At 29.9% G+C, this 72,089-nt stretch overlaps 2 protein-coding genes, 1 long non-coding RNA gene and 1 pseudogene across 3 annotated transcripts; 2 read left to right on the top strand and 2 right to left on the bottom strand.

Moving 5' to 3' along the window:
- Positions 1 to 17,961: 17,961 nt before the first annotated feature.
- On the bottom strand, positions 17,962 to 25,052 carry LOC140177392 (putative expansin-B2). Its single transcript, XM_072210485.1, has 4 exons — positions 24,938 to 25,052; positions 19,931 to 20,043; positions 19,182 to 19,363; positions 17,962 to 18,292 (listed from the first exon to the last, which is right to left on the bottom strand). The coding sequence occupies exons 1-4, from the start codon at positions 25,050 to 25,052 to the stop codon at positions 17,962 to 17,964; spliced, it is 741 nt and encodes a 246-aa protein (XP_072066586.1).
- A 22,133-nt stretch (positions 25,053 to 47,185) lies between these two features.
- Positions 47,186 to 49,944, bottom strand: LOC112728489 (putative expansin-B2). The gene is made up of 4 exons (XM_025778634.1): positions 49,773 to 49,944; positions 48,759 to 48,871; positions 48,346 to 48,527; positions 47,186 to 47,510 (listed from the first exon to the last, which is right to left on the bottom strand). Exons 1-4 carry the CDS (start codon positions 49,942 to 49,944, stop codon positions 47,186 to 47,188), a joined length of 792 nt encoding a protein of 263 aa, XP_025634419.1.
- A 2,546-nt stretch (positions 49,945 to 52,490) lies between these two features.
- On the top strand, positions 52,491 to 61,115 carry LOC112728481 (homoserine kinase-like; annotated as a pseudogene).
- A 4,881-nt stretch (positions 61,116 to 65,996) lies between these two features.
- On the top strand, positions 65,997 to 67,207 carry LOC140180182 (uncharacterized). Its single transcript, XR_011874264.1, has 2 exons — positions 65,997 to 66,513; positions 66,769 to 67,207. It is a non-coding gene; the product is annotated as an uncharacterized lncRNA (long non-coding RNA).
- Positions 67,208 to 72,089: the final 4,882 nt, after the last annotated feature.

Here is a 72,089-nt window from a genome sequence, read left to right as displayed (position 1 = left end):
TTGTACTATTCCTCGTTAGCCTTTGTGAGTAGTAGAATTAACCATTTTGTAGTAAGGAAAAGGAAAATAGTAAGAAGGAATTGAGACTGATATAAACTATAATACTATTAAAGTGTTATAAGCAATATACAACATTGGCTACTGCTTAACATTACAACTTGGCCATAGTTTCAGTTGTATCAGACTGTTATAATCAATATTCTAGTGGTTTTGGTATTGTTGGATAATTGATAATATAGTATATTGTGGATTATTGGGTTGATGACCTGGATTTTAGATTTGTTATCAGCACCAGTTTATAAAAGAATACATTACTTGATAGGAACGTTAAATGGGAAGGGTAGGAGTTAAAAAGGCTGAAATTCTAATAATGCTTTAAAGATAAAGGATGAAGGGTATATAGAGAATACATATCTAATGAAGCCATTTTTTATAAAAACTAGGACTTTGTAAAATTGACTCTTCCAAGTGACCATTGAACGTTGGTAATTTTATTTTTCATATGCTGTGTTGCTGGTCCGTTAATTATACTTTAGACCTTGGTATTTTGTTAAACCATTTTTGCTAGAAAAGGTTAACATTTTATTTCAAAAAAAATTGATTTGATAACTTTGATCCATCCAAATGCCTTTGATGGAATAATTTTAAATCTGTTTGTTTAGTTGAATTTCTTTGAAGCATGTACATGTCATTGTACAATTTTAATTTCTCCTTGCTACTTAGTTTCTGAGATGGTTGTATTATCAAAGTATTTGGTTTATTGTCTCTGATTCATTGATTTTGTGAAAGCTCATTGATTACACTTTCTGTATATTGTGAACCTAGTCCTATTTCATATTTTGCAGCATTCATGCATGTTAGAAAATGGTACAGAATATAGAAGTTGCATTTGTATTATCCGCTATATGAAATTAGAAAATAGTACTTAATTAATTCATGCAGGTAGCTAGCTTGGCTGGATCATGTATTTATTATTGGTAGAAAAATTGTTGTACAGAAGAGAGGAAAGTTAACGTTTTTACAAGTATGAATAATAATGGGTATATAATATACTTTGTGTGTCCTATTTAATTCAACATTTATTTAAATGATTTCAATTTCTATGCATGACGAAAGATCGTGAGGGAGGCTATGAAACGGTCTAACGGTAGAAAGATCGTGCTCAGGTTCAACAATGCAAATCAAGCAATTGGAAACGAAGCTGGACTGTTGAGTGGCGTGCTTGGTCTGCTAGGATCTGACTTTGAAAAATTTTCTATCTGTGAGGAAAGTTGGCGTAAGATTACCACTAAGGACAAAATTTATAACGAATGTGTCAAGGTAAAAGTTTATATCCCCTTTGAAATAAATCTGCTTATTTTTACAATTTTTGACAAATTCTTATTATCTGTATAGCAAATTTTCCCCTTTGGTAAAGATAGCAAAGGAACTATCAAGAAAAATATTTTGAAAAGTATGGAGAAGACTTGGAAGAAGATAAGGTTGAGGTTGTATAATGCTTATTTCGAGCCAACGTTCACGACTGAACAAAATATTGATAACCGTCCGCCGGGAATCGGTTGAGAGCATTGGGGATGGTTCCTTGACTATTGCGCCAAAGCTGAGACGAAGGTAATCTAGTATATCATTGGTACACAACAATACAATTTATGTTGCATTGAGTCTTTTTAAATCAGTTTCTAATCGTCCTTTGTCTCTGCTGGACCAATAGGAGAAGTGCAGGAAAAATGCGAAGAATCGATCAAAACAACTATATACCCACACTGGCGGTTCGAAAAGCTTTGCACGGCAGATGAAAGAAGAGGTACTTTACTTTTTTTTATTCACTCTTTAGACTATTTCTGTGACTTAAGGTTGCCATGATTGTGTTGAATACGGTAATTGCATAAAATTTGTTGATACAGTCGGAACAACAAGGGAAAATAGTCGGTAGAGGAGAGTTATAGATCACAGTGTATAAAAAAAGAGACGGCTCCTATATGAATGATGAAGCAAGAGAAATTGGTGTAAGTACTACTACTTATAATTGATCGATAAAGTTATGACCTCAAATAGGATAATAGTCTACTTTTCTATGTTATTTTATTTTTTTACCTCTTTGATGAATGGTTTAATTATCATTGCAAATTTACTTGTTATGTTTATAGACTTTTTGAACTTCGATATGTCAAAATGGACCAAGAGACCTTTACAATCTCTAATTCAGCTTGCTTTAATTATCATTGCAAATTTACCTGTTATGTTTATAGACTTTTTGAACTTCGATATAATTTAGAAACAGTTGGGGTAGAATTTGAATGATTGAGTTTCATTTATCCCTTACAACTAGTTATAGTGGTTGGCATCCTATGTTGTTATCTTTTGGTGTGTTCTTGATATAAGATAGACCCGTCAACAAAATTATTGTATTTGCTAATTTGTGTCTGTAGAAAAGAATTGAGGAGATTGAGCAACAGGATGAGTCATCTAGGGTGTTGTCTCAAAATGATTTTATTGCTCAGGTTTTCGAAAAAGAGAAACCGGGTAGAGTACGTGGTGTGGGTTTTGGACCGACTCCTAGTCAACTCTTCGGTCTAAATTCACATGTGTCTGGCAATGGAGTCCAACTAGAGGAGACTCAGAGGAAGCTGCTAGAACTGCAGGCAGAGCTGGAAGGCGAGAAGTTGAAGAGGAAGGCGATGGAGGATGAGGCAGCAGCAGAGAAGAAAAAGATGAAGGCGATGGAGAGTGCTCTGATTTATCTGTTTCAACGGCAGGGTGAGGAGCTGCCACCAGATATCGTTACAGGGATGAGTTTCGTGGAATGATAGAGTGAAAAATAGAATATTAGGATTTGAGATATTTTGTATTGAAGCAAATATTTTATTGAATTAGACTGAGCAACTCTTTGAAAGAGATTTCCTTTTGTTCGTATTTTGATGGATATATTATTTTGTTTTGCTTATATTTCAATTTTGTTTTTGCTTCAAGTTTAGATTCTAAGGTTGAAAATTTTCACTCTTAAAATAATAAAAAATATAAAAAGAATTAAAAAAATAATTGAATAATATTTTAAACCAATTATGCGTGTTTTTTTGAAAAATCCAAAATTTTTTTTAATTTCTCTTAAATTAGCGGCAATTTTAAACCGCCTCTGTTTGGGTTCAAATATTAGAAAACTGTTACATCTGGCGGCGGACAGGAACTTGGACATATCAAGAATAAATTGTGGCGGTTTTCAAACCGCCGGTAAATATGAAGCAAATTGTAAAAGTCTCATTTGACGGCAGTTTTCTATTGGTGTGCCGTGAAATTTTGATTTAGTGGCAGTTATACCAGCGGTTGCTGAAAACTGCCACCAAACCCAATCCCAACACCTATATCCATGACGATCCAATTAATCATTGGCATTTGATTTTGTGGCAAATTAAAACTGCCGCTAATTAAAAAAAGGCCGCCAATTTGCACCTCTCTTATAGTAAACACCTTAATTAATATAAGTATATAACTAACTTCTCTGTGCAACTTTGTAATGTGAAGCCTAAAGTGATAAAAATATGAATTGCACACTCTCTCCTGTTTGCTAAAAGATTTGTGAAGTTCATCTTTTTTTCCTCTCCTAAACGATCACCTTTTCAACAATATAACTCAATTACATCCACTAATAACACAAATACTGCGTGCATCCAAAAACCCTATTGCTAATGAAAAACTTATAACCAAACCTATTAGTACATACTGTAACAATTAATCGATCATCCATATTGCATTTATTCTAGCTTAATGTTTCACAAAAGAACTAAACATATCGAAATTGATTGTTATAATATTCGAGACAACTTCATAAAAAATCTAATTCATTTAGAACCTTTTTTAATTAAGATTCCTGATATAGAGATGATAAATAAGACGAAGTCTATCAAATTGCAAAAACTTATTTAACTCGTAAAAAAAATTAAAATTAAAATTACTAAAAAAGAAAACCCGCCAAACACATCACACTTGTCTACATCTTTGGTGGACGGGCCAACCGACACCGATCTATATTTTTTTCTAAAAAATACTAAAAAGTCCAAATATAACCCAAATACAAAAATTAAAATAAACTAATCCTTTAAAAAAAAAATCATCCTCTTCATCAGTTATTTCTTTTCACAGATGCCACCCACACATTCTCTATTCTCAAATCTCAATCTCTCACTCTATGGGACGGTTTGAATATTGCTTGTTGCTCATAATAAGTTGAACTATGTCTTTGTAATCACTATGACTCATACACACTATATTCATTTCATTGATTCTCGCTATTTAATTTTTCTCTCTTTGTTCCTCTTAATTTGATATCACTCTCACGCACTACCACTCCGTTCTTTCAACAATAATGGTTGAGTTTTTCATTATATATATACACTATTATATTTATGGATTTATAATCCACTTCTTATATAAACTAGTGTATGTTTTCGTATTCTACACAGGATGATACATAAAATTATATAAAAACTTTATTAAAAAGTTAAATGAAAATTATATATAATAATAATAATAATTATCGGACAAACAAAATGACTATTCAACTAATTCAAATTGATTGAAACAAATACTAATTATTTTTAATATTTTATAAAATATTAAAAATAATTAGTATTTGTTTCAATCAATTTGGATTAGTTTAAAATATTAAAAATAATTAGTATTTGTTTCAATCAATTTAGATTAGTTGAATAGTCATTTTGTTTGTCCGTTTAAACAAATATTTGGAGTTCGAATCTCGTTTCGTGTGTATAACAATCCATTAGTTAATAGTAGATTCTTAATAAATAGAGCATCAATATATGGTGGATTAGTCATCGACTTGCCGAGTTAAAAAATTCGTAAAAAAAATTGTATTTGTCTTTAAAATAGATTAATTTCTCACTAATAAAAATACTTATAGACTTTTGTCTTTGCTGAAATTTACCTGAGACAATTTTATTTGTTGGTATCGTATTCATTTTTGAAGTCAAAATAATATGATCAACATTATTAGTTGTTGAAACTTCACATTTTATGAAATGATTTTTAAATTTTTTAATTTATAAACTTATGTCATTACAAAAGTTATTAGATGGATTAATATTTCTTGATAAGATGATGTACCAAAACCCCATTGTTAAGTATTAATAAGTGTGAAGAGAAACCAATAACAACTTTTGTTATTCAATATATAATTTATTCTATTGAAAAATAAATTAATATTTCTTGAACTGGTAAATACATTTCCTTCTAATTTCTTATACTATTTTATTTGAGAATATTTACCATTAAAAAATAGCAAATGACCATACTATCCTACAATATATATGATGTACAAAATAATTTTTTATTTTAAAATTAATTATAGTTAGTGAGATAAAATTTAAAATGTTTTTATTTTCTTACTCAAATCTAAATTTAAATTTAGAATTGATTAACAACTCATCTTTTTTAATTTCAATAACAAAAATAAAATTGGTTAGATACAAAATATTCAGCATTTAATAATTTCAATCATTTAAATTTTAGTTACTGAAAATTGGATTAAAAATTAATTATAAACTTAATAATCGATAATATATAATTATATATTATATTAGTACATAAATAATAATATCTAATGTATTAATTATATAATATATTGAGAATTGATTTATTATCCAATTTTTTTATAAACTTTTTAATATGTGAAAATAATGATCTTATTTTTTAATTATTTAAAAAATTATTCATAATTTTTTAATTATGTAATTAAATTAATTAATAACCTTTATTATTATTGTTTTTATACTAAAAAGTATCAATTTATACTATTTAGGATTAAGTATGATTTTAGTCCATAAGGTAGGGATTGAAAATTTATTTCGTCTCCAACCCTTTTTTCGCTACAAAATGGTCCCAAAGGTTTAACTAAGTTTTAAAATCGTCCTTTTTACCAACTTTTTTATTTTTATTCCAAAAATACCCTTAACTAAAAAAATAAAAAAGGATAAAGTACTAAATTGGTCCCCTATATTTGGGTGTAACTCTATTTTGATTCTTAAGGTTTAAAGTGTCCTATCTGAATCCAAAAAAGTTTCATTTAGCATTAATTTAGTCCCACAGTGAGGTCAAAGTTAAATAATTAACGGAATATCTTACATAACAACAGTACAAGAACAAAATCGATAATCTTGAGAACAAGTACATGCTCTAGAGGCACAAAATCAACCGTTGATGCATCAATACATTTATTTATCATTCTCTTTAGTTCTACAGAAAATATTTTATTTATATTATAAAAAAATAATAAATAAATGTATTGATGCATCTACGGTTAATTTTGTGCCTCTAGAGCTTGTACTTGTTCTCCGGATTATCGATTTTGTTCTTATACTATTGTTATGTAGGACATTCTGTTAATTATTTAACTTTGACCTCACTGTGGGACTAAATTGATGTTAAATAAAACTTTTTTTGATTCAAATAGGACACTTTAAACCTTAAGGACTAAAACAGAATTACGCCCAAACATAGGGGACCAATTTAGTACTTTACCCAAAAAAAAAACACAGGTTAAGGGAAATAGGGGAGGCTATTAGATGGAGGGGGGTTGGGTTTTGGTTCAGGGAGAAGAGAGGCAAGGGATGGGAAGGGAAAGGGGAAGGGACACTGCCGCTGCTCCTCGCTGCCGCCGCTCCTCGCCGTCGCCGCTCCTCCCCGTTGTTGCTCCTGCTCCTCGTCATTTAGTCCTCGCCGCTGGATCTCACCGTGAGGGTGAACGTCGCTACTCCTTTCCCTCGCCAACATCATCGCCTCGCCCTCGCCGTCATCGTCGGCTCGCTGTCGCCCTCGTCTCGCCACACCTCCTCCTCGCCATCGCACCTCGTCTCGCCGCACCTCTTCTTCGCTGTCACACTTCGTCTCGTCATTTGTTTTGGTAATTGTATTTATGTATTTTTGGTTTTTGTAATTGAAGATGAATTTGGGAATTTTTTTATTATTCTAATTGCATATGAGTTTTGTCAATGAAAGAGGAAGAATTTTAGTTTTAAATTTTGTTGATGATTCTGAGTTTTGATTGTTCTAGTTTTCTAAGTTCTGATTTTCTGAGTTCTGGGTGGGAGTGGTGGTGGTAGGTTTTGAGTTTTGTTCTTCTTATGATTTCATTATCATTGTTATTGTTGTTCTTCTTCTTATATTTCTTCTTATGATTCCATTATTGTTCTTCTGATTATGATGATGATGACCATAATGATAATGGTGGTGGTGGTGAGTTTTGGTTCAGTTTGGGTTTCTGTTCTGCTTCTGGTTGATTTTGGAGAAGTTCTTATGATAATAATGATGACCATGATGATAATGGCGGTGGTGGTGGGTTCTGGTTCAACTTGGATTTTTGTTCTGTTTCTGATTGATATTGGTTGATTTTGGGGAAGAAAGGGGAAGGGTATTTTCGCCCGAAAGACAATTTTAAAACTTAGTTAAACCTTTGGAACCATTTTGTAGCGAAAAAAAGGTTGGGGACGAAATAAATTTTCAGCCCCCACATTAGGTACCAAAATCGTACTTAACCCTACTATTTACATATTTAAATTAGGATAAATTAGTAATTTTATATTCGCGTGTATTTATTAGGTATCATGGGGCAGGTACTTATGTCTGTGTTCCCATTAGGGGTGACAAATGGGAAATCCCACTCTGCCCTGCCAAAAGCGTGCCATCTGGCAAATTGAACCGCTCCGCCCTGCCTAGTGAGATAGTACTAAATTCCTCCCCCACTCCGCCTAATGGTAGGCTGGCGGGTAGGGGTGGCAAAACGGGTCGAACCCGCCGGACCAATCCGCTAAACCCGCTTAAAAAGGCGGGTCGGCTTAGGATTTGGAGCCCACCAAATTGACGGGTTTTGGCGGGCGGGGCGGGCCGGTCCGCCGGGCCGAAGATTTTTATTTTTCTTTTTTTTTATTAAATAAAAGAGTGATTACTATTATAAAATTAATAATTATAGAATTTTTAAACACTTTTTTTCATTTTTTATTTTTATTTTACAATTTCGTATATATACTCAAATTATGTGACTTGTTTTTTAAAATAAAGATGATTCTATTGACAAATATTATTTTGAACAATTTTATTGAAGTTAAAAATTAAAAAATAGTAAAAAAAATTATATTATAATTTGACTATTTTTTATTTGTATTTGATTTTTTAATTATTATTTGTTAGTTAATTTTAATGAATTTTATTTTTCAAAAAAAAAGAGTCAAGCGGGCTAGCATTTTGAACTCATTTTAGTTGGCAGGGCGGGCCGGTCCGCCCCATTTATGGGATGGGCCTAGGCGGGGCAAGGTGGGGAGGGGCGGACTGACCCGTTTTGTCACCCCTACTGGCGGGTTGACGGACCAAGCCCGCCAAATCTCTTTTTTTAATAAACCATTGAATATTAAACAATATATATAATTTCACAACTATTTTAATAAATTTATAATTTTTAAAGATATAAAAAAATTATAATTTCAAAATTTATAAATATTAAAGTGTTTATAATTATAAATATATAATAAACATAATTTATTAATTATAAATCAAATTTTTTAAAACAAAATAATAAAACTAATATTGTCCAAAGCAAAATAAATATTGTCCAAAACATATAATTAAACATCTTCAAATTTATAATCACTCAAACATAAAACATAATCCAAAATATAATTTAGGATATCTTGAATTATCATTTTTATCCTCTTGTAGATCAATAACATTATTGAAATTTGTAAAAAAATTGCTTTGACAAAAAAATGCTTGACCCGGCAGAGAAGCCTGCCCCACCTCGCCCCACTGAAATCTGCCAAAATCTATTTTTAAATTTGGCGGTTTCAAACTTTCAGTCCACCCCATCTTTTTTGGCAGATTACGCGAGCTGGCTCGACGGGTTTTATCCCGTTTACCATTCCCTAGTTCCCATCCATTTTCGCGTGGCAGGTCACGAGTAATTCCTTCAAATACATGTTTTCGTTGTTTTTGTGATCATCCCTATTGATAGCATTCATTGGCTCGTGACATGGAGCTATTTCAGCCACTTAGTAAATTCTCAGATAATCAAAATCTAGGATATATCCCTTTTTATAAAATCACATGTATTCTTGTCATAACAATATTAATATGAGATAAATGGATAAACACTAAGTTATTATTTGGATATAAGATGGAAAATAAGAGGAAAGAAAATGAAAAAAAAGAAATGAGAGGAAAGAAAAATGAAAAGAAAAATATATTTTTTGTATTGTTTAGATGAAAAAAATGAATGAAAAGAAAATAGAAGAATTTTTTTTACTTTGATGGAAGAAAAAGTAAGAAGAGGGAAAATTATAATTTAAAGGGTAACTATATACTTTTACCCATGTTTGCAATTCTTCGTCAGTTTTTCGCAACTTTGAAGAGAAAAAATTTACATGAGTTCGACATACACATTTTTTGTTTTCCATTCAATTTCTTTGTTGATCCAAACAATGAAAAATTAATTTTTTCATCCACTTTTTTCTCCAATATTTTATTTTTCTACAAATTCTTTTAATTCAAATAATACATAAATAAGTCACATTTTTTATATATATAACAATTGTAAACCCCGGTTAAATTAGTAGATAATTAGTTAATAAATTAGTTTTTGATAAGAAAGATTAGAAATGTAAAAATTATATTAAATTAGGATAGAACTCGTCGAAACGAGAATTTTGACACCAATTTCGAAGAAAACGGTCCAAGATTGGACCGAACGGGTCAAACCGGTTGAACCGAACCCAAACCGGGCCGTCGGTTCAACCGGACCAACTCATTAAATGAAGCCGAACTCCTTTCTCTCCCTCATTTGGATGCAGCAGCGTGAAACACTTCTAGGGAGGGGAGAAAGCTTCCGTAACCTTACGGTAAATTTTCGATCCCCGTAACTTTTCTGTCCGAGCTCCCATCGCCGCACCGTTTTCGGCCACGCATTCATTGCGTCGAGCTCTACATTTCTACCAGAACAATTTTATAGGTAACTCATTATTTTACACTCAGCCTTCATTTCTCCCAATTTTCAAATTTTAAGTGGGAATGTTGAATTTCTTTGATTTATGATATTTTAGGATCCAATTAGCTTGAGGGAAACATTCACTCTTGCTTATGTGAAGTTTGGGTAAGGTGAGGATACGATAATTCTATTTTATTTTCTTTGAATTTGAGCTTTGAGTATTAAATTGGATATAAATGTGTTATGAATGTGTATTAGGTTGTGAATAAATAATTGGAACTTGAAATTGTGAATATTGGAACTTGGAGGAAGCTGATTAGTTGAATTTTGAAGGGGCTGCCTCAGTTTTAAATAATTTGCTTTGGTCGTTACGTGGAAATCGGCCAAGGTATGGTTTAGGTTTCTTGCATTTAATATATAATGTTCTGTGAAAACTTAGGCTAGACGACCATAGGATAAGTTGGAATGCAGGTGTATGTTTAATATTTAGTAATTTGTCGATGAATATATTTGGTTGAAGTTTATTGGATAATTAGTTATTAATTTTGGATTGTGAATGTTGTTATGTTAATTTGGAGAGAATTATGGTTGAATGTTATTGTTGATGAACATGGTTGGTTTGGTGCTTGTTGATTAACTAATAATTTGGTGAATTGTTGATTTGAAGTATTTTGTGTTAGAAGCCTAGGATTAGTGAACTATGATCCTTAGTTGAATTTTGGTTGTTAGATTTGAATATTGTATGAGTATAATTGTTGATTTAAGGTAGATTTATTGTGGTGACTGTTATGATGATGAGGAAGGGTGTGTTGAATTGAAAAGAAAGTAGGTTTGGACCCGAAAAGGGTGGCAAAGTCCGAATTTTAGAGGAGGTGCTGCCAAAATTTTATAAAAATTAGAGATTTTGTTTATATGATTATCTAAAAAGATTTAGATTCAAATGTTATATGGTTTGATTTAGAGTTATTATGAAAATGAGTATGTTTTAAGTTTGAAGTTTGATTCTTAGAAAAGAATGAATTATGTTTTGAATTGGAACTATTGATGAATGGAATGAGAGGTGTGATAATGAAGGATAAGGATTGAATATGTTTAATGTATGATGATGAATGAGATGCAATTGAGAATGATGTGGATGTTGATGAATTATAATTGAATTATTTATATGGCTTATGAATTTGAATGATCTGAGATACGAGATTTCCTGGATAAAGTGCCGTGGCTTGCCGCCACGTGTACCAGGTAGAAAACTCGATACTCTGTTGACCCTACGACGTAAGTGTGACCGGGCACTATATAAATTCCTGGGAATGTTAATCCCATTGAGCAATATTGATTATTTGAGATAAAGCTATGCATAGACTCATGGGAATGCACGTCGGGGGACAGTCTAAGTACAATTCAGACTTGTCAGGTTGGCTGGATAACCGACAGATGAGCATCATCAGCCATAGGACAGGCATGCATCATATGCATATTACTTGAATTACTTGCTTGTGTATTAACTGGGTGTGTCTAAATGTTCTTGCCATACTAAATGTATATTTGTTACCTGCAGTACTTGTAATCTTTTTGTGCTTGCCTTTGTCTGTTTAGTTGTCTGTGAAAATGCATGATGGAGTTGGAGGTATAGAGGAATGGCAGAATGGGATTTATATTTAAGGTTAAGTTAAGTTAGGTTTAAATATCCTTAGTAAACCACATTTTATGACTTCTGTTTAATACTTTAAGCTCTATAATCTGAGTGTCGGCGTTCTAGGATTGCCTTTGGCATTCTCAGGACCTTGTATATTATGTGTGTGGCACCTTTACCATACTGAGAACATCCGGTTCTCATTCCATACTATATTGTTGTTTTTCAGATGCAGGTCGAGAGGCATCTCGTTAGGCGTCTGGACCCTTGAAGCGGAGTGGTTACAGGGTTATTTTGTTATGCTATGATGTGTATATATGTACTTGATTTTCTCTCCGTATAACTTGTTCTTTTGATCCTCCTAGAGATTTATGGAGAGGCAGGATTGTGTATATGTACTTTTGGATTTTCGGATATGTATGTATATATGTGTAAATATTCTCTGGCCAGTCTTGACTTCGTAAGCTGAGTTGGGAGCTTGTTATTTTGTATCTTTGGCACTCTATTCCCACTTCTGTTATCTTATGTTTAATAGTTATGGTTTTCTTAGCATGCAAGTTAACTCATTCCTTGAGCGTTGCGCTTTTATTTTTTGCAATTTTTATTTCCTCTATTCTTCAAGGCTCCTAGTATATTATAATTCTTCTACTATTATGTGTACTCATTTTATTTTAGAGCTCGTAATACCACACCACCTCTGTTTTACGACTTAAGCGTAAAGCTTAATGTGGTAGAGTGTTACAACAATAACTAATATCATATATTATAACTTGTGAAATAATAATATTTTGAGAAGTAATGTATAAATAACTTAAATATTGATAAGTCTGAAAAATTTTTAAAAAATAAAAATATCAAAAAAATTGCATGTTGATCCATAATATGTTTTTCTTAAATTTGTTCATAGTTTACGATTAAAAATACAAAAATTATATGTATGTTATTTATTTTATATATTTTTTATTTTATAAGACTTATAATTTTTTTTATCAGTGATATTAGTGGTTATAGAAAAATTTTTACTTTTAAATAAACTTATAAAAAAATTAAAATCAAAATTGGTTATAAATTTTTTGATAATTTATTTAGTTTTTATTTTAAATTAAAATAAAATTATATTATATATTTAATTTATATTTACTTTTTTATCCTAAGGATTATATATAATAGATAATATATTTAAGTATGTTTTGAAAGAAACAATTAAATTTTATATAATTGAATTTTCATATAATTTTATAAATAATATATTTAAATTTAAATTTTTATAAATTAATTTATTTTTGTTAAAGTGAATTATGTAATAAAAAATTTATAAAAAAATCATATATTAAAGTAAAAAATAAACTATTTATAAATAAAAAATTAAAAAAATTATTTTTAAAAGTTGAATATACAGATAAAAAAATAAATTATAACTTATAAAAATTATCTCTAAAATTTATTACAATAAATAGTAAAACTGTAAAAATTATGTATCTATATAAATTAAATTATATTAAATTATAAGATATCTATATATTTAATCAACCTAATTAATTAGTTGTAATGGATTTGATTTAATAATTTAAAAAATATTTAAATAACCCTTTTTAAAAATATGTCAATCCAAATAATATAGATTGATAAAAAAATATAACTAAATTATATAATATAACATAATATTCTTAAAAATTTGTTTTATAGCAGATCTAATGCTAAGATATTTATCATTATCTATAGTATAATCTAATTTCACAATTATTCAAACGTTGTTTTTAAGAAAAAATCGTATTATTTACTTTGAAAAAAAATTACACACTATTATAATTTAAATAAAATATATAATAGGTATTAAACCAATTTATTTTAATAATTACTTAGTCATAAATATTCATCAAAGATATGAGATTTAAGAGCATACAAAAAAAATATAACACCTACAACTTTTACACTACCACAATAAGATGATTATCATAAGTCTTTTTAGCATAAATTAAACAGAACAACATATAATAATAAAGAAACAATCAAATCCAAAAAAATTATAAAACATCTATCATACACTACGACTGTTAACATTGAAAAAGTTTTAACAATTTATTCTTTTGTTAGCTATCTTTTTATCTACTCTGCACTTTATCTAAGAATATGTTAAGGATTAAACATATACTTCAACCTTTTAAAATCTCATATATTCTTGCCAAGGACAGACCTAGGTGGTGTATTAGAGGCCATTTGTCCCCACTCTTTTTTTTTAAATATATACATATATAATATGCCCCATTTTAAATTTTAAATGATCCTATTACAAATAAATTTATCCCAATTATTTAAAGTCTCAAATCCACTTTATCTTTCTATCATTTTGACTATTAGTTAACCTAATCAAATTTAGTATTCTCTCATTCTCAAATTCCAGCCGTCATCACTCCTTGATTCTCTTAAATTCTCTTCTTAGTTTCAACCTTCTTTTTCTATTCCTTTTTTAGTTGTCATTTTTTCTTCATCAAAAGGTAAATTTTAAATTCTCTATTTTTTTAATATAACTCTTTATGATTCTATATATTTTTCAATTTCATTGTTTCTCTTTTTGATAACAAATTATAATTCAAGCAATTATAGTTTAGGTATTAATCTAATTTTTTATTCTCTTTATAAATTTATATATTTTATTTTATTCTAAATTTAGTGATCTTTATTATTTATTTGTTTATCTTTCGTTCTATTCTATTATACGTAATTATGTTGCATATAAATTTCTAAAGACAATTTATCAATTTACTAATTTAGAATATATATTTTTTATTTATAGAAATAATAATAAAAAATATTTAAAAAATATCTTTCGTTCTATTTTATTATATGTAATTTTTATTTTTTTATTCGAATAATTAATGTGCACTTTTATTTTTTTGAATTTAGATTAATATAACTTTTAATAGTAATGTATATTATTTTTTTCCATAACATAAATTTTCTAGGTCCGTCACTGATTCTTGCCAAACACAATTATGCGTCGTCCATATTTATCAAAGAACTGAAAATAACAAAAGCATCCCTTTGTTCTTTATAGAAACTATTGAATAGAATTATTGGTAAAAAGATAATGTTCTCTTATAATATGTATGATTTTTTATGATGATAAAATAAAAATAAAAGATATGAAATAATATTACGTATATTTAAGTTAATTTTAATCTTTTTTAATAACAGATTTGTTATAACGTAATTGATAAACAATGACAGTTGATACGGAATATATATTTTAAGTATAATATACATGTTATGATTTTGTATGAAACAATATTAGTTTTAATTTATATATTTATTATTGGATATTAAAAATAAAAAGTATTTGTATTGTTAACACTTTTTAAACCTTTCTCAACTTCGACCGTGATTAGGCCTAAAAGGTTATCTACCTCGTCAAAAATAAATGTAATTTAATCAATTTTCACCTGATAGTACTATACATTGGCATAACCATAGGAAAATTAACTTTAGCGAGATAACAATATGGTATTTAGTTACCACAGGAGTATTTTTATATATAAAATTATCAATCAATTATGTATGCCTTCTGAAGAAAATAATATATTCAACATGGATATTGTTTGTTAGGTAAAAGATAATAAATTGACAAAGAAAATTAATTACAATGGATATATTCATTATAAAAAATATTTTTCTACGTAATACTATAAAAAATATCATGGTCACCCTGAATTACTACAGGTTCAACTTCAATCGACAGCGATAAAATGCTTAAATTGAGACATTTCCGGACTATAATATTTGTCAAACAGACAATTAATGAAATACTCATCCATACCTTCTCATTTTAATTAAGTACATTTATCCATAAAAAAAAGAGTTGAAATCACAAAAGCGATAAAAATTATGGTTCTTATAATTTTGTATGGCTATCTATATATAGAAGACCAGAAGATCATGATTATCTAACAAAATTAATTTGTATTTATTGCATTTAATTTGAATAGGTAAAAAATCATCTTATTTTAGTTTAATCCTTAATTAACATTATTTGAATTTAGCTCAACATGTATGATTTGATTTGATTTAATTATTAATAAATAGAAGAGATAAGAATATGATATGTGACATATTTTAATTATAAAATTGGTAATATGTAATAGATTTTTTTATGAATCTTTATTGCTTGTTCGTTGCTAGTTTTAACGTAATTACTTAATAAATTCTGCCTATGAAATTATCAACTACCTAATATTATGATTTAGTTAATAAGAACGTTGATATTAATATTTTTTCATAAGTATTGTTATTATTTATAATTAGGAAAGAGCCCTATATAAATTTATTTTCTTGATGAATGTTAATTTATTTTGTTACAAAATTTTATATTCCCTTTAAAATTTTAGCGTAATTGAGTTTAATTGTTACATTTTGAAATGAATTTACTCGAAAAATTAATATGTAAATCACATTAATATTACAAAATTACTTTATTAACATAATTAGTGGTGCTTACTTGAGCCATTAAATTTAGCTTCTAATGATATTAAAATCAACTTATTTTATTATCTTGTATTTTCAAAGAATTTAACATAAAAATCTTATAATTGAAAAAAAAATTATTACAATGAGTATATTCATTTTAACAAATATTCTTCTATCTAATACTATAAAAAAATATACTGATCATCTTAAATTACTACGAGTCAACTTCCATCCATAGTAGTAAAATACCGAAATTGAGATATATTAATCAAAATAAACAATCAATAAAACATCATCCATACTTTCTCATTTTTGGTGGTACATTTATACATAAAAATATACATAAAGGAAAAAAAAAAGAAGAAAAGAAGATTGAAATAGTATTTGCGATAAAAATCATGATTCTTATAATTTTGTGTGGCCATCTATATATAGTAGACCAGACGACTATGATAATCTAACAAACTTAATTTGTATTTATTGCATTCAATTTGAATAGATAAAAATCATCTTATTTCAATTTAGTTCTTAATTCACATAATTTAAGTTTGGCTTAACATATATGATTTTATTTTATTTTATTTTATTTTATTATTAGCTAAAAATATCTCAGTTGTCTATTTTATTCAAAAATTTATTATTTAATGACTAATTAATTAATTAGTACACACAATAAATTTGGTTTAATAAATTAAAAAAATAAATTAAAATACTAACAGAATATTAAAAGAAATAAATTAAAAAATATTACCAATTTAAATTAATATAAATTATAATAAATTATATAATATTTAAATATTTAATCAAATCAATTAGTTGATATAATTAATTTATCATAATAACTTGTATTGAATGATTTAAAACAAATAAATCAAAAAACACTCTCAAAAACATGTCATGTCAGCTCCATCATTAAGTGCAAAAATCTAATTTTTATATAATAGAATAGATTAAATATAAATAATAATAATAATAATAATAATAATAATAATAATAATAATAATAATAATAATAATAATAATAATAATAATAAAATTTAATCTGAGTCAAGATATAAATATTTTACACGAAAACTAGAAGATTATGTATTTAATTTTTGGAGTTAATAAACTTTTTTCTATAAATTACATACGAGGAAAGATATCTTACAAACAAAAGAAATTGCATGTCAAAACATTTTTCATAAGTTAATTTATCAAAAATATTATTCGTGCATTAAAATTAGCTACTAAAATCAATCGTCAATGTATTTATGTATAAATATATGTGTAGTTTAATTTATTTTTAATATATAATTATATTCCAATATATATTTTGGGCTTGTTTCGGTGAGCTTTTAAAAAAAGATCTTTTATCGATTTATATTTTTTAAAAGATCTTATAAAAAAGTAAAAGTAATTTTATGTTCGGGTATTTTATACAAAAAGATCTTTTTATCTATCAATTATGTTTGGGTATAATAATATAAAAGTACTTTTTTGTTTATTTATTACATAAAAAACATCTTTTTTTAAGGAAAAAAGATCTTTTAAAAAAATGTAAATTATAACTTCTCAAAAAAGATTTTTTTTATTTTTCTAATACTTTTACTTTTGCTACTAGAAATTTGCTAAACACTCTAAAAATTAAAAAAAATTATTAAAAATTTTTTTTATTAAAATAATGACACCCAAATAAACACAAATACTAATAACTAATTTTGATTACTAATTTTAGTATAACATAATATGATCGTTTCATCATATATAATAAAAGTAGATTCAATCGTCTTATTTAGCAATTATTCACCCTTCTACTTATGTCAAATTCATAATTTCTTATTTGAAAAACAAAAAGACTATTATTTATAAATAGAAATATAATAAAATTTTCTAGTAAGTGTCTTCTAGAAATTTGTCTTTGATTGATAAAGTTGACCAATCTTCCAATCAACTGGGATGATATTAGGAAGTTGAATGGTCTTTCCTTTGGTGCCATTGGAATAACGTTGAGTGAGCGTTAAAGTCATTGGAGGTTGCAAATTATAACCAGCGAAAAAGAAACTCCATGTTGCACCCCCCACACGAGAAACAGTAAGAAAACTTTGATCACGAACTTCTAAATCAATGTATTCTGCATCTCCATTTACGTATTCGATTGATGCTTCCATGTAAGTTGGTGGTCTAGAGTTCTCACCGATCCTCACTGCTATAGAATTCCCAAATGAGCATGAAACCCTAAAACACGCAACACAAATTAAAATTAACACTACAATATATATATTATTTCTGAATGGTTTGAAATGCAAAGATAGAAATATTGTATTTTTTATTTTTATTATATTGGTCTAAATCTCTTGATGATATATTTCTTATGATGCAATAATTTTTTTGGATTTGTGTCTTTATTTATTTTATATATATTTTTTGAATTCTACAGATATAACATTATAACATTTTAGATTTGTCGATCATACAAATTTTGATATTATGTTACAAAATCATTCTTCTAAAAATTTAAGGCGAGAACATATATGAATAGTTATATCTCTAATATTTTAATTTGGTGACCAACTGACCACTAACTTTTAATCTAATTAATGGTTATATTTTGGAATTTATTGGAATGATTATATATTTAAAATATATTAGATTTTGTTTGTAAATCGTGATGACTAAAATGGATCACTCTAATTTTATTAGTGCTTATTAAAATTTAAAATTAAATGAATTCTTATCTAATTCTTCGAATTTTAATAGAATCTGAAAAACAAGCAAGTTAATTAAAATTCAAGGAGAATCGAAAATCAATTCAATTTTATTTTAACACAAAGAAAAAGAAATATTCCAAAATAATCTTTAACAATTCATGCTTTAAATGAATTGGTCTCTAACAAAAAAAAAAAAAAAACTCTAATAATTTTAGAATATTAAACAAATTAATCCTAAACAAAATAAAAAGTCATCAGTTTTTACTTTTTTTAATATAAATGGACTAATTTGTCATTCTGTTAAAACTATTTAAAATTATTTTTTGTTTTAGTTTTTTTTTTTGGAACTAATAATCTTTGCGAAACATAAATACTTAAGAAGACCAACTTATTGGATTATTATAAAAGATTTATACCTTCTGTATTGAAGGTTGACTTGTCCAAGTTTGTGAAGAATATCTTGTTGACCTGGATTTGCGATGGAAGCAAAAGCGGCGCCACTGAGATTGAAATGGTATCCTGAACACGATGAGCATTCATCACTTACTACCACTGTCACTGACTTCCCTGAACATGCTGCATTATCTGTGCATTTCACCTATATATCATAATCATCTTTATTTGTTATCATATTTTCCATCATTAATTGAAATGAAAAAAAAAAAAAAGAAAGAAATAGAGAACAATTAGGTTTGATTTGGAATGGTTTTTTGGAAAAGTATTTAATTTATACTGATAAATTAAAAAAAAAAACGTACGTGTTTGTAGTTTAATTTCTATAAGTTAAAAATAATTGTAAGAGAGAAATAAATCTTTAGCATGTAGTGAGTAACAAATTGATTAAGAAACAGTTATTCTTTCTTATCTTTTCTCTCTTTTTTTTAAGATAATAATTTTAATGCTTAAAAGTTTAGTGGTTAGGTGTGAAATAACATAAAATTTGTATATTTAATATTATTCAAAATATTAATTCGTCTTTTTATACATTTTTATGTACATTGATTTTTTTTTTTGAAAACTAAAAATAGTATCTTACTTAGAAAAGATACTTTTGAATTTTCTTTCTAGTAATTATATTTTTATTAAAATAAATTCTTCAAACATATCTGAAAATATAAAAGAAAACAGGGTAGTTTTTATGGAAAATTAAAGCAAATAAATGTACCTCATAACAAGAACCACATCCATAGCCTTTGCGAAAAATAAAACTACCAGCAGCCGCTGTCAATTTAGAGATTGGAGGACTCTCCACAGTTTTACCATAATTACATGCACCACCTGGACATAATTACCTTAATATCATCAAACTAACTAATTAATTAATTAATCTCTAACATATACATATTAGTTTGATTGAGTTTCTCAAGCACAAATATTTTATTAAATTGTCGTATTTAATTGAATGTTTAGATATATTTTAACATGATATTCGACATACGTATTTTTTGTATTTAAAATATGTCTTAATAAAAAATATAAAATATTTTTTTGGATATAAAACACTTAAATATTATATATCCAACTTTTATTCTTAATATATATTTTTAAAATAAAGTTAGAAATAGTATTATTTATTAAAAAATTATTTTAAATATTTTATATAATTAAAAAATATATTATAAAAATTAAAAAAATAATTTATATTTTAATATTAATGACATATAAAAATACTATTAATAATTTATCTAAAAAATACTTTATAATTCATATGTACGTGTATTATTCTAAATTATGTTATATCCTGTATCTATGTATCTATGTACATATCGTCAGTATTTGTACATTATAAAATTGATTGAATTAAAATATCATTCTTAATTATCTTATTACATGCATCCTTAATATGAATAATGTATATATTATTAAATTCTAATTTTTTATATATTAATATATCATATATATATATATATATCACCTGTCAATCTGATGAACTCTTAATAAGTAGTGTTAAAAAATTATATGATATATTATTAGGGTGTTTATAACTAAAATATTTAAATTTAATCCTTACTGTCCTATTCTTTTAAATTAAAACCAAACAAAAAAGTCTAGGGTCAGCAGTTTTATTGAATTTTGGCCAGCATGTAACTAGCAGAGAAAGGTGAGCCATTGGATGAAATCTCACATCAATCTCACACCATCAAATCATCATTGATAACTAGTTAATGGCTAACAATCACAAAAATTGTTGCCCCCTAGCATTGCTCAAAGTAAAATTTTAGCACAAAATATGACTAGAGATCTTTACATTATCCAGGTTTCAAACTTAAGAATAAAGCTATTACAAAAAAAATATTATATATATATATATATTTGTTTGCGTGTCTTTATAAAATAATGTAAAATTTTAAAAACAATTCCGTGACAAAAAAAATTGGTAATAAAATTATTCAAATCAACTATGGTAGTTTGACTAGTTTCTATGCCAGAGTATACTTGTATGGAAATGAAAAAAAAAAGGTCTTTACACTTGGTACATACAAAGAAAAGTTTCAATATTAGCATGTCAATTAATAAAATATACAAAGTATGTATAATAAAGATTAATGTAACTTGCACACTTACTATCTGATCCAGCACCATCCGGGGTTCCATACCATGTAGCTCGTGTTTGGTTCCATAGTTTCTCATCATTTGAAACTTTGGAAGGATTGAAAAATTTGGGGTTGATGCAATAACAAGTAGTGCTTAAAAGCATCGAACAAAGGACTACAAGAGAACATGTGTGAACCTTCATGATGAATTGATGATAGATTTTGCAACTGTAGTAATGTATCATGTTTCAAACTACTTGCTAGCTAGTAATATTTATAGTACATACTTTTTAAGAGTTCAATTTCATATATTTTTTATTCCAAATTAACATATACAGCCTAATATTAGACCATGGTCAACATTCACAGTAGTCAATAATTAATATTAATTAATTCTAATATGCTCATATCATTCAATGAAAAAAATAAAAATATTTACTTCAAATATTAAGAAGGTGTAACGTTTAGTTTTTTTTCCTTTTTCTTTCTTCATAAGAATCCTTTTAAAAGGATAAAGATAAGAGAGTATTAATTAGATTATTGAAATTTTAAAAGAGTCATTAATGTGAATGAAAGTGGATAACAAAATTATCCATAAATAAAATTACTTATCTTCCCAAAGAAGAAAATTACATATAAATAAAGAAGTTTTATAAGAAGAGAATCATTGCATATTAAGAACTAAATCATGGGAATGAAAATTTTGAATAATATATAAACGAGGTTGAATAACGTCAATTTATTTATATTTGAAGGAACAGTTTATCAACCATTGTTGAATTGTTTCATTGACTTAACGGCCATATAAATGATAAGTCAAATGAAACAACATTACAACAACATTATTATATAGTTAATATTTGAAATGTTCCGTTATTATATGGTTGAAACAATTGTTTTATTGGTTTAATAACATTGATTTAACCGTATAATATTTGAATCGTTCCTTTGGCTAATATATATTCTATATTTTCAATATTATATGGTTGAAACAATTGTTTCATTGGTTTAATAACATTGATTTAACCATCATTTGGCCATATTTGTCGTTAAACAGTACTATTTGTACGTAGGAATGAAAATGAGACAAACGATTTATCAAAAATTACAGTGTTTAATTTAATCTGTTATAAAATAGGTCTAACTTTTAAAAATTTAAAATTCTCAATAAATATACTAAATTAATAAATTAATCTTGAGGACTTATTAGATCTATTAAAATATAAATAAAAATATTTTAAAAGTTTAAATTTTTGTAAACATTAAATTTAATTTGATATATTATATATAAGTAATTTTTATTAAAAAATATTTTAAAATTATATTTTTTATTTTTGTAAGAAAAATTACACAAGAATAAGTAAATTAATTACACAAGAATAAGTAAATTTGTAGGTTAAGTATATGAGTTAATTGTAATAAGAAAATATAAATTTATTATGATCAATTTTGTTATATATTAGATTATTAGTCTCACATTGTCTAAATCATAAATGACCTTTTTTTTTACTACTATATATATATATATACTTTTTTTGGTCTATGAAGTGAATATATATGACATAAGCTTGTTTTTATTTTTTAGGTTCTCTTTAGAATAAGAAATTTAGTTTATATCTTTGGATTGGTCGATCAAAGTAAATTTATGGCTATTTTTATTATAATGGGGTTGTTAACCTCATCAAAATTAGTAAAATTAAACTATATGATCATAATAAGATTGTTAATCTCACTAAAATTAGTACCAAATAACATTTAAAAAAATTATCAAATCTTTTAATAAAATTCAATTCACAGACCAATTTCAATAACAAGTCAAATTTTATAACAAATAAACCAAATTTAAACTAATTAACTACTTTATAAATCTAATCTATTAAAAATAAAGCCTAGCCTGATCTTCTCTGTTTCGACTATTTGTAACCTTTGGAAACATCGAAGAAAGTCACGATAATTTATACAAGTGACCTGAAGTCTTTGATTGATTCATGCAAAATATATATATATATATATATATATATATATATATATATATATATATATATATATATATATATATATATATATCCTTTTACCCACGATTTTAAGTTTAAGAAAACTTTCATATATAATAGTTCAAACTTCTCAACCCGTAAGAGATCATCAGATGATAAGTTCCAACAACATTACAACATCAAAATTAACTAAACTCCACTCATAACTTACCCTTTCAACTATTTTCAGTAACTCCTATTACACTACAAATATTCCCAAACATATCATCAACAACAACAAATTGGCCCTTAGGCATTACCACAAAGACAAATTGTTATTTCAATGGATATTTCAAATATACACCCTTATGATTTTCAGGAATACAACACCTACACTTGCATATCAATTAAGAAAAATTTTATCATTTTATGTTAACAAATTTATTCTGTTTTCAAATTCAAATAAAGAGTGTGAAGTAAGTTTTTTAGTCAAAAAATTAAAGATTTTATTATATCTTTGGAGAGTACCATCATCAATTCAATAACAACTCTGCATAAGGGCGAATATTTTTCTAAAAATAATGACCTAATTGTACCTTAAAACCAAAATAAATTTAAATGATGCTATACATACAAGCATTTTGGTAGTCAAATTAGTCCAAACTCAGTAAAAATCTTTCACATAAACATGCGAACGTTTTTTCTTCTTTTTCGCATTTCTTTTTATCGACATAGTATAGGAATTTTTGTCAAAAAGTACAGAAAATTATCGATATATCACATAAATTTTTGCACATATATAAGCACAAAATTTTTGCTGTGAATATATATTTCGATCGGATAAGTCAATATTCTAGACATGAGATTTTTCAAAAACTTTTGTGTTGTGCGCACCAAAATATCTATATCCATTAATTTTGCTGGACACACTACAGGGGAGGTGCGAATTGGCGGCGGTTTTTTTCTTGATTAGCGGTAGTTTTAAACTGCCGCAAAATCAAATGCCGGCGGTTAACCGAACCACCATGGATATGGGCGCCTGGATTGGGTTTGGTGGCGGTTTTCAGCAATAGCTGGTATAACCGCCGCTAAATTAAAATTTCGCTGGACACCAATAGAAAACAGCCGGCAAATGAGACTGTCACGATTTGCTTCATAATTACCGGTGGTTTTCAAACCGCCGCAATTTATCTCGATATCTCCAAGTTCCTGCACGTTTAGTGACGGTTTTAAACCACCGCTAAATGGTACTATAGTGTCACTCAAATTTACCGACGGTTGCAAACCATCGCCAGATGTAACAGTTTTTATAATCTTTTAACCCAAATAGAGGCAGTTTAAAACCACCGCTAACTTAAGAAAAAAATGAAAATTGGGTTTTTTCAAAAAAACGCGCATAATTTATTTAAAATATTCTTGGATTATTTTTTTAATTTGTTTTATATTTTTTATTATTTTAAGAGTGAATATTTTCAACCTTAAAATCTAAACTAGTAGCAAAAATAAAATTGAAATATAAGTAAAACAAAATAATATATCCATCAAAATACGAAGAAAATAAATCTCTTTCAAAGAGTTGTTCAGTCTAATTCAATAAAATGTTTGCTTCAATGCAAAATATCTCCAATCCTAATATTCTATTTTTCACTTTATCATTCTACGAACTCATCCCTGCAACGATGTCTGGTGGCAGCTCCTCACCCTGCCTTTGAAACAGATAAATCAGAGCACTCTCCATTGCCTTCATCTTTTTCTTCTCTGCTGCTGCCTCATCCTCCATCGCCTTCCTCTTCAACTTCTCGCCTTCCAGCTCTGACTTCAGTTCAAGTAGCTTCCTCTGGGTCTCCTATAGTTGGACTCCGTTTCCAGGCGCATGTGAATTTGGACCGAAGAGTTGACTAAGAGTCGGTCCAAAACCCACACCACGTACTCTACCCGGTTTCTCTTTTCCAAAAACCTGAGCAATGGAATCATTTTGAGACAACACCCTAGATGACTCATCCTATTGCTCAATCTCCTCAATTTTTTTCTACAGACACAAATTAGCAAATACAATCATCATGGGTCCATCTCATGTCAAGAACACACCAAAAGATAACAACATATGATGCCAACTACTATAAAAAGAAATAAGGGATAAATGAAACTCAAACATTCAAATTCTACCCTAATTGTTTTCAAATTATATAGAAGTTCAAAATGTCTAAAAATATAACAGGTAAATTTGCAATGATAATTAAAGTAAGCTAGATTAGAAATTGTAACGATGAAGATTGCATGGCTATAAATGCATGAAACTAGACCTTGTTACATATGGACATAATAAATTGAATTATTGGGTTTCCCTTATTTGGATTTGAGCCATGGAATGAAGATGCTTTAACAATAATAATTAAAGTAGTAACAATAAAGCATATAATTGAGTTCGGTGAAAATTTTGACTTCATTTGCAATGAAACAAGAATTTGTATTAACAAAAAAAGAATAAGAAAGAGAAAACTTTCGTCATGCAAAGAAATTGAAATCATTTAAATAAATGTTGAATTAAATTAAACACGCAAAGTATATTATATACCCAATATTATTCATACTTGTAAAAACATTAACTTTCCTCTCTTCTCTACAACAATTTCTCTACCAATAATAAATACATAATCCAGCCAAGCTAGCTAGCTGCACGAATTAATTAAGTACTATTTTCTAATTTCACATAACGGATAATACAAATGCAACTTCTGTATTCTGTACCATTTTCTAACATGCATGAATGCTGCAAAACATGAAATAGGACTAGGTTAACAATATACAGAAAGTGTAGTCAATGAGCTTTCACAAAATCAATGAATCAGACACAATAAACCAAATACTTTGATAATGCAGCCATCTCAGGAACTAAGCAGCAAGGAGAAATTAAAATTGTACAATGACATGTACATGCTTCAAAAAGATTCAACTAAGCAAACAGATTTAAAATTGTTTCATCAAAGGTATTTGGATGGATCAAAGTTATCAGATTAAAATTTTGCTGAAATAAAATGTTAACCTTTTCTAACAAAAATGGTTAAAAAAATACCAAGGTGTAAAGCACAATTAATGGACCAGCAACACAGCATATGAAAAATAAAAATACCAACGTTCAATGATCACTTGGAAGAGTCAATAACAAAGTCCTTGTTATTGTAAAAAATGACTTGGTTAGATATGTATTCTCTATATACCCTTCATCCTTTATTCTTAAATCATTACTAGAATTTCAGTCTCATTAACTCCCACCCTTCCCATTTAACGTTCCTATCAAGTAATGTATATTTTTATAAACTTGTGTTGATAACGAATCTAGAATACAGGTCATCAACCCAATAATCCACAATATACTATATTATCAATTATCCAACAATACCAACAACCACCAGAATATTGATTATAACAATTTGATACAACTGAAACTAGGGCCAAGTTGTAGTATTGAGTAGTAGCCAACGTTGTATATTGCTTATAACACTTTAAGTATTATAGTTTATATCAGTCTCAATTCCTTCTTATTATTTTCCTTTTCGTTACTACAAAATGTTCAATTCTACTCCTCACAAAGGCTAAAGAGAAATAGTGCAATAATAATAAATCAAGATCATCATATTCATATATATTAAGAAAGACTTAAGAAAAATAACCTTATTTGGAGTGTGCTCTAGAAGCCTCTCTGCTGCAAATAATTTTGCAATTATTATTAACAGCGAAAACAAAAACACCCTTTGGCAATTTTCATGCACAGTACTTAACAATCGACAACAAACAAAGTCGCTTCCTGCACCAGAACAGAGTTTGTTGAAGAGCCTCTACACACTGTCAGTTTTAGAAAAATCTGCATTAAAACAACACGATTTCAGTTCCTAAAACTGTCTATAGAGTGCTGTATAGTGACTTCAAATTTCAAATCTTAGAAATAGAACATAGATGTTAGTAGCACACAAAGAGCCTATTGGAGATCAGCATTTTTCTTTTATAATGTCCAAAATCCAAATGCATGTATCTTTTAATCCATAGTGTGCATTATTCTCACCTTATAGTCCTATTAATCTGGTCTAGTTTAATTACGTTTTCTTATCTATGTATAAAACAAGTAATACTTCCAACACAAGTTTTCTTTAGTTGGAAGAATTGAATCAAAATCTTGGTTAGGTGATCATCTCGAGAGATTTTAGCCTGGTGAATTATGGTATTGTTAGGGGCAGCCAGAAATGTTTAAGGCTTGTTTAATGTTCATGACTCATCTGAGAAAGAAAATTAATTTAAAGGGTTAACTGGTAAACTTAAAAGTAAAGATCACGTGTAGAATAGACCAAAAAAAGATGACAACCATTTGGCCTCTATTTATTAGGATTCATCCAAAAACTTGTAACTAGATTAGTCTAAGAGTCTTCACTTTAAAAAGAACATGCATGCGGAGGGGGTTCAGTATGGGTTTAGAGGATAATGCTGTTTTCTTTTAACTCGTACTAAAACTTGCTTGATTCATTTCAACTCATATGATTGCCCTTCAAAGTCTACTAACTAAGGCCGGTTTAAGAGAGAAGGAAAAGATGGATGATCGATCATAAGATAAATGGGAGGAACAAATAAAAAATGAACAGTCGATTGAGAATCACAGTATCTTTAAAAATTAATTCAATTGAATGAGAACAACATGCTCTTTAGATCACTCAAACCAGTCAATCCTGTTTCTCTGCTCCACACTCATCACACTGTGCAAAAAGTACTCGAGCTATTTACAGAATAAGAGAGTGACTCAAGGAGAAAGATAGACGAGATTAATTCTCACAATCTAGTCTCATTACTTAAGAGAAACAAAATAACAGAGTAATTCGTTCTTGCTGATCAAACACATATGTACGTATACTCTAATCAGCATTGTCTCTTAAAAGATAGAATTACAATATGCTAATTAATCTAACTCAATTAGCTATCTAGCCAATCAACACTCACGTGTTCAATTGGTTAAAATTATGACAGAAGCAGAATAATGATTAGCCAACTGAGCTTGCTCATATGGGACCAAGTCATATGAATCAAATCCCTAACCCTAAATAGCAGCAATTAACCCCAATTAATAGAAGATATGGACAAATTCTTGTTCAAAATTCCGAACCAAGAGTGAAAACACGAAAGAAAGCTCAAAGTGTTAGAACTAACCAGTGACAGGGAGAGGCCGCGATAGCTCAGGATGGCGAACGGTGGAGGGTGGACTCAACAGTTTTATGCACGGCCAAGGTAATGGGAGACTTCGACACCGGTGGGAGAAGCGTGTATGGGAGCTGCGCGACTTCACAATCCAAACAGAGGCACAGGGTGTTGCAAATCTTAGGGATTTCGCACACCCTGGACGAGGGAGTATGGGTTTCCGGAACTGTGGATGAGGCAAAGGCTCGACGGCGGCCAGAGGACAATTGATCGGCAGCAGTGGCGCAATGGAGCAGCGACGGCAATATTCGCGCGCTTCCAAGGACTCTTCGCAGGGTTCTGCAAAATTTGGGGAGGAATCAATTAGAATTTATAGGATAAATTAAAAAGGGGTAAAACAGAGATTGAGTTAATAGATTGTTACCTAGCGGCGTTTCACTAAGCAATCGCCGCTGTTGTGGCAGCACACAAAGAGATCCTTCTTCCGCATCCTTACTTTGCGGTGGCAAGGTGAAACGCCGCCAATTTTCTGCCGCTATGCTCCATTTCTGGTGTAGTAACATATATAAAAAGAAGAAGAAAAAGTAATAATAATACGCGTACGTATGAAAAAAAAGAAAAAGAAGCATGCGATGACATAATTTAATTGGACTTAATAAAAAAATTGCTTGATTATCTAGTATTTTTGAACAAATTTAAGTTATTCTCATATCATGTGTCATATTTTTCCTTGGAAATATTTGTTAGATAATATTAACATATTTAAATATTAATTAGATTAATTTTAATTAATACTCTTATTAATAATAAAAAGTATTTATTATTTAATTATTTTTTAAATTGTTCATAACCAATAAATAAATGGTACCTTGTATCATACATATTGTTAGAGCATCTAGTTATTAATTTTATTATTTTTGAATTATTATCATGAATTTTAGTACGGTATTAGAGCTTTGTATTCTCATTGAACTCTCTGAGTTTTTTTTTTAGTGGTCAAACTCTTTTATGAGAGTATTATTTACATTTTCTTTTCGTAGTATTTTCATTTTCACCTTGAGTTTACGTAATTTTGTTTGTACCTTATTTTTCGACAATTTCTTCCGCATCTGTTTGATATTTTACCCCGTTCTAACAATTTCGTTTATAGTTCTAACAATTTAGTATCGTATTCCAACAATTCATTCGGTTTCAATAGTTTTATCTTTGTTTCGTTTTAACAGTTTTATCTGTACCTTTTTAAAAGTTTAATCTACATTCTATTTTGATAATTTAGTTTGCATCTCAAGTTCCAGCAACTTTGTCTACGTTTAAGTTCTTAAAATTTTTTTATTCGAGATTTTTTTAGTAATAAGTGGTAAATTCAAATCGACACTTAATTTTGAGAGGAGATATTAGAGAATATTAAAATATTTTAATATTAATTAGATTAATCTTAATTAATAATTTTTTAATTATAAGATGTTAGATAATTATTATTTGATTGTTTTTTGAATTATTATCCATCAACTATAACTCTATAAGTAAGTAGTGCCTTGTATCATATTGGCAAAGCGTCTAATTATCAAATTTAATATTCTTATTATCATGAAGAATTTTAACAACAATAAGTGTTTGTCTGATTCAATTTACAATATTCATATTACTTGAGGCTTTGAATGTGAGTTACAGAAGAGTATGAAAAACACTAGTTGATGATGTCCAAACTTCATGAAATTGAGAGCAACGAACAACTTCGTTCTTCAAGCTAAGGTAGTAATAAGGGTAAGATCATCCGGGATCCTTTCTTTGTAGGGTACAGATTTTGTAGTAGTCTTTTTGGCATCACAAGTTTTGAATTGTGCTGGAATCTTGGAAGAATCTAGATGATTTTCCATGTCAAAACTTTGAATTGTCACAAGATTTCTTCATGTTGTAAAGTTAGTATCATCAAATTTCTCATTAATTTGATAGTGGAATCGTTGAAAGAAAATCATAAAGAACAGAATGCCTAATATATTAAGATTTATTTCGAACTAAATGATAACATTCTATATTAAGATTCTTTAGCATGGATAAGTAGTAGGAGTGTGTTTTTTGTTTTGAGAATATAAACTTAAAATATATTGTTCTAATATTATTTTATTTTTGTTTGGTTGAAACTTTGCTATTTTGCCTTTTTTCGGTTGGCAACGTCTTACTATACATATTTTATGTTGAAATTAAAAATTTAATTAACTAATAAATTTATGATATATATTAAAAATTTTTAACGATCTAGAAAAGGAAATTGAATCTATGACTTTTTTTTGTTTATTTTAAACTTTAGCATAAAAAACAGATTCTGTTGTGTCTGCAATATAAATTATAGAAAAGATAATTTAATTTGGAGCCACTCCGATAAAAATACTTCAAACATTTTTTTAAATATTTTTTATTAATTAAAATTTAATACATATAATCGGGTAAATTGTGTTATTTTTGTCAAAATTAGCTCAGACAAATTGATTTAGCTGAAAAATTGATAAACCAAACCTTGAACCAATCTAAATTAATATTTTTTTTATAGAAAATGACTATAATAATCCTATTATAGAAAATGATTAAAATATTTCTATTTATATATATATATATATATATCATTTTAAAAATTCTAAATTCTAACCCTATAATAACACAGAGAAAAGAAAAGGTTTAGAGTTTAGAATTCTCAAAAAATAAAAATATAATAATAATAATAATAATAATATTTTAGTCATTTTTTATAATAGAGATATTGTAATTATTTTTTATAAAAATATTAATTTAAAATGGTTTAAAGTATAGTTTACCAATTTTTTGGCCAAATCAATTTATCTAATCTAATTTTAATAAAAATAACATAGTTTAATCAATTATATATATTAATTTTTAATTACTTAAAAATATCTTTAAAAAAATACGTTTTAAGCATCTTTATCTAAGTGGCTTTCAATTTAATTTTGTCTTATAACGAAACAAACAAAAATAGAATAGAGAAGAAAGAAGTACATAGTTATGTATCCTAATCCAATCACTTTGTACAATATAATATAGCTTATATCCAATCTCCACCACAATAATAGTAGCTAAAGTTATCATTATCTTTTCAAAAATTACATTCACTAATTTCCAATGATTCTTCATAATCCTACAAGGGATAAACTAAACTTCTAATCAAGCTTGATTTGGCTAGGTTCATTTTTTAAACTCTCAACACTAAGTGTTCACCCAACTTAACAAAGAAAATCTCTTAGATTCAAGAAAAAAAATCATAAAATGATTACAAAAGATATTAATATAATTTTTTATTTTTTTCTAAGCTAACTTTTGTTTTTGTATTTTCTCCCAATAGATTTTTCTAAATTCTCACATTTATGCCTTTTTTCATTGAATGAAATAAAAAAAGATAAATTAAAGAATCAAAATATTCAACAAATTAAAGAACCACAAAGGAGAAGAAATAATACAGCTTGAAAGCTATAAGAATATGACCTGATTTGGAATGCTCCCTTTAGTGTAAGTATATTACTTCCAAAATTTCAGACTTGAGCGGTGAAAGTGCTGGAAATTTCATATTTGTGGATTTGCTCTCCTTGCCATAATCTTTGGTTGATTACTCCCTATTATATGAGGTAATACTTACAAAACTTGAGCTTATAAAAAGGGTCAACACCTTAAACATTGAACCACCTGAATTCTTTTTTTTCTCCCAAAAAATTGAAACAAAAAATTAGAATTGAATATCAGAATAGAATGACGCAGAATCACTGAGGAAATGGGCAACAGTAGTAACAATATCAAGGTTATGAGACCTTTAATTGTTTGCCAAATTAACACCTTTAATCTTATGTTTTGACCCAAATTTTATTTCTAATCCTTGAAGATAAATAAGAAAAAAGTGATTTCCATTATCTTTTTCTTATTCGAATAGTACTTCCTCTTTAAAGTAGCTTCAACAAATTATTATGTATGCACAAAAATAATAAATCAATTTATTTTATTTTATTTTTAAATATTTTTTACTTAAAGAATTTAATTTTTGCTCTATTAGTTTGACTTAGCCTCCATTATTTCACTTTTTTTTCGATGCTTGTTTAGTGAATTGTTTTAGTTCCCTCAAAAAAGTGAACCATTCTTCCTTAATTTGTTTTACTATTTTTGGATAAAATTTCAATAACAGTTCCAAAAATTTGTCATCAAGTTTGAACTAAGTTACTGAACTTGTTAGTATTTGGACTCATACACAAGTTTGGGCTTGCGACAAAAATATTAAAAATATTTGATAACAAAATTTTTTTAGCCAAAATCAATTAAAATTTGTTTTATTTAGTATTTATTAATTATTATAACAATTGATAAATACTAAATAAAACAAGTTCTAACTATTTTTTTTATTTTTCTAATGTTATTGATTAAAATATATATATATATATCAAACAAATTTTAGACTTTTAAATTCAACTAAAAATATATTTGTCATCATCAACAAATTATTATTTTCTAAACTTAACATATATATTATATTGAAATGCAAAATAGTTTGATATATGTAACACCAAAACCACTAAAAATAATAGTTTGACGATATATATCGTTGAAAGATTTTTCTGTTTTCAATTTCTACATAGATGGCATAATTGTATGCTGAAATAAAAGGGTGATGATTGTTTGTGATCAATTAGTCCAACTCATTATTAATGTAATAATTAGGTGGTAGTATATTGTTTTTTAATTAGATGCCATGAAAAAAGTATGACTTGTTCCTGAAATCTTTCTCAATTCAATTATATTCTTAAATTGTTGGATTAATAGTCAATCAATTCACATAATTTTGATGTGTTTAATGATAAAATAAAAATTTAAATACATAAAATCATGTACTTTAATTTTATAAGACTTTTTTCTTTTATATCCACGAACAAGTAAATCAATTTGTAATTACTTAATATTAGTCTATTTTTATTATAAAAATATATTTTTTAATTCTTATTTTTTTAAAAAAAATTAGAGATTAAAATTAAGATTTAGAATAATATAGGATTAAAAATTTACGATAAAAGAATAATTTAAAAAAATTTAATTGATATTAGCTAAAAATTAAAATATTTTTTTTAACTATTGTAGCCTACTATTGTAGCCTTGTAGGTGTTAAGTCCAAATTAGCATGCCTTTTTATGAAAAATAAATCAGAAATATTTTCGCTTGGAAAACTTTTGAAACTTAGTCAAAACACATTTTGATATAGCATTAGAACAAAAAATGAAGCAGTGTTCTTGGGTCTTCAAACCCCCCCCCCCCCCCCCCTTCTTCCTTGCGCAATGCACCAGACATCTCCGACAAAATAAAATTGTTGAAAAAAAACAGCAACATATCCATGCCCTCACAATAGGTGCTACAGTTATTCACTCTTATATAACAAGATAATCTTAATTTATGAAAGGAGATAAATTCTAATTTATCTCAAGAGTGTAGAATTTTGTGAACATCAAATTAAGGTTAAATAGAGAGAAGAAAACCTTCTCGTCTCAAGGATTTTGAATAACACATCTTGAATTTCGAATGAGAGATATGTTGCTTATCAAATATAGACGATGATTAAGATATTAGAATTAGTTATTATTAGTTACTTATTATTCTAATAAAAATATTATTTATATACTAAAATTAATTATCATTAAACTATTTATATATTAAAATTAATTATTATATATTTATATATAATTTTATATATAGTTTAATTTATTTTAATTAGTATAAATATAAAATATATTAATCAATAAATTTAATGATTAATTTTAATATATATTTAATATAGTTTTTATTGTAATTATAACACATTGATTTCAATATTGTTTGTTGGATAGTATATAAGCTGAGCTATGAATTTGTAATCACCGTGACTCGTCACTCTATATTCGTTTTATTGATTCTCTCTTCTCCGGAATTGGATATCACCATCATTGCCCCTCCTATTTTCAATAGTAATTGTTGCAAGTTTTTAAAATATATATTAGTGTATTGATAGGCTTAATTCACCTTTCTATAAATTAAATTTAATGCGGATAATAATAATAAATTTGAAATTAGTCAAAATAATAAGCAATTTATACTTAATATTAGAAAGTTATAAGTTCAGTTCTTAAAATTAATAAGATTTTTTTTGTAAATTATATACCATGAAAGATATTTTAAAAAGAACAAAATTATATATTAACTTTTTCACATTTTTTCTGTTATCTAAATAAAATAAGAGTTTTTTACTTAAATAAATTAAATGCATTTTAAAATTATCCAATTCTCCTGAATCAGATTCTGCAACGTGATTATCCTTTTTGTATTATTATATAAATCGTCCCAGGGTGCAAAGGATTATATAAAACGTAAATCATCTCACCCTAGGACGATTAATGAATGAATTTGTGATGCAAAATAAGAGTAAATCGTGGCAGGGCTTCTTGGGTTAGTAGTTGAGCATAAATCGTCCCAGGGTAGTAGGTTTTACGAGTTAATGGGCTAAACCAAACTGGGCTGCCACGATTTATGTGTTTTTTCGGACCCTCAGGAGCCTGGGACGATTTATGTGTTACTCTGTAACACTCAAAGGGCTGGGACGATTTATGGCCAAGTTATAACCCTAAGGACTCAAGCACGAATCATCTTTGTTGTTGCTGCGGCGTAAAGGGTTGAGGGAGGTCTTGGAGCCACCATTTTTGACCGGAGAGAGTTTGGGTGGAGAAGTGTTTTTGGGTGTGGGACGAGCTGGTGGCGGAGGTGCAACTGGTGGTGGGCAGAGGTGTCTGAGTGGCACCGGGGGTGGTGGCAGCGGGCCGCAGGTGGTTGGCAGGAGGAGTTGGGGGATCTCTCCGGCGGTGGTAATGGCCGCGAACGAAGGAGATATGTACCGCCTGAACGGCGTTGCGCATGTTGCCGGATTTATCGATCAAGAGGTAATCTTATAAATTTTGTAATGGTTTTAAATTTTGGATGATATAGTATGTTGGATGATATTGTATAGGGTGAATATGCATCTTAGAATTTTTTTTATTAAGACGTTGCCGGATATCATGTATAGTGATTTAGTTAGTTTTTGGTTTAGTATAAGACGTCGGAAATCAGTGGTCTTAAAAGATCATGGAATTCGCTCATCATAGGGTGATGGTTCTGACGGTAGAATCCCATGGAATTTGCTGAATTTACTATAGGGTTCGGACCGGCTCGAACCGGACCGAACCGAACCGGACAAGTTCGAACCGGACCGGAACGAAGCGGTTCGAGGGTTAAACCGGCCAATGGGATCCTAAACCGGTCCAGTCTGATGATATGACCGGATGAGGGAACAAACCGGTTCGGTGTGGTCAAACCCGGAATGAAATTGTTTAAACTGATATCAGTCAATAAGACCGGGTCGACCGAACCGCTTGAGTTTCAAATTTTTTTTAAAAATGTTGTAGTTGGATTAATAGTGAAAATATGTATTTAAATTTTAGTTTTGAAAATTTTTAATATGTTTTATTTTTTAAATATATAGGACGAGGTCAATCGGTTGAACCGGTGAATTTTCGGTTGAACCGTTAATCCGTTGAAATGATCGGTTCGGTTGTGACTTTTATGGTTCTTACATTATGTTGGTAATGTCGAATTGAACATGAAATGTTATTATGAACATATCCATTTTGATGGCATCTGTGAGTTGAATATCTGTCATGGCATAAGTTATTTTCTATGTGTGTGTGTATAAGTACCCGAAATAATGATGTGGTTATTCTTGCGTATTTTCAGCCTACACGGTGCGTTAGGAGCGTGCATCGACAACAGAAGATGATACTGCATGATCATATACTCCCGTACTTAGATCGTGCGAACCTATTACATGTTGCTCAGTTGAATGATTACTGGTTCAAGCTTGATGAGCCGCTGATCAGTGCTTTTGTGGAGAGATGGCGTCCCGAAACACATACCTTCCACATGCCATTTGGGGAGTGTACCGTAACACTACAAGATGTGGCATACCAGTTTGGCCTTCCAGTTGACGGTCATGCAGTGAGTGGGTGCCTCAGTGACTTCGAGCAGTTGATAGAGGGTGGCAAGCCTGCATGGGTGTGGTTTGGAGAGCTATTTGGTGAACTCCCACCGGAGGACTGCATCGATGACTGCACAGTTTCTTTTTCTTGGTTCCAGAATAAGTTTAGAGTTCTGCCCGCTCATGCATCAGAGGGGACGGTACAGATCTATGCACGGGGTTACATCATGATGTTGTTGTCCACCGCGCTGTTCACGGATAAGTCTGGTGCCAGGGTACACTTACGGTGGCTCCCGTATGTTGCAGACCTCGATGGACTCGGCAAGTACAGCTGGGCTTCGGCCACCTTGTCTTGGTTGTACAGGTGTCTCTGTAGGGTTGCGAATCGGAATGTAAAGAACCTCGCTGGACCGCTGTCGCTACTACAGTCTTGGATATTTTGGCGTTTCCCGGCATTCAGGCCTAGAGGGTTTGATGCTATTCTCTGGCCACTTGCTGCGAGGTATATCATTTTGATGCATAATCATTGTCATGCACATGTTTGTATCGTATTTTATAAGCTCACTAATGGGGGCTTTGTAACGGTACAGGTGGGGTCGGTTTCTTCCTTCGTCGGATGAGAAGGGTCCCTGTGTGATTGCTACTCGACACAGATTAGATAGGCTGACTGGCAATGATGTAAGTTTGAATGTTTATAATGCTATTTTCTGTACTTCTGTTTTCATATACTCGGTTGGTAATGTTGGCTGATTTCCATGTTGCAGTTCATCTGGATGCCATACAGCAGTCTTGAGGTGATCCAAGTAGTCCATCCTGACATACTCCGACCTGACCACACGCTTTTATGGAAGTCGACAACTGCGTTGATTTACTTTGCGTCAATAGAGTGGCATCAAGTTGATAGGGTTTTATCTCAGCTCAGGGGAGTTCAGCACATCTCGGAGCCAGCCATCAACATCGACTTCTTGTTATCGAAGGATGGTAGAGGACCCACTAGGTGGTTTCCTGAGGTGTTCGCCACATGGCATCAGTGTTGGGATGACAGACGTCAGAGCGTGCCTTCCTTTCAGTTGGTTCCAGATCCACGTCCCTCTGCTGAGTATCTTGACTGGTGGTTCCGTGTTGCACGTAGGTTCCTTTCACATGACCATCTACTGATGGATCCTCGGGCGGGTGGAGTTCCCGTAGATGCTCCAGTTCGGGGTCATGTTGCTGCACCTGCTAGGCAGCAAGGTCCAAATATGCCTGACAATAGGCGGAGAGCGACCCGTGCGCGTGTGGGGACTCGATACAGTCAGCCTGTTGGGGCAAGACACGAGGATGCTATTGGGATAGATGATGATCCAGAGCACCACGTTGATGATGGCGGGGGTGGAGGTGATGATGGCGATGAGGGGAGATGGTGGTGGCAAATCCATCAACGTCGTCGACGGAGTAATAAACACACCTATCTGCTTTTTGCTAGAAAAAGTTACACCCTCACTTGTGTTTTCATCTATTTTTCCCCGGTGATGCACTAACAAAAAAATACTCTCTGCCATCTCTCACAACCTCAACATATGTTTTGTGTGGCTCGTCTGTTTGAAACTCGTTTATTTATAGAGTTTCTGCCTGCATAAATCGTGCTTGAGTCCTTAGGGTTATAACTTGGCCATAAATCGTCCCAGCCTTTTGAGTGTTACAGAGTAACACATAAATCGTCCCAGGCTCCTGAGGGTCCGAAAAAACACATAAATCGTGGCAGCCCAGTTTGGTTTGGCCCATTAACTCGTAAAACCTACTACCCTGGGACGATTTATGCTCAACTACTAACCCAAGAAGCCCTGCCACGATTTACTCTTATTTTGCATCACAAATTCATTCATTAATCATCCTAGGGTCAGATGATTTACGTTTTATATAATCCTTTGCACCCTGGGACGATTTATATAATAATACAAAAAGGATAATCACGTTGCAGAATCTGATTCAGGGGAATTGGGTAATTTTGAAATGCATTTAATTTATTTAAGTAAAAAACCCATAAAATAAACAAAAAAAAAAGAAAACAAAGGTTAAGACTATATATTTAAACAGACGGCAATTTCATTTAAAACTACTCTCAAACTTCTTTCAATGGGAGAAAAATTTCACTGGATGAAGTTATAATCTCATCGTCATTTTTGTCATGGTGTCTGCCACCTTATTTATATCTCTCAAAATCAAATGAAAGTCAACACACAAATTTCAATCATGATATTCCATATTTTAAACATCAACAAATCAATGTATAAAACCCAAAATTATGTTGATGATTAGTAACAAGATTAAATGCTTTCACACAATCTATCTCATAAATAACATCTCGTTAACCCACATTCCAGATTAAGAGATAACTTCTCCAAATAGTAACAATTTCCCTTGAAGAATACTATTACTCTTAATCATTTCTAAACATTTCGTTTACCAACACCCATCACAATATCTGATAACGCAAACAAAATCGACACTATCATCAAAATCAGGATAATTATCATCACAATTAATCTTGAAAATACCTATAGATGGAGGATTCCAAGTATAACACCCTACCACACAGAGCTTTACGCCTAGGACGTAAATAAGAGGTGGCGAAACGTTACGACCTCTAAAAGTAAAAATACTTATATCTGTGACAAGAGTAATATAACTAGGAGTCTTGAAAGAAACGGTACGATCAAAATAAAAGTGAAGGTACAACTCTCATGGTCAACGATAAGACGAAAAGCTTATATAAAAAACCAAAAGACAGATATATATATATATATATAGGATTCCAACCGGTAAATATAATCAACCTCTAGGCTCGATCTACGAAGCAAAGGCCGACTAGAGTATATACATACATACATACCTACATACATACATGCATACATACATACATATAACGCAAAATATCCCAGACTCGAAAACCTGACAACCTGTTTCTCTAAGTCAACCTCTAAGAGTGACAAGAATAAAATACAAGATGGAGAATCTATATACATATATAAACATAAATAAAATACAATCCTAAGTCCCCAGAGTTCTTTGCTTCCACAGAGTCTCCAGAATGCTCAGTGAGATACCTCCTGACCTGCATCTGAAAAGCAACAATATGTATGAAATGAGAACCAGAGGTTCTCAGCATGGTAAAGTTGCCCACATAGTTAATATAAAAGGTCTTGAAAAAGTTAGAGGCAATCCTAGAAGTCTGACACTCAGATATAAAGCTTAGAGTTAAAGTTTAAAACCATAATATAAGGTGAGCTATCTAAGGTTCCTAAGTCCAACTCAATTCTACTTATTCCCTCAACTTCTCGCCTTCCTCCAATCCTTCAAAATTGCGGTGCACAGACAAGCAATACAGACAAAGCCAAACACAAGTAGGATACATATACAGCAGGTAGCAAATATAGTATGTAAGCATAATAATCACATAGACAAGTCCAATTAATACACAATCAAACAAAACACACATATACATATGATGTATGCCTGTCCTATGGCTAATGAGCTCATCTGTCGGTTATACAACCAACCCGATATGTCCTGGTAGCTAACTATTGGATAGAACACCAAACATGGAGCAAGTGAGATCAAGCCGCAACCCTTACATCTTACTCGTATACCAGGAGCAGGGGACAACTTCACCCTTGCCTCTTACCCAGGTGGTGTTACAGTTCTCAACCCGGAACAAGCGGCGACATAACTCAACCCTTGCATCTTACTCGGAGTCCCGAACTCTTCTCCGGAGCAAGTGAATAACACCACTACATCTTACCCGACTTATTGACTCTTACCCAGAGTAAGTGAATAATACCACTGCATCTTACCCGGAGTCACATTCAGAAATTCATTCTCATTCTCATTATAAATCATTCATATTCATTTAATTTTATAATCAATTTTAGTTCTCATCATTCTTCTCCCTCGTTCCTTTTTTGGAGCAAGTGGACAATACCACTGCCTCTTACTCGGTCACACATATCTCATTATCATTATAATTCATTCATATTCATTCAACAATTAGACTTAAAAATCAATTATCATCATCCTTCATTCCTTATTATCCCACATCCCATTTTGTTCATTAACAATTCATACTCAAAACACAATTCATTCTTTTCTAAATAAAGCAAACTCAAAACGTTATCCTTTTCTTAATAACTCAAAATCAAATTATAAAATCCTTAAAAATTTAAATCTTTCTAAATAACCACTTTAAATGAAGTATCCTATTTTCATAAAAATTTTGGCAGCATCTCCTCTAAAACTTGGACTTTTGCCACCCTTCAAGAGTCCCGACCACCAAACCAAACACCTCTCGGGCATTCAAATAATTTTCAATATCAAATTATTTCAAAATCAAACCAATTCCAATATTAAATTTTTTCCAAAAACCAAATAACTCCAATATCAAATCGTTTACAAAATCAAATCACACATTTTCTCAATCAATCTATTCAATTTAATTTCACAAACCTATCATCAACCTCAATACATCAACAGTCATCATTAATTTATACTCCTCTGTGTCATAATGCAACTCATATAAATTCATACATACATTATATACCATATACACAATCCATCAATAATTTATTTAGTTCATTCCTATCTTATTAAAGGCTTCTAGTCTAAGTTTTTACGTGACATTAAACATTAACTACGAGAAACTAAAACCATACCTTGGCCGATTCCTCCCTAAGCCTGCAACACATCAATTATCCACCGTTCCTCAAGATCCAAAGCTTCAACTCCACACCAATTGAATTTTCAGCTCTCAGGATTCAATTTCAAGCTTCCAATATCCACCAATTTAATTCCAATTCAACAAGATACATAATCTAATTCATACAATATCACAATAATCAACATTGAGCTTACTAAATCACCAATCCATAAGGGTTAGGATTTTTTTACTATTACTCATTAGCCAAATAGACAAAATCTGATGATTATCCATCACTAGAATACCCTTAAACCATCAAAATCACAAAATCTCTCAATCAAAACCTAAATCACAAGCTAAATCTCTCTTACCAAATTATTCAGTGAATTTTGTAGAGAATTTTGAGACGTACGCATGGCCACTAACGGCTTGTCAATTGAAGTTCTGGATTGAAAGTTATGGACGATTGAATTCTTTGATATGTTAGGGTTAGGTTTTTACGTTAATCTCTCTCTTCTTCAACGTATTTGTAGCAATGAAAATGAGGAAGGCTCATTTAATGGTTTTATAGATTGGGCCTTTGGCCCGATTTAGGTGCGGTCTGATTATTTCGGCCCGACGGTCTAATTTTAGGCTAAAATCTTTAAAATTAGTGTCAAAAATCACATTTTAATTATTTCTACCCTTCTAACTTATCAAATTTGATTTTCTAATTTTTTTAAATAAAAATTAATTTATAAACTATTTTTAATTACCCGAGTTTTATACCAATACCTATTTAGAATAGAGGGGAGGGACATACATTGCAATTCAAAAATACTCCTACACTCCTTTTTTAAAGCTAAAGTCAGACAAATTACTTTTTTTGGAGGCCAAGTCTCATGAAGATTAAAGAAGACATTATTCTTTATTCGCCATATTTACCAAAGTTTAAAAAAGAACCTAAACGAATGCTCTCTGCTATAATACAAGAACCGATTCTTCAATTCAGAGAATGACAAAAAATATCCAACCTGTGCCATACAAGCTGAGCTTTTGGACAAGTCCAAATACAATATAAAATCAATTCCTGACTAGAAAGGCATCTTGGACACCTATCCGATGACAATATCGCTCTTCTGAAGTGAAAATTTGCAGTAGGAAGAGCCCCCTAAGACACAGCCAAGCTAAAAACTTGTGTTTTTTCGAAATAAGTTGGCGCCAAAGCCAAAGCCAATTCCCCCGTTCATCCCAAACAAAAACTGCTTATATAGTCACAAGTAACGTTGCATGAGTCATAGACTTTGGATTCAACCTTAGACCAATACCAAGTACCAACCTACTTCCGGACCCATTTGCATATTTAGATTGTAAGAAAGAATGTTACTTTTTAGATTCTAAGATAGAGGAGAATAAAGAGTCTCCAAATGTCACCTACCAATTCACAAGATATCCGGTATTTGGAGGTTTGAATCAGAAACATAATTCATCTCATTAGATAACTGTCCTTCTCTTCTCCAGCTAGAAAATAAAAAATTCTGGCTCAAATTTTTAATACATCAAGCAAACTCATCATTCAACACTTTCTAAACCTTGCAAAGACTCTTTCAAATGTGACAGCTCTTGATCTTGGGACAACTAAAACAATCATCTTGAGATAATTAGTATTTGACATCCAATAATTAGACCCATAAGTTGTTTGGCTGATGGAAAAAAGTTCAAACTATCTTTTCAAGAAGAGCAATATTCACACAATAAATATCTTTAATCCTCAAACTTTCATATTTTTTTGGAGTAACCAGCACCTTCCAGCGAACAAGATTCAATCATCTTCCATTAGTCCGTCTTTTCAAAAAAAAAATTCTCATTATAGACTACAGTTTACTGATGTTCCCTTTAAAAAAAATAGAGACTTGCATCTGGTACGTGGGAATAATAGCTACAACAAAATTGACTAAGCAGAATCTACCTGTTCAGTTGAGCAAACTTCCTTTCCAACTTAATAGTCTATCTTAAATCTTATCCAGGACATCATTAAAAGTTGAACGGGTAACTCTAGAATGGCTAAAAGTAACTTTAAGATATTTTTCCAAGTTCTGGACAAATATGATGGAAGACACCGCAGTGAAGATCCCATTCCTTATCGCAGAGATATTCTTGAAGTAAACCACTTTTTATTTCTCCATATTAATCTTCATCCTAGATGCTTTGCAAAAATTCTCCAAAACCACCATCACATTTTGTACTTGTCTCATTGTATCTTTACAGAATAAAAATAAATCATCTGTAAATATTAAGTGGGATATTCTTGGTCCCTTTTAGAAACAATAACTGGCTCTCACAAGTCCAGATAAACCTGATGACTAATAAAGCATGCTAATCTCTCCATACACAACACAAAAGATAGGGTGACATAAGGCCTCCTTGCCTAAGACTCCAACTAGAAATAAATTCATTCTGATGATTCCCATTACATAGAATAGACAAGGAGGAAGCAGTGACACAATTCATAATTAAATTAATTGTAAGACTGAAAAAATTAAAGTTTTGAAGGGTATGGGTCAAAAACCTCCAGTCAACTCTGTCATAAGCTTTCTCTAAACCAATTAAAAGCCAGAGTGCCTTTCTTGAATTTAGTCTTCTTCATAAAGTGGAGAACTCCTTATTCAATAATGATGTTGTCAGGAGTTCCTCGTCCCGGAATAAACCCTCCTTAAACTGGGCTAACAATCTCCACAAGATGAGGACGGAACCTATTAACAACGATCTTTGTGTTGATCTTGTAAACCATGTTATAGACACTAATTGGCTTGAAGTCTTACATAGATACTGGCATTTTAACCTTTTGAAATAAGAATCAATAAAGTCTCCATCATCTTCGGATCAAGAGCAATACTAAAAAACGCCTGCTTAGCCATATTCCAAACATCAAGAACAATAATCTTTCAATATTTCTTGAAAAAGAAAGCTTGAAACCCATCATGATTTGGAACTTTAAAAGAATTTCTGTAAAAAATAATTGTCCTCACTTCCTTCATAGTAACTAGCGTTGTAAGATCACTGCAAGTTTCTTCATGCAGAGAAGGAAGAGGCACATCACCAAGACAATCCAAATCAATATATATCATCCAATTGATAGAATAAGCTTTTGTAGAAAAACTTTGCTTCCCAACTCGAAACCTTTGGAATAGTCTCCCACATCCCATCCTTGAGGGAATGACCATAAATCTTATTATGCTTCTTTTGCACAAGAGTTTGATCATGAAAGAATCTTATATTTCTATCTCCAAACCTTACCCACTACTCTCTTGACTTTTGGAGTCATATGAGCTCTTCTTACATTAGAGTGTTATTATAATCATCAATCAGCTACTACTTTTTCTAACGCAAATAAATGCTATCCACCACTTCCAAACACTTTTGCAAATAATTAATCTGGAGCTCTAATTCACATTTTCAAACAAAAATGTTACCAAAACACTTTTGAATTAAACTATAAGAAATTCTTTTGCATTTTTGAAAACTTGACATGAATCCTTTTATTACCAGGCTACCATAACTGATTCACAATATCCCTGTACCTGGAATGAGTAGCCCAAGTAGCAACAAATCGAAAAGGTTGATTCCCTTTAGGACGAGGACATCATTTACAACACACTTGGATAGAATAAAGATCAGACTGAAGTCTATTTAAAACTTCTACATAGGTCTATGAAAAGATAGATAACCAAAAACTATTTATATAAACCCAATCAAGTTTTGTTGCCATGTCAACATAATTTTTTACCCTCCTGTACCAAAAAAATTGTCTTTCAATAGTCTTCAGATTAAACAAACCACTATCCCCCTAATGAAGCAGCAAACCTATCTTCTCTTTGATGAGAAAATTGGCAACCTTTAGATTAATGAGAAAAGGTTACTTTATTAAAATCACCAAGAATAATCCAACGTCCTTGAAAAATCATGAATTATGCAACACGATAATCCCAAAGGAGAACTCTTTTATTAAATTGGAAACTACCATAAATACTACTATACCTCCAAGTTAAATTATCAAACTAAACTTCAACCATAACACCTTGATCAAAAGCATCAATGAACTTACAACTAGCACTTTGCATAGAGGATAGAAACCAAATACCCCCTTATGCCCCTCCACTTCCAATATACCAATAAAGCGATACCCAAATCTTTTTAAGAACAATTTCAAATGCTAAAAAGGGGAGTGAGTTTCAACCACAAAAAAATAGGTCTAAATTTTTTAACAAGTTTCTTACAATGCACCCGAGATAACTTATTATAAGCACCTCTAATATTTCAAATAATTATATTTAAACTATTCACAAAAAATAGGCACAAAATAAATAAGAATATAATACCCTAAATAGAATCACCAACCTCAATAGATGATTTGTTCTACGATATTGGCACTCCCTGATCCTCAATAATTGCCACCTTCGGACTCCCAATGCTGCACCGCTGCCACGCTTCCATCTATTGAGGCTCTCTCTGTTGCACTGCCATTTCTATCAATCAGGGAGTTTTGCAGGGAGGAAGGTCGCAGGAACTTCCAGAGAGAAATTCCACGACGTGCAGGAGTGTTGTACGATGAAGATGGTACATTTTCATGTTTTTCTCGCTGTCTCATTCTAATTTCAATTGATTTGCATCAATCACCATGCAAACTGGGCTTATGGACCCTTTCCAAACCAAATTTGTGCTGCATTCAATCTTGAGCCTTCAAACTTGATTTATAGCCCATTGTAAATTTTTTCTTACGTAGAACTTGTTCTGAGCCCTCTCCATTATCCATGCATGCCTCATTAACATGAACATCATTTATGTGAGGAGTCAATAATTCTGTACACATATGCTTCCTTTTAACAACTCTTGATTCATCACCTAAATCATGAGAATCCTTGCCCAAATCACGAGCTTTTGATTCAACATCTTTTTGAATTTTTTGATAGTGCACTGGTGTCGGGGCCTCATGATTCTTTCTATTACTAAAAGCATCACCCTTTTCTTTCGAAGACTCCTTTTCTATGCACACTGATTTATCATGCCCATATTGTGCATAAATAGAACAAATTAACTGTAAACTCTCATACTCCACTTCATGAGTAACGCACTCCACGATAATATGTTTGATTACCAACAATTCTAAGATTAATCTGAACACAAACTCAAGCATATCTCCCTTTCTTTGTAACCTTTGTGGCCAAGTTCACTTTCACCAGAATTCCTATTGCAGATGCCATTCACAATATTGCTTGTTCCAGGTAGTACCAAATCGAAAGTTGCGAGACCCAAATTCATATTAGCGTTGATCCAAAAGATTATTTGCATGGCCTAAAGTCCACATCTTATGGTTTTACTGCGACATAGTGACTATTGATCAACCACGGGCCACCAAACATGACCTTCTCACAATCCGCAACTACATCGAATTTAATCATAAAATATCCAAATCCTCCTTTAATGTGCCATACTATCCGAAACTTATGCATAAGAGCCATGTAACCATAATACTTATCCAGTTATCCAACATCTTGATCACAATGGCTTCCTAGTATGGTTCAGTTAGATAGCTCTTCACCTCTTTCGTAAAAATGATATTCGATGGATGAAAATCACCTTGATTACCTATCACTTTGAGATACCATCCCTAAATAAAGACCCTACTAATGTAAAGGCTTTGCACTTCTCTGCACCAATGATCTTATCTCTAAAAGAGATCTTGGATGGCTTTTTCTAAACCCTCTCAAAAAGTATTCTCCTTAACATTCGATGCACACCCTTTCATGCTCTTTCCTTTATCCTTTCTGACGACAAGACCGTCTTTTTTATTGAGTTTCACCCTCAAACTCTCGCTCCACACTCTCCTTCTCTCATTTTTTTAGTTCACATATTTTATTATATCTAGTAAAAGAAAATGGCATAGATTCTTATTTAGTAATTGATCACCCTTTATACTTATATCAAATACATAATTTTTTTATTTAAAATAAAAGGACAATTATTTATAAACAGAAATATAATAAATTTTTCTAGTAAGAGTCTTCTAGAAATTTATCGTTGATTGATAAACTTGACCGATCTTCCAATACTGTGTGAATACATTAGGAACCAGAATGGTCTTTCCTTTGGTACCATTGGGATAACGTTGAACGAGGGTAAAATTGAATGGAGGTTGTATAGAATAACCACCAGCAAAAACACTCCAAGTGGCACCCCACACATGAGAAATCTCTAAACCTTGTTCAGGACCATTTTCTATATGAACATCTGCATCTCCATTTACGTATTCCATTGATAGTTCTAACTTATTTGGTTCAGAGTTTTCACCTATCGTAAATGCTATAGAACTTCCAAATGAGCATGAAACCCTAAAGAACACCGAACAAACAAAAAATGAGAGAGAGATATACAGAAAAAATAATAGATTAAAGTATTATTTTTATCTTTAAATAAATATCCCAAATTGATCTTTAACAATTCATGCTTCAAATGTTGTTCCCTAACAGAAAAAAGTCATTTTAGTTTTTGAAAAAAATAAAACTAATTTATCATTTTGTTAAAATTAATATTTTTTTGGAGCTAATAATTTATCCAAAACATAAATAATTAAGAAGACTAACTTATTGTATTACTATAGAATACTAATGATAATAAATAATAAATAATTTCACGACATTAAATATAATTTCACACCACTAAAAATACTAATGATAACTAATTGATAATTACAATGCTCCAAGATAATTAAAAAAAAAACGACAGAAACAGAGAAAGGGGGATTCTCTTATATAACACAACACATTATGTTTCTTTTGATACAAAATTTCTAAGAAATTAAGTGATTTTAAGTGATTTCAAAGAAATAAAAAAATTCCGAAATTTCTTTGTATTCGTATGTAGTAAAAGCGCTTTTTTTTATTTTTTTATTATGATTAACGATATACTATTATCAACATTTGTATCACAATCTTTTTTTCATATTCACAACTCGGATACTGATGGTACACTCAAATCTAATACAAATCGAATAATAAAAGGATTTATCAGTGAAAAAAACATAAAAATGAGGAAACAATGAGATGATCCTGATTTTTCTTGTCTATCAAAAAATCTCAATATTTGAATCGAGATTCCTAACACTCCTCGTTACCATATATAAAAGATTTAGTTTGAAAATAATAAATTATTTGCAAAGCATTATACCTTCTGTATTGAAGATTGACTTGTCCAAGTTTGTGAAGAATATCTTGTTGACCTGGATTTGCGATGGAAGCAAAAGCGGCGCCACTAAGATTGAAATGGTATCCTGAACACGATGGACATTCATCACTTACCACCACTGTCACTGGCTTCCCTGAACATGCTGCATTATCTGTGCATTTCACCTATATATCATAACCATCTTCATTTGTTATCATATTTTCCATCATTAATTCATTCTTTAATACATTTTTATGTTCATTGATTTTTTGAAAATTAAAAATTGTAGCATATTTAGAAAAGATATATTTTTATTTTCCACTATTTTTATTTTATCAAAATAAATTTCTCAAACATATCAAAAAAAAAATAAAAAAAAAATAGTTTTTATGAAAAATTAAAGCAAATAAATGTACCTCATAACAAGCACCACATCCATAACCTTGGCGGAAAATATAATGGCCAACAGCCGCTGTCAATTTAGAGATTGGAGGACTCTCTACAGTTTTACCATAACTACATGCACCACCTACACATAATTACATTAATATCATCAAATTAATCTCTAACATTAATAAATTATTAAAAATATAATTATTTATATATCTCTTTTTATTCGTTTGAATTTTTATAAAAAATTATTTTATAACATAATATTAAAATTTTTATATAATCTAAAAATTTAGAGTACAATTTTTGTTAACTCTAAAAAAAATCATCACAAGAAAAAAAAAATAATGAATGGAGGACTAGCAAAAGTTGACACAAAACTAAAAAGAATTCTTACGTGAGAAAACGTATTAAAAATAATATAGTTATTTATATATCTTTTTTTTATCAACTTAAATTAAAAAAAAAAAAGTTGTTTTATCACACAAATTACTTTGATTGAGTCAATTGGAATATCTTTAATTATGACTTGCATCCTTAATATGAATGTATATATTATTAAAATATATTATATTAGATATAAAATCATATATCATATATTTTCTGTCTCTATATCTAAATTCTTAAGTGTTTTTAAAATTAATAATTATAACTAAAATATTTAAAATTCAATTCTTACAGTCCTATTTTTTTAAAAATAAAAGCAAATAAATAAATAAATAAAATGTCAGCACAAAATATGACTAGATCTACACATTATTCATTTTTCAAACCAAAGAATAATTCTATTGCAAAAAATATGTATTATATATATATATATATATATTGTTTAAATGTCTTTATAAATTAATTTAAAATGATTAAAATCAACTATGGGAGTTGATTTGGCAGAGTATAGTTTATAAACATGAAAAAAATAAATAAAAGCATTTTACTTGGTACATACAAAAAAGAAAAAGAAAAAATTCATAATATTAGCATGTGAATTAATTAAATATACAAAGTATATATAATAAAAATAATTTAACTTGCGCACTCACTCTCTGAACCAGCACCATCGGGGGTTCCATACCATGTAGCTTGTGCTTGGTCCCATGGTTTTTCATCATTTGGAACTTTTGAAGGATTGAAAAATTTGGGGTTAATGCAATAGCAAGTAGTGCTTAAAAGCATAGAACAAAGGACTACAAGAGTAAAGGCGTGAACCTTCATTATGAATTGACTATAGATTTTGCAACTGTAGTAATGTATCATGTTTCAAGTATTTATATTACATATTTATACTTCAAAATATTAATTCTAATTTTCTGGTATAATTCAAAAAAAAAAACTTCAAAATATTCACTTAAAATGTTAAGCGTGTGCAACGTTGATTTTATTTTTGTTATCTTATAAATCCTTTTTGAAGATGATAAAGATAAGAGAGTATTAATTGGATGCATGATTAAAATTCCAAAGGAGTAAATTACAAAATTATGTAAAATTAATTTTTTTTCTACATATAAAAATGCGTATCTTGCTCAAGAAGAAAATTCTGATCCATATAAAAAAGGTTTATAAGAAAAGGAAAGAATCATTATACATTATTATTATTATTATAAATTGTATAATATTCTGACGCTAAATGTATTTACATGACATATTTTGGTTCAGTTCTTATCTGTCTCTATTATCATATATAGTTATTTAAGAAAAATATTAAATATAATTATGAAATTTGCAGATTAATTTTTAGAGTAAGTTGGAAAAAAAATTTTACAGAATAATTATTTACAAACTACAGAATATTTTTTTAAATAATGATAATTAATTACACAAAAATTATTAATTATGACTACTTAAAAATATTAAAGTAATTAAATTATAAAATATTATTATCATAAATTATTAAACTTGTAATAACAATTAAAAATGATAATACACTATATTATAATTGTAAAAAATTCGAAATTGTAAAATAATTGCAAAAATTACTAAATTAAATAATTATTACAGTAATTAAATACATTACATTAAATCTTAATTACATTAGACAACAAAAACCTTTAATTACATTAAAAATATTATAAATTACTACGTGATAATTAAAAAACTAAAAATTATAATAAAATTATAAAAAAACACAAGATTATAAATTTAATATACAACATTAAAGTGATTAAAATTAATATCATCTTACATTTTAAATAATAAAATTAACCAAATAACGTTGATTATAAAATATCTAAAAAATAATAAAAGTGATTAAAACTAACATGTTGAGAATGATCTAAATGCTCAAAAATATATTCTACCGAGTATCGTGACAATGTATGCAGGCGTGAAGCTGGGAGTGGATCCTCTCTAGTGGAAAAAAACTGGATGGTATCCAGTGGAAGATCTCATCCTTCATTGCATTCTCTCTCTCATTTATTTTTTGTCCCATTTGTAGAATTAAAGGTGTGAAATTACACTTTATTCTCTCCGGTGACAAAAAAATGGAGAAGATTCATTTCCGCGTGAAGCTAGGCAACATTTAGTGGGCGGGGAGGGAAGGGGAGGGAGTCTTTTTTTTTTAGTTTTTTATTTTAACAAAAAATTATTAAAAATAATTAAAATAAATAGTAATTTTAGTAATTTTTTATAGTGAAAGATTCGGATGCTGACATTTCTATCCATAAAAGTTGAAAATTAAAGTTATACTCATGAAAAATAGGTTTTTACAAATAAAATTATCCAAATTTTACAAAATTAAATAAAATTTTCAAACTACCTTCTCATAGTTGTAAAAACTGGACCGGACCGGCCAGTTCGACCGAAAAACCAGTGAATCGGATCCTATATCGGTCCGGTCCAGTGTTTGAACCGCACAAAGAATTGAACCGGTCAAAACCGGTGCGAACCGGTACAAACCGGTGAGGTGGTCTGACCGAACCGCTTGGGAGAAAATATTTCTAAAATGCTTGAGGTAGGGTTCGAACCCCTGTCCTCAAGGAAACCAAAAAGCTCTACAACCACCAAACCACTATGTTTTCTATAAAAATTAATGCAAATTATAATACATATAGATATCTTTCATCAAATAGTTTACTTTTATTTAATTTATTTTAATTTTAATTATAAACTCACTCATTCTTAAATTAATTATATTTTTATTTAACAATAATTATAAACTCACTTATTTTTTTATAATTATATAATATCTATTAATATTATTTTTTAATAAATACTTGTAGTATATAATAGTATAAAAGATATAAACTAATTAATAAATTATTAAATATTAAAAATAATAGTTATTTTAATATAAAAACAAAATAAAAATATTTATGATAGTGTAAAAATAATAAAATATTTATTGTTCATGTTCCATATTATTTTAAAATAACTTGATATTTTAAAATGTTAGTAAAAATATGTATTTTAAATTTTAATTTTAAACTTTTGACTATTTTTTATTTTTTATTTACATAGGACCGAGTCAACCGGTTCAACCAATAACCTAACGGTTGAACCAGTGACCTAGTGACCCAGTGACCTAACCGATTCGATTACCGGTTCAGTTTTGACAACTATGCCCCCTAATATAACCTATTTCTAACCTCTAATTTTACTCTACATCGCCCTACCACTTCTTTCATCATCTGTTAATGTCGACATCCTTCTTTTGCTTCTGCATCTGCATCTCCTTTGGATCTGAAAGATGAAGAAGGAGCCATCTCTATCACAATCGCTATTCCAACACGGAGGAAGAGGATCAAGATTAGGATTAGGATCAGATGCAACTTCTCCGTCCCCTAAAAAACAACACCATTACCAAGACCGAGCCACACCCCATTTGCACCTCCGTTAAAGCCTTTACTCCAGCAACCGTCACTAATCTTGGCCCCGGCTTTGACATTTTTTACTGTGCTGTCGATGGCCTCGGTGATACCGTCTCCCTCACTGTTGACCTACACGTCCACCCAGGAAAGATCTCTATCTCCAACATATCCGGTACGAGCAACAATACTACCAGGCTGAGCAAAAACCCTCTCTGGAATTGTGTTGGGATTGCCGCGCTCGAAGTCATGAAGATGCTTGAAATCCGCTCAGTCAGCCTCTCCCTCTCTCTTCAAAAGGGTCTCCCCTTAGGAAGTGGCTTGGGGTTAACACCCTTACTATCAGAATGTCACACTTTCGGCTGTACCATTCTGATAGATAGGATATTACGACGACTTCTGTATACTTAACAATAAAATAGGAGTCTTTAACTTGAAATCGTATTATTGTTTCTTTGAAAAATAAATTTTTTTCTTTTTACAAACATGCATATATAAACAAATTCAGTCACAATCTTCATATATATATATATATATATATATATATATATATATATATATATATATATATATATATATATATATATATATATAAGACTTCTTGTACAAGTAACTTACAAATATACCAAACATACATATCATTACAAATCATGACTCTTATCCCTCTTACAAAAATATAAAACAAGGCGAAGGAAAAATTATAACTAATATATATACAACACAATCAGATACACAGAAGAAACTCCTTAAACTCCTTGTTTGTCCTGAAAAGAGAAATTTGTAGGGGTGCGAATCTAACCACACGGTCTCCCTAGGAAAGTTTTAATATTGTTATAAGAGGATACTTATAAAGAAATGAAGGAATTTCAAACGTAGATGATAATCGCTCATCCTATGAATCTTTTTAAACCGCAATAATTAATTATCTATAATTCAAATTCACTCTTCGATTGCAAGAATTTTAAAGCTCAAATAATATCGCATAACATAATCAGGTACGGCCTCCAGTTCAATATAAAATCAAATTACAGCCTCCGGTCCAACATATAATAAATCAACACTCGGTCTCCGAATCATCAATTCATTACCAAAACTCAGTCTCAAAGCAGAATCAATCACAGGCAACAAACAATGCAAGGTAAACACAATTAAAAAGCAGTTACAGTAGCCACCACAATTAATAGTTAGATAGAATCAAACCAAAATACTTAAGCAAACCCAAACACTAACAACCAAATGCAGTATGATGCATGCATGTCTTACTGGCCATGAGCTCACGTGTTGCTAGAACCCGACACATCCAATAGATAACCTGAACATGGTCTCTCTCTTGCACATTTCTAGGAGAAAAAATATTCCGGTCACATAAGGAGAGTACCCTGTCACTGTCTCAGAGAGAGAGTGCCCTGTCACCTTGCAATCAGAGAAAACGTGGGCAGAACGACCCACCACATCTCCAAGAGAAATATTTCAAACTTATAACAAGCTGGTCTCAGCGGGAGATTGCCCTGACACCTTCTCTTAGGATGTCAATCTTGCAAGTGGGATAAAATCACCATCCTTACCAATTCAGTAATTCAGACCACAATCAATCGTAAATATTGAATCAAATCTCGTCATCAATAACAATCAATTATCATTAATCATAGTCACCGACCTGTCACTCGACTTAATCAAAGTTCTCAAAACCGATTTCAATTTTATTTCTAAATTTAAAACATTCTCAAGAGACTCGGAGATCATTTTGTTGCGCCAAATCAAATTCAAATACTTTAAATTCACTAGATACTTTTCAAAGCATAACCCTTAAATTAAAATTAATTTAATAAAATTTACTTTCGATTCAGCCAAGTACCCAAAACCACTTTTAGATTCACTTTTAAATTTAAGACATTCCCGTAAAGGATCGGAATTTATTTCATTTTCACTAAATCAAATTCATTAAAACTTCTCAAACGTGATTCTTTAATCAAAATCAAAACAAAATAAATTAAATTCTTATTATTCAAAATTTTACTTAAATTACCTTGAATCAAGATTTATTAAATCAAACTCTACGACAAAGTCTCTAAACTTTAGGGGGCAACAACCAATCTCGTATTTTCTTATAATTTAATTTATTTTGAACTTATAAAAATTTCGACAGCACCTCCTCTAAAATTCAAACTTTACCATTCTTATGGATTCCCTCATTTTCATAAATTCTCAATTTATTTTGATCCAAAATAGCATTCAACCCAGAATTAACCAAATCAATTAGAATTTCTGGCATTTAATAAATTCCAATCAACTTACAACAATGCATTTTATCAAACTAATTTCAATCCAACGCCCAAATCCAGGAATTCGACATAACCAAATATTACAACAACCATCACTTTCAATAAATCAAGAAAACCAATTCAACAACATCAATCAACTAATCAAGATATTTAGCCTTCTCAATTGATCAATAAATCAATCAAACAAATAATTACATGCATCCAAAACAACTCATTTCAATCTATAAGACTTACATAATCATAAAAAATATTTTTCGCATTAATATTGACTTGTAGTAATTCTTGAAAGTACAATAAGTTTAAGAAAAATCCCCTACCTTGATCGTGACTTAACTACACGACAAAATTCTTCTTCTCTTGGTCCGCAGCAGTGGCAGCCACAACCACAGCTCTATTTTACTTCTGCAGCAATAGCGGCAGCTTCAATCGCGACATGTAATAACCGAAACTTGACCTTACGTTACGAAAACCTCAGAATCTTCACCAAACTCATAACAGAAAAAATATACACTAGCAGTGAAAGTTTTCAAGATAAGAATGACTTACTGTGGCTAAAGAAGAATAAGACAACAAAGCGACAGTAACACCAACAGTGTTTTTCAGTGACCAAAATGGCAGTGAAGATCCCCAACAGCGACGAAGCAGCAATAACAGCGGCATACCAACTCCTCCCACAACCCTTTCACGCATGTAGCAGTGACAGCCTAAGCAGTAACGACGGTGACAGAAACAATCACAGTGGGGGCAACTAGCGCGTTGGCAGCGACAGCGAGAAGCACGACTACGCGAGCTCCTTCTCTCTCTCCTTGCTTTCATCTCTCTCTCTCCCTCCCCAGTCGGCAAAGACGACGGCTCTCTGCGGACAGCAGCGACAAGCACGATGGTATTGGACTCATCTTGGTCCGCAACAGTGGCAGCCACAACCACAGCTCCATTTTACTTTTGTAGCAATAGCGGTAGCTTCAATTACGACATGTAATAACCGGAACTCGACCCTACATTACCAAAACCTCAGAGTCTTCACCAAACTCATAACAGAACACATATACACTAGCGGTGAGAGTTTTCAAGACAAGAACGACTTACTGTGGCTAAAGAGGAATAAGACAACAGAGAAATAGTAGCTCCGACTGTATTTTTTGGCGACCAGAACGGCAGCAAAGATCCCCAACAGCAATGAAGTAGCAACAACAGCGGCATACCAACTCCTCCCACAGCCCTCTCACGCATGTAGCAGTGACAGCCCAAGCAGTAACAATAGTGACAGAAACAATCACAGCGGAGGCAACTGGTGCGACGGCGGTGACAACAAAGAGCATGGCTACGCAAGCTCCTTCTCTCTCTCCTTGCTTTTGTCACTCTCTCCCTCCACAGTCGGCGAAGACGACGGCTGTAAAATCCTCAAAATTAATAAATAAGTAGCTAATAAATTAATTATTAATTAAAGAAATTGAAAAATAGAATTTTGTAGTTTAATGAGGTAGAATTAATTAAAACATGAATTTTGACAGTAATTTTAAAGAATTTGACTCAAGATTGAATCGAACCGGTCGAATCGAGCAAACTCGGCCCAAGACCCAACTTAATACCCATTTAAGGGAAGAACACAGCCACTTCTCCCTCAAACATAAGAGAAGCACGCTGAAAACTTTGGGCAAGGGGGAAAACAAGAACCCTAATTTGGTAAGAAAATTAATTTTTCTTGCCCAAATATCCCATCTTCAGTTTCAAATTTATGGGATTTTTGTATTGAGGATTATGTAATTTTGATGTCTTAGGACCGAATTAGCTTGCGAAAATTGTTGGGTTTTGTTCATTTGAGTTATGGGTGAGGTAAGAAAACCCTAATTTTTGGTGAATCTTCAATTTAGTGAACTCTACGTTGATTATAGTAATAATATGTGATATTAGATTGAATTTGGATGTTGGTTGGAGTTGATTGATGATGTGGAGTAAGTGATGCTGAGTTGAACTTGCTTGATTAAGAATTTGGAGCTTGGAGCTTGTGGTGAGAAGGAATTTTGAAGGGTTATGTGGCTTAGGAAGAAATCGGCCAAGGTATGGTTTTGGTTTTTCGTATTTAATATATAATATCTTGTGAAAACTTAGGCTAGACGACCTAGGATAAGTTGGATTAAGAATGTTGGATTTGATTGGTAGTTTAGTTGACAGTGTATGTTTGATTTGTTGAGGCATGATAAATTCGTTGGTTTTGTGACATGAATATAGTTGATGATGGTGGAAAGATGATATTTGAAGTGTATGATGATGTAGGTATTGATGTGTATGTATATTGCTTGTTATATTGAGCTTAAATTGTTGGATATGATTATGATGATGTATATTAAAGTTGTTGTGTTAAACATGGGTTGTTGGATTGAAAACTTGATGGAGATGTTAATTAGTGTATTAAGGAATGATTTGGTGTAGTTGAATTTGGTTTTGATCCACTATGGTAAGATTTGGTAAGTTTTAAAGAGGTTGGGGTTGAAATATTTTGGAAGTTGAGGTTTAGTAAAATTCTGCATAATCTATTTTCTGGCAGCAGCTTCGGACGCTTTTTGGGAACGATATAACCATTACAATTGGATGAAATTTATTTTCCTTTAATCTATTTGATGTGTAGATCAATCCTACAAAATTTGGCTAAAGTTTAACGGTTGGATTAGGAGATATAAAGTTTTGAAGTTTGTTACTTTAAAGCTGATTTTCTGCTACTGCATAATCAAACCAACAACTTTCCAAGCTTATATCTCCCAATGCTGACCATATTTTGAGTGGGACGAAAATGACATTGATACTGGGACTATTTTCTTGTTTTTTTGTAGAAATTTCATACTTTCATAAATTATTTTAAGGAAGTTGTGCTTGTTTTAAAAATAGAGCTCTTAGTTGTTTTGACAGCGAAACTAGTTTTTGAAAGCAAACTTGTAATAAGTATAACTCTCTCCAGAAAAATGATTTTTCTATGGGACTTTGACTGATTTAAAGCTCTATAAGACTATTTTACTTCTAAAAAATTTCAGATATATCAGGTGAAAATATAATTTTTGGTGAATTTTCTAAGAATAGGGTAGCTTGTTGTCTTAGTGCAGAGGTTTCAAACTTGAAACCAATTTTCGCAAAAGAAAATGGCTTTCTTTTGTATTTTATTCAACTTAACTATTTCAAATGGGTTCGTATTTTTAGGATACTTCTGTTTTGAGTCTAGAGACAAAGAATTAGGCTTGTAGTCTTCTGTGGACGGATTTTTGGATAAAATAAAGTGTGCAAAAAGGATGATGATGTTTATGCATGATGGCAAAATTGATAATCAATGACTGATAATGAATGAATGAATGAATATGATAAATAAAGTCAAAATGAGATTGTTGTTAATGAGTTATAATTGATAATATGAATTGAGATTGAATGAATATATCTTTGAGATACCTAGACAGTAGCAAGGATTGTGGTTCGTCTCGCTTTCTCCGGGTCAATGTTTGAGATACGTGGGTAGTAAGAAGGATTGTGGTTCATCCCACTTGCTCCAAGTCAGAGATTGTGATGCCTGGGTAGTAGCGGTAGTAGTGGTTATTCCACTCGCTCCAGGTTGAGCTTTTAAAGACCCTCCTGGGTAGTAGCCGCAGTAGTGGTTATTCCACTGGCTCTGGGTTGAGCCGGTAGTAGCAAGGGAGGTTGTAGCTCAAACCCACTTGCTCCGTGATGAGTGTTTCAATTCATGGTTAGCTACCTGGACATGTCGGGTTGGCTATATAACTGACAGATGATATCATCAACCATAGGACAAGCATGCATCATATGCAAATTGTTTGAATTGTTTGTTTGTGCAATAATTGGGATTGCCTAACTGATTATAATATGCTATTTGTTATATCTGCTATCTGTATTACTTGTATTCTACCTGTATGTGTTTGTCTTTGTCTGCTTGTTTGTCTTTGTAATTTCACCGAAGATGGAGGAACGGAGGAAAGGCAGAGAAGTTACAGATTTCGTTAGGCTTAAGACTTGGTTAAGTTAGGAATTCTTAGTAAACCACCTTGACTTATGGCTTTTACTTTAGTCTTTAAGTTTTATAATCTGAGTGTCGGCGCTCTAGAATTGTCTCTGACATTCCCATATGTAGGCACCTTTACCATACTGAGAACTCCTGGTTCTCATCCTATACAATATTTATGTTTTTTAGATGCAGGTCGAGAGGCACCTCGGTTGGCGTCTGGAGCTTCTGCAGCGAAGTGGATTCATTTTGGGGTGTTACTTTTGGGTCTTTTGCTATATATGTATGGACTCTCCTCATATATATACTTGTATTATTTTGCACCTCTTAGAGGTTTATGGAGAACTAGGATTGATTATATATGTATTTTGGGTTCTAGGTTAAGTATATATATGTATGTAAATATTCTCCGGCCAATTTTAGCTTCGCAGGCTGAGTCAGGAGCTTGTTATTTTGTATTCTTGACCCTCTGTTCTTACTTTTTATATATATGTTTGTGAACTCTAATTTTTTCTTCGTACGCAAGTAATCTCTTTCCTGAGCGTTGGGCTTTTGATTTGCGATTTTGTTTTTACCCATTCTTCAAGACTCCTAGTATACTACATTCTTTCGACTATTATATATATTTATATCCTATCTTAGAGGTCGTAGCGTCTCGCCACCTCTGTTTTACATCCTAGGTGTAAAGCTCTATGTGGTAGGGTGTTACCTTATGGTATCAGAGTAGTTCGTTCCTGTAGAGCCTGAGGGACGGACTGACTATGCTTTTGGGCATACTCTGAGTGTCTATACATGCTGATTAGGATATCAAACTGATATATGTGGTATGAATATTCATGACCATGCATTTGAAACTTTGAAGCACTAGACTAGCAATATTGAGACTGATCACCTTGATATCACTTGTTTGGTGTGAACAGGGACCAGATGGCGACTCGTGAACACGATGGCGGTCGAGGGAGACATAGGGCTAGTAACTCAGAACCTGAGACAACTGAGAATAATCCTACAAACTTTATAACTGCCCTGGAGAACATGGCTGCTGCTATGCAGACTACGATTGTGGCATTGGGGAATCAAGCCGATAATGGGAATGGTGATGACAGAGGAATTGGGCCAATGACCTTAGCAACCTTCCTGAAGATAAACCCGCCCATTTTTAGAGGGAAAATGAACCTAAAGAGGTAGATAACTGGTTTCAGGCAATGGAATGGGTGTTACAAGCACAACAAGTTCTTGAAAGTCAACGTGTTGAGTTTGCAACCTATCAGTTAACAAGTGAAGCCCAGTATTGGTGGCAGGGTACGCGGACAGCAACGACGAGCATGACGGTAATAGGACCATCCTTTGCAATGCAGTTTTCTCTCTCGGACGCTTCTCTCTCTTTTCCCTATGGTGGTTCAGCGGCGACACAACGGCGGCAATGAGCTGGACGACGGCTGGGTGCGACGACCCCCTCTCTCTTCTTCTTCCTCTGTTTCTCTCCTCTCTCTTGGCTGGTGGGTGTGTGTGATGCGTGAGAGTAAGGGTAAGGGGAAGGGGGTGCTGGCGTGACAAAAAAGGGGGTGAGTGTGTGTAATATGAATTAGGGTTAGTATGTGAATTAGGATTTTTTTGGGGATTTTGGGGTTTGGTAGAGTAGGAATTTTAATAAAAATGAAAGGATAGAGTAATAATTTAAAACCAAATTTAACTCAATATAATTATCTTTAAAAATACTAATAATTCTTCAACTTACAAATTTTTTCAATTAAGTAATCTAATTGAAGAATTAGAGATAATTAAATAAATTTTTCTTTTATTCATAAAATAAGGTTCAAAAGCTTAATATTCAAGTTAAAACATATAAATTCTCATTATTTTTCAATTACTAAAGTTTTAAATTATAAATAAGAAATTGTCCAATTTATATATAAAAATTTTTTAAAATAAAATCTTAAATAAATATAATAAATCATAAATAACTTATTTTTATTTTTTAAGAATTTGGGGTCTTACATGGATCCAGCGCTACAAGCGCTACTGCAGTTGCCATGGCTGTCACTGAGATATTTAGCAACAAGTTAGGGGTGCAGGAGCGAAGTCAGAGGAGAAGGTTTCAGGTTACCACGCCGACAACGTGGCACTGGCAATCATGGGGACTTTGTGCTGATCCACAACTACGAGTCCCTAGATTTGATCTAGCTGACATTCTAGACAGAGAAGGAGCTTTTCTTCATGCTGGTAACGCCAGAATATGAGGCCCCAACAAAGAAGATGCGAGCTGCCTTCCGTTCGAAGATTGGGATGCTGCACCACGTCTAGATGGTGGTAGTGGTGGTAGTTGAGGATGAAAGTGTTGGTAAGGTTTAGGATTGGCGGAGTGGTAGTGTGGAGTAAAATTAGATGTTAGAGATGTGTTATATTAGAGGGTAGTTTGAAAATTTTATTTAATTTTGTAGGATTTGGATAATTTTGTCTGCAAAAATCCATTTTTCATAGGTATAACTTTAATTTTCGTCTTTCATGGATAGAAATATTAGCGTCCGTATCTTTCATGATCAGAAATGACTACTTACTCAAACAATTATATATATAATTTTAATTAAAAATAACAATTAAGACTTAAAATTTATTATTTACAAGATAATTTAACTTATCGTATATCAAATAATTAAACACAAATATCTTAAAACTAACCTCAAATATTATAGAGATAGATTGTTGTATTTAAAATCTATAAATACTATTTATTTTTTTAAATATTTCCTGCAAAATATAAAAAAATATTAACAAAATATATTTATATTTTATGTAAATAATTTAAATCATAACTATAATTTATATAATAAAAATTAGTAATAATATTATTAAAATTAAAATGAATTAAAAATTAAGAAGGTCAACTAGAGAGAAGAAAACCTTCTCATAGACTACAACAAATGCGGAGGATAGCGGCCGTTGATTGACGGTTGTTTATCAAACCGCCACAAAATTGGTTAGATAGGGGCGGTTATGACAGCGGTTTGTGCTTCAGCTACAAAAGAAAGCAAGATAGCGGCCATTATCTTCCCAACTGCTGGAAATCAAATAAAAAAGAGAGCCAAAAGCCCTCAGTACCTCGTCACTCACTTGACCAAGTTCAGAGTTCTGAAGTCTGAATGACTCTCCTTCTCCAACCCTAGCTTCTCCTCGACCACCAACACAGCGCCACCATTGATCATCACCCCTAGCGTCTCCGTCAGAACTACAGAACCACCACCGTCATGTTCTTCTTCTTCTTCCCTTCTTTCTTCTTCTTCTTCCACCTTCGCCGAACAACCGCCGCAAAAATCCTTTTTCTCTTTCTCTTCCCCTATCTCCTGCCTTCTTTGTTATTATTCAACAGTTTAGTCTTGTGTTTTTGAAGAGCAATTCTTTCAATCCCACTTTGTTATCCTGTTAACTAATTCATGTGTTAGGACCCATTCCTTGAACGGTTGAACCCAATAATAATATATGCTCCTTATATTAATCATGTAAACTCTAATCAATTATGTGAATTCAAATATATCTTTCAACTTAAGAACTATACATATTTTAAAATATATTTTTATCTACTTGTGCATAGTTTTGTTGTATCTTTTTTGGTTTTGGCTGAAGATTATGGACATAGAAATTTATGACGCAGGTAGTTGGAGGAGATCCACTTTTGAGGCTCATAGCAGTTGATTGGTTCACAGTCGAATAATCTGTAGAAAAAATTGTTCTGCATCCTAGATGTCTGGTTCAGGTAAAACGAAGTTTTTATTAAGTAGAGATGGAGAAGAGACGTTTGATTTGTTTGGATATGCTGATAAATATTTCCGCTAAGATACTAAACTATCAATTAACTTGTTTTCATATGTTCCTCCTTTTGAATTGCAGTCGAAAGCTGGGAAAAAGCTTCCATTTATCTTTGTCATTAATCTTCAGGTATGGATATTATTTTTTTTCCTTTTTTATTGCAAAGTAAAATCCATTTGATGCAGAAGTGTTCAAGAAAGAATGTTAAAAAAAAGCCATTATTAGATACCATGAAACTATATGCCTATTGTGAATCTCCCACATCCCCAGCTATACGTACCATGAAAGAATCTATAGCTGTTAATCCATAATTTTAAGCCAATGTTATTGAATGCAGAATTGATTAACTTCAAAAGTATGGTATTTATAGTGGAATACGTTTGATGCCTTCACTGGCTTTCCTGTTGAATAACTCAGGAAGTATTAATGTAGTGCTTGATTTTTTTGAAATGGTGTTCGATTGGAATCATAAATTTGTGTGTGCTTATAAATCAGTTTCTCAAGAAGATTTCTTTTGCTTTCATCGACATCAGGTTCTGCTAAACTGAACTATAGTCTGGTTCTATATTTTGTGGCTGACAGACCTATAAATAAAGATTCTCTATTGGCTATGTTTGTAAATGGAAGTGATGCATTTTGGGCTGGTATAATCTATCTATTGTTTATTTAGTGTTTCTTTATGTTAATATCTCAAGTATAATAAATATGATGTAAAGAAAATATGTTATAGCAAAGAGAAATGGTATCAACCATTTGAGTAGTTAATTAGCCTATTTTTTAAGCTCTTGTATGAACTTGAGGCAGTTTAAAACTGTCGCATTTTTTAAAAAAAACCACATAAATTTGTGGCGGTTTTAAAAACCGTCGTAGATTTTTTTTTAAAATCTACTACTGAAATAGCGGCGGTTCTGCAATCGCCGCAAAATCAATTATTTGATTTGCAACGGTTGTGCCAGCGGTTAGTTAGAACCGCCGCAAAATCATATTACCACCCTCTAATAAGCGACGCTTAATGAATCGCTAGAATTGTGTTTCGCGACAGTTTTTAACCGCCGCAAATCCCTAAAAAAACCGCCGCTATTCAACGTGTCTTTTGTATCATATCAAGGATTTTCAATGTTTAGCTACCATCACTAACATATCTTGAATTTCGAATGAGAGATATATCCCTTATATATCAAATATAGATGATGATTAAGATATTAGAATTAATTATTAGTTATTTATTATTCTAATAAAAATATTATTTACACGTACATTAAAATTAGTTATTTATATATATAATTTAACTTATTTTTAGTATATATTATTTTATATTTTTATATGTAAAATATATTGATAGATAATTTTAATAGCTAATAATTTTAATACACCTAACATAATTTTTATTCTAATTATATGGCACATTGATTTCAATATTGTTTGTTGAATAGTATATAAGCTAAGCTATGAATTTGTAATCACTTCCCTCTATCTATATTCATTTTATTCATTCTCTCTATTTCTCTCTCTTTTTTCTCTGTAATTGGATATCACTCTCACTGCCACTCCTATCTTCAAGAGTAATTATATATTGTTGCAAGTTTCTAAAATATATATTAGTGTATTAATAGGCTGAATTCACCTTTCTATAAATTAAATGCGGATAATAATAATAATTTATTAGTCAAAATGATAAACAATTTATACTAATATTAGAAAGTTATAAGCTCAGTTCTTGAAATTAATAAGATTTTTTCTATAAATTATATACGATGAAAGATATTTTTGAAAGAAAAAAAATTGGATATTAACTCTTTCACATATTTCATTATATCTAGTAAAAGAAGATACCATAGATTCTTATTTAGTAATTAATCATCCTTTATTCCTTTATATTTATGTCATATACATGTATTTTTTTTAATTTAATAAAAAGGGCAATTATGTATATATAAAGAGAAATATAATATATTTTTCTAATAAGAGTCTTCTAGAAATTTATCTTTGATCGATAAACTTGACCAATCTTCCAATCCTTTGGGATCATATCACGAATCATAATGGTCTTTCCTTTGATGCCATTGGGATAATGTTGAACGAGTGTAAAATTGAATGGAGGTTGTAGAGCATAACCACCAGCAAAAACACTCCAAGTTGGACCCCACACATGAGAAATGTTATTGAAATTTATAGTATTTTCTATATAAACATCTGCATCTCCATTTACGTATTCCATTGATACTTCCAAATAATCTGATCTAGATTTTTCACCGATGATAAATGCTATAGAATCTCCAAATGAGCATGAAACCCTAAAGAACACCACACAATTAAAATTGAGAGAGATACATAAAAAATAATAAATTCAAGTATATTATTTTTGTTTTTAATATTTGGACTAAATCTTAAAATTGTCTTTAATATTTTAAATATTTTATTTAAATTTTAAATATTTTAAAATTATTACATTGTTATCTTATCGTTAACTCTTTAAAATTTCTGAAATAAAAATACATATGTAGATATTATAATTCACTGTAAAAATCTAAACTCATATTACCGATAATAAAAATAAAAAAATTAAATAAATAAAAAAATAACACTAGCATACGAGAAAACGAAATACAATTAAAGTTTTGTATTGTTAGTGTCATTTTTTATTTATTTAATTTTTTATTTTTTTACCAACGATAATATAAGATTAGTTTGTCTAAGTAGATTATAATGTTTATATATGCATATCTGTTATAGAATTATTAACAGAAATGATAATAAGATAATGTTGTAATAAATTTTAAATGTTAGAAACTTAAATAAACGTTTAAAATACTAAGAATAATTTTAAAATTTAATTTAAATATTAAAGACAAAAAGTCAAAAGCAGTATTTTACTCAAAATAATATAATTAAGATAGAAATATTATATTTTTTATTTATACTATTCTTAGTTTTTGTATGAAGTGAACGTCAGATAAATTGTCTCCAATAGAAACATTTTTCTCATCAGTCGTTATCTGATTTTCTAAAATAAATTTATATTATTTAATGTCTCAATATTTTTATCTTAAAAAATTATCAAATGAAGATGGCTTTTTTTATAGGCCTCAATTGTCGTACTAATTTTATTATGCGTGTGCCTTAATAAGAGGTAGTAAAATTTTGTGTGTCTCTATATATATATGTAGCTATAATTTTTTTTGAAATATAATTATATATTTAAAACATATTAAATTGTGTTTGTAAATCGCAATGGCTAAAATGGATCAATCGAATTTTATTAGTGCTTAAAATTTAAATTAAATGAATTCCTATCAGATTCTTCAAATTTTAATAGATTTTGAAAAAAAAGCCAGTTAATTGAAAAGTGATTAAATTTATATTTTAAAACACAAGGAAATAAATATCTCACATTTTTTCTCACAGTGACCCACCCTCTAACCCTTTCAGCATCTGCAACACCCGCCACCACACGACTCATCACAGTTGTAGCTCCATCTAATTTCGCATTATCTACCTCTCTTCTTCTCTCACTTTTTCTTACTCACCTTTCCTCTCTTCTTTTTGACTTCCTCTCACTCGGTCTTCCTCTCTCAACAACGCCTAAAACGATGAAATTGAGAAACTACAGCTAGAATTGAAATGCGAGCACGATCAGAACTAGAAGACAAGCGCGAAAATCGAAACTGGAAGACGAGAGTCGCAACCAGAGCAGGAACGTGAGCACGACTGGATCTGGAAGGCTAGCACGTTCAAATCTAGAAGGCAAGCGTGACGGGATGGAGTTGGCTCCTCCATCAGCGTCGGAAGACTAGCTCGAACGAGATGGTCCTCGTTCATGCTTCTCTTCCTTTGCAGCAGGTCCTGGATTAGGTTGCTCCTCCTGCCTAGTTGTCCTTGTTCGCATTGCTTCTCTCTTGTCAGTAGTCCTCTCTTCCACGCTTTTATTTTCTATTTAGTTTATTGGTGATTACTGATTAATGCTACTATTGTTAATGGATTATGGTTTTAATGAAAATTAGGGTTTAAATTATATTTTTTATTTTTTAATTTAGGTCTGTTTCAATGGAAAAAGTTTAATTTATTTGGGTCTATTATTATCTCTTTTTGTTTTTTGGAATATCTAAATATCAGTTTAATTTGGATCTTTTTTTTCTGTTTTGTGATTTTAAAGAGGACAATAGGTATTGATGATGAGGAGGTGAGAAAAGAAAAACGAGTGCCAGAGAGTGAAAAGAAGTTAGAGAAGAAGAAAAGGAGAAGATAGGGAGGGAGTGGAGCTGCGACAGTAGTGGTTTGTCGGTGACTCTATTACTATGGACAAAGGTGCTGGTGATTGACCGACTTAGAAAATGGATGAGTAAGAGGAAAATATGAGAAAAAAGAAGAGGGTGGTTCATTTGCTATATAAATCACTCTGTTTGCTATATCATACCAAACCGTTAACGAACCACCTCTGTTTCAATGAATATATAATTTTGTGTTTTTAAATTATTTAGGAATATTTTTGTCAATAACAAAAGTTGAAAAAAATTTTATTTGTGCCAAAATAATGTAGGAACATTTATTTTGGTTAACCAATTACTATATATAAAAGATTTAGTTTGGAAAAATTATTTGCAAAGCATTATACCTTCTGTATTGAAGGTTGACTTGTCCAAGTTTGCGAAGAGCATCTTGTTGACCTGGATTTGCGATGGAAGCAAAAGCGGCGCCACTGAGATTGAAATGGTATCCTGAACACGATGGGCATTCATCACTTACCACCACTCTCACTGGCTTCCCTGAACATGCTGCATTATCTGTGCATTTCACCTATATATCATAATCATCAACATTTCTTGTTATATTTTTCATGATTAGCAAAAAGCGGAGTATGTCTACAGTTACGGTAGTTATAATAGTTAAAAAATTTTAGTAATACTTAAAAGATATTATTAAATAGTAAAAAGTTATTATTTTAATTTTAACAATACTGTATAAGTGTTGCTAAAATTATATAGCTATTATAGTCACTGACTCAATGTAACCATAGACATTATAGAAAAAGCTCTAAATAAATTAAGGTTAGTTTAGTAAATCTATTTATAGAGATATTTGTGTTTCATATTTTGTGTTTGATAAATCAAAAGAATAATGTATTTATATTTGTGCATAAGTTAAAGAAGTACTTTTCAATGTTAGGTTTTATTTATTCTGAATTAAAAAAAAATTAATATAACCTTATATATCAATAAATATTTAAATTTATTCTTATATTCACATTAATTACGGTCTTTTAAATTTAAAAATTATTTTATCAAACATAATTATTATTATTTTGAGTTGAGTTAGGCCAAACTCAAACTCACTCATTAATAATCAAACTTATTTATAAAATTCAAGCTCAACTCATAAAAAATTCATGAATTAACATAAATAACATGAACATATTTTATTATTTTGTATAAATAAACTATAATTTATATATAAAAATATCAATTATCTTTTATGTTCTCTATCATAATTATATATAAAAAGTATATAGATATGTATGTAAAGTTATGTATTATTGTTAAATTAAAAATGCAAAATACATAATATATTAATATAAATAATTATAATATATAATCAAACTAACTCACGACTAGTCACCAAACAAAAAAATTAACTCACAATTTAAACGCTGAGTTTATTCAAATTTAAGTTCAATTTATTTAACAATAAAAATTTGGTGGTTAGATGTAAAATAATATCAAATTTGTTTATTTTTAATATTAATAAAAATATTAATTCATCCTTTAATGCATTTTTATGTTCATTGATCTTTTGAAAATTAAAATTGTAGCTTATTTTGAAAAGATACTTTTGGATTTTTCTAGTATTTCTATTTTATTAAAATAAATTTCTCAAACATATTAGAAAAGAATAAAAAAAAGTGAATAGTTTTTTAGTTTAATTTTAATGTATTGACAGTATATTTTATACAGTTATACAATTATAATCATTTTTAGATGATTATTCATACGATCAATATAAAAAATAGTTATTTTAACTAATGTAACGTTATATAATTAAATACACGTATAAAACGATTTTATACTGTGTAAGAAAATTAAATTCATAGTCTATATAAAAAAATTAAAGCAAATAAATGTACCTCATAACAAGCACCACATCCGTAGCCCTGGCGGAAAATATAATGGCCAGCAGCCGCCGTCAATTTAGAGATGGGAGGATTCTCCACAGTTTTACCATATTTACATGCACCACCTACACATAATTACATTAATATTATCAAATTAATCACTAACAAAAGAAGATTATTAGAGATATAATTAATCATTCATATATATTCTCTTATTGATTCAAGTTTTTGTAAAAAAAGTATTTTATGGTACAATATAAAAACTTTTATATGATCTAAAATTTTAGAATATACTCCTTATTGATTTTAAAAAAAATTCATCACAAGATAAATGAAAAAAATAAAAGATAAACTTGCAAAAGTTAACACAAAACCAAAATTAAATTTTACTTAAAAGACATATTAGAGATATAATTATTCATATATTTTCTCTTATAAATTTAAAATTTTAGAGGAATTGGTCTTATGAATACATAAATTACTTTTATTGAGTCAATTGCAATATTATTTTTAATTATGACATGCATCCTTAATATGAATGTATATATTATTAAAATATATTATATTAGATATAAAATCATATATCATATATCATCTGTCTATGTAAATTCTTAAGTTTTCTAAAAGTTAATAATTATATTTATATGATATAATTTTAGAGTATTTATAAGTAAAAATATCCAAAATTCAATTCTTAATTATAGTCGTATTTTTTAAAATTAAAAGCAAATAAATAAATAAAATTTTATCACAAAATATGACTAGATCTATACATTATCCATTTTTCAAACATAATAATAGTTCACTATATAAAAAAAAGATGTATTATATATATATAAATTGTTTAAATGTCTTTATAAATAATTTAAATTTTAAAAAAATAATTCCATAACAAAGTAATTGGTAATAAATTAAAATGATTAAAATCAACTATGGGAGTTGATTTGGCAGAGTACGGTTGTATGACCATGATAAATAAATGAAAGCTTTTTACTTGGTACATACAAAGAAGATTAGCATAAGTATATGTAATAAAAAAAAAAATTAACTTGCACACTCACTCTCTGATCCAGCTCCGTCGGGGGTTCCATACCATGTAGCTTGTGTTTGGTCCCATGGTTTTTCATCATTTGGAACTTTTGAAGGATTGAAAAATTTGGGGTTGATGCAATAGCAAGTAGTGCTTAAAAGCATAGAACAAAGGACTGCAAGAGTAAATGTGTGAACCTTCATGATGAATTGATGATAGTTTTTGCAACTGTTGTAATGTATCATGTTTCAAACTTGCTAGCTAGTAGTATTTATAGTACATGTTTTTAATAATTAAATTTCATATACTTTTTTGTTTAAAAATAGGCCATGTCAACATTCAAATTAGTCAATAATTAAAATTAATAATGTTAACTCTAATTTTCTGGTATAATTCAAAGAAAAAAACTTCAAAATATTCACTTAAAATATTAAGCGTGTGCAACGTTGATTTTAGTTTTGTTATCTTATAAATCCTTTTTGGAAATGATAAAGATAAGAGAGTATTAATTGGATGATTAAAATTCCAAAGGAGTAAATTACAAAATTATGTAAAAAAATTTCTACAAATAAAAATGCGTATCTTGTTCAAGAAGAAAATTCTGATCCATATAAAAGAGCTTGAAAAGGAAAAAAATCATTATACATTATTATTATTATTATTATCATTATTATTATTATTGTTATTATTATTATTAATTGCATATAATATTCTGACATACACCAAATCCATTCACGTAACATATTTTGGTTCAGTTCGAAATTTTTTATTTAAATTGAATAAATATATAAATTACGGAAAATACATAAAGTATGACGCATTTAAATAATTATTTCATATTTTAAATCATATTTTTGTAATTTATATATTTATTTAATGTTATTATCAATGCTATTTAAGAAAAAATATTAAATATAATTACAAAATTTGCGACTATTTTTTTAATATGAAAAAAATATGTTTCTCATTGAAATGAAGAAATGAAGCTTAATTGCAAGTATATAAAATTATAAATGTCACAAAATACAGATGACAGGTCCTAGAAGGCTAAAACAGTAATATTCAGATAGTAAGCTGATTTTTGCAGGTTGCATGCTGCTTGTTGATTGGTCAATGCTGTAATATGTATTATATCTAATGTAATTTATTATCTACTACTTTAATTTATTATCTACTACTCTCGTACTCTAATGTATATAATAAATTACATTAGGTATAATAATATGTGACCTGCGTGTTGATTCTTTCTATAATTCTGCTTGATAATCTTGTATATAAATATCAAATTTGTTACTATTTTCTCATTATTCTGAGTTAAAGTGTGTTAGTATTTTAGTAGTGTGAGGATAAATAATCTTTAGTGAATTTAAAGAAAAGATTTTTTACAGATTAATTATTTGAAAATAAGTAATTATTTATGAATTACAGAATATTTTTTAAATAATTATAAATTAATTACACAAAAATTAAATTATGATTACTTAAAAATATTAAAATAATTAAATTATAAAATATTACTATCATGAATTATTAAACTTGTCATAACAATTAAAAATTATAGTACACTGTATTATAATTATAAAGAATTCAAAATTAAAAATAATTACAAAAATTACTAAAATTAAATTATTAAAGTAATAATTAAATACTTTACATTAAATTTTAATTACATTAGACAAAAACAAACTTTAATTACATTAAAAAAATATTATAAATTACTACGTGATAATTAAACAAAATTAAAAACTATAATAAAATTATAAAAAAACACAAGATTATAATTTAATATACAACATTAAAGTGATTAAAATTAATTTCATCCTATATTCTAAATAATAATATTAACCAAATAATGAGGATTATAAAATATTTTAAAAATTAAATTTTACATATTAACTTATTAAGAATAATCTAAATACTCAAAAATATATCTTACCAACAATGTATAGTCACACACTGTTTTAATCAGACTAATAATTTTATAAAATTAAAAATCTCTAAAATTTTTAGAAAAATTTAAACTCTCTTCAAGCATCTCTCACTCTGTCGCTCCCAGTTTGGTCTCAAGCTACAAGCGGAAAATGCAGTGAGTTCTCAATCCCTCTCCCCATTTAAATACCTGTCAGCCATGCTTCTTGTTCCTAATAAGCATATTTCTATTAAGGGTGAACACCGAGTATACAATCATTCGTCTGATTTTAAACTGAAGTAGTATATGTTCCCGTACACTACACTGTACGGAATAATTAATAAAAATATATAAATTTTTTTATTAAAAAAATTAAATAAAAAATATATATAATAATTATTAATATAAATATTTTATAAAATTATAATT

This window comes from Arachis hypogaea, chromosome 2 (assembly GCF_003086295.3).
Source record: "Arachis hypogaea cultivar Tifrunner chromosome 2, arahy.Tifrunner.gnm2.J5K5, whole genome shotgun sequence".
NCBI classification, from domain to species: Eukaryota; Viridiplantae; Streptophyta; class Magnoliopsida; order Fabales; family Fabaceae; genus Arachis; species Arachis hypogaea.
This window is presented reverse-complemented; position numbering and strand designations above follow the sequence as displayed.

Excerpts from the sequence above, each read along its gene's own strand:
- LOC140177392 (XM_072210485.1), bottom strand. The coding sequence starts at position 25,052 with ATGGAGGATGAGGCAGCAGCAGAGAAGAAAAAGATGAAGGCAATGGAG. Across the intron at positions 20,044-24,937 it reads AGACATCGTTGCAGGGATGA|GTGGTGCATGTAATTATGGT; the intron begins GTTCGTAGAATG and ends AATTATGTCCAG. Across the intron at positions 18,293-19,181 it reads GTCAACCTTCAATACAGAAG|GGTTTCATGCTCATTTGGGA; the intron begins GTATAAATCTTT and ends TGCGTGTTTTAG.
- LOC112728489 (XM_025778634.1), bottom strand. The coding sequence starts at position 49,944 with ATGAAGGTTCACGCCTTTACTCTTGTAGTCCTTTGTTCTATGCTTTTA. Across the intron at positions 48,872-49,772 it reads CGATGGTGCTGGTTCAGAGA|GTGGTGCATGTAGTTATGGT; the intron begins GTGAGTGCGCAA and ends AATTATGTGTAG. Across the intron at positions 47,511-48,345 it reads GTCAATCTTCAATACAGAAG|GGTTTCATGCTCATTTGGAA; the intron begins GTATAATGCTTT and ends GGTGTTCTTTAG.